Below are 72089 nucleotides of genomic sequence, written 5' to 3'. Positions count from 1 at the left end.
GATCTCCACGACTACTCACATGCCACCCTTGATGAAGGGTATACATATTAAGACAAACATCTCTTTTACAGGCTGGTATTTTGAGCTGTAACATATAAAAAGTAAAAATGTATATCGAAAGAATAATAAATGAGAAAAGAAGAAGGGAAGACCTTCTTCATTTGTATGCCAGTTGTCGTCGAACCAATTGCCTGTTCATTTCAAAAGCCCACCCATTTCATCGAACCATTTAGGGTTATTTTTTCAACTGAACCCTTAAATTTCTCTAAAATTTGCTTTTCATAGAGTACGTGAAACATTTTTATTTGCATTTATCTAAAAGATTAAAATTGCTTTTGAGGTGGATATATTTGATCATTTAACAACCCTCGAAAAACGCTCTAATTATAACCCGTATGCACGTAACCGAACCCGTATAACCTTAGTTTTTATAAAAATCAAATAAAATAAAGTTTTGGTGTGACTCGCGGGCCGCGACAGGGACCCTTGAGTCTGTCGCGGGGCGCGACAAGCTTATCTTACCGGACACACTATTGCGCCACGTGTCCCACGCGTGTTAGAGTTAGGGTTATAACCTGGCAACCCTAGCCGTAGCTAGGGTGCCCTCGCGTGGCGCGACAGGAGTAGAAGGGTGAGTCGCGGGGCGCGAGAGACCCCCGATTTCACCTATAAATGAAGCTTTTCAGCTTCAGTTCAAATTCGTTCAAATCTCTCTCTCTCTCAGCCTCTATTATAGCAAAAGTAGCTCGATATTATACCCCTAAAACACGAATCTCTTCCCCGTTGTAAGATTTTAACCCCCGATCACTAATCCGTTACCCTACCCGATTGATTTAGGACCCAACAACACATGTCGAGGCTCTGCCTAACTAAGCTCGTTGGGGTTCTGTCTCGTGTTGTATGGCTAAAGTGACTTAGGTTATTTTACTAACACGTGTGCATTGTATGTTTTAATAGAAAATAATCAGGAAACTCAACAGAAACCCGTAGAAATGCAATTTCTCTTGTATATCTCTTTCATAGACTGTATACTTAGCTATAACATAAGACTGTATACTGCGCTATAACATATAAAAAGTAAAAATGTGTACAAGTTGAGATTATAACTTGCAAAGTGACATTGCATGCATGCCCATTTCCTCCTTTGTGATTCCTCTTTCATAAATGAAGAAAAGAAGAAGGGAAGACCTTCTTCATTTGTATGCCAGTTGTACTCTATGCATTACAAGTTGTAACCCTTAATTTTCAACCCAATTAACATCTACTAAAAGCAACTCATTTCAACTACAAATTATAAGAGAATGGGTATTCTTGTTGTAACTAATTGTATATTGATAACCGTTAGAACCACATAAAGCACACACTTATACATAGCGCATAATGATTTAATGAAATAGTTGGGCAACCGTCTTCTTTTTCACTCTTAAAACAAAAGGTACAAGTGCATTATGTGGTTCTCACAGTTCTCAATGTATTCTTGGTTCTGAAAAGGACAATCCTCATTTATTTAGAATGAAAAAAATTGTTTGCAAGATCAACTCAACCCATTTTTGCCTTTGCATACCCCCCCCCCCCCCAAAAAAAAAAAAAAAAAAAAAAAAAAAAACATAATAGCAAGAAAAAATAGTAATACCATGTACTTTTAACAACTGAAACCTAAACCATACACACTAAACAAAATGCAACAAAGGAAATCTACCCTAAAAGAAACAAACATCACTAAGGATGGCACAAAAATTATATTATCTCTAGATAGACACAAATAAGTGAATAACTGTAACTGTTTTCATTACACAAATAAAATAAATATAAATAATAATATATAATTTAGGATATGAATCTATGATCAAACATGTTGAGAATCATGTAGTATGCCTTCTTCACCTTCATGGGTGTTTTTCTTAAGAGATATTGTCCACAAAAGATCAGAATCCGATCTAACGGTTACCGTTTCTCCTTTGGCGATATTTGATGTGCTCACTAAACCCCCAAATCTCATTTCTGTATTATCTGTCACAGGAAATTTGCGTTTAAAATGAATCACGTATCAAGAAACATTAAAGCGTTATGCAACGCCTCGTTTCCATGTTTGAAAATTACCAATTTGCCCCTTAGAAGTTAACTATCAGTATGCAATTGGGTTCAAAAGATTCTGGAGGGTATGTTAGTCATTTGTTAATAATTTGAAAATTTGGACGAAAGTGTTTCGACTTGTACTGAAATTACTCTTTTTTACACATTACCTGACCCACTCAACCCATTAATTTTTAAACCTACAATGAATTGATTAGGGGTATTCAAAAAGCTCGCAGCTCGTGGCTCGTTCGAAAGCTCGCTTGGAAATAGCTCGAAAAAAGTTCGGTTGTAAATGAGCCAGCTCGACTCGATTTATAAACGAGCCGAGCTCGAGCTAGGCCTGGCTTGGCTCGTGAGCTCGCAAGCCGGCTTGAATTATTTTATTTTATACATATTAATTTTAATCTTAAATGTATTAAAATAAAATAAAAAAAATGTGGGAGAGGGGGGTTGAAGTGTTAACATTTTAAGTTTAATTAATCAATAACATTTAAAAAATATGAGAAATTAAACAAAAATTATAAATATAATACATTTAATATGCCTTTGATATCTAAAATATTAGAACAATAAAAATAATACTTATAGATAGATATATATGTAATTTTTTATTTTATTTTGTTTTTTATGAAATCAATATTTGTAAAAATATTAATAAAAAACTAACTAAAAAAATAACGAGCCGAGCTCAAGCTTGACTTTTCAGCGCGATTAAATAAACGAGCCAAGCTGGCTCATTTAAGTTCGAGCTTGAGCTCAAGCTCAATCTGGCTCGGCTCGATTACACACCCCTAAAATTGATGTCTAAAACAAGTACCTACCAAGATTCCATTGTAGCCCGGTAGTTGTAGAGCTTCCGCAAGGGGTACCAATAGGAATAAGGCCACAATGTGGGCCCTCAACCGAAGACATGATACTAATCTCATGATGCCGGTTACTAGGAAGAAGTTGAATAAGACAATCATCGGACAAAAGAACGATCCGTGTTGTTGAAAAGTGGCATAACGTGTTAACGTTTCCCATTTCGTGGTCAAATCTACCACCGAGAGCTCCAGCAACAAGTATGCACAGCTGTGGCCCCACAAAATATATATTACAATCTGTAAAATGTAATAAAAGATTATTATGTGGAAAATTCTACTTACGTTTGACTTCCTGTCATCGGAAACGGTATCGAGTATATACGCAATACATTTATGTAAATCTGTCGTGTCTTGGTCATCAGAATTATCTATAATCTTGGTTCCCTGCATTTAGTTAGGACTTAGGAATTAATTATATGGGTTAATCTTTTTTATAACTAAAAGATGGGAAAATAAGTAAATTTACGAAATCCAGACAGTTAGGGGTGTTCAAAAAGCTTGTGGCTCGCTCGAAACTCGCTCAAAAAAGCTCGTTCGAAAAAAGCTCGTTTTGTTTTCGAGCTGCGTCGAGCCAGCTTGTTTTGTAATCAAGCCAAGCTTGAGCCAGGGGTGCTCGGCTCGTGGCTCAATGGCTCGGTTCTGTGGCTTGGCTCGATGGCTCGTATTTATGCGTGTGTATATATACATATACATTTTAAAAATGTGTGTTAATTTTTTGTTTTTTATGTTATCAATATTTGTTATCGAAAAAATTAATAAAAAAAATAACGAGCCGAGCTCGAGCTCAACTTTTCTGCTCAATAAAAAATTCGAGCCGAGCCGAGCTGGCTCGTTTAAGTTTGAGCTCGAGCCCAGCCTGGCTCGGCTCAATTACAACCCTACAGACAATGGACTGAAAAAGTGTTGATGGGTCAGCCCAACCCGGCCCAGTTTGACCCGTGACCTCACCTGCCCTTTTGCCAACTAAAAATTGTTAACCATATCTACATCTAAAACATAGTTGTCAATAGCAGCTATAGCGATCGCTATAGCACGCTATGTAGTGTATCGATGAAGTGTCGCTATTTGGGTTATAGCGACCAATAGCGTATATAGTGACAATTAACTTTTTTTATGTAAATAGCAATTAGATATAGCTATAAAATAGCTAGATTTCATTTATATGCTTTTGTTAAATATACATGTAAAATAGCATATATACCAGTAGAGGTGTACAAATCGGTTTTTTTTTTTTTGAAAACCGGTTACGGTTATTAACCGGACAGGTTTTTTCGTTCAAAACAAAAACTGGTTTTTTTAATAACCGGTTTCGGTTACTAACCGGTTTTTCAAGTCCAAAACAGTAACCGGTGTAACCGGTTGGGACCGTTTTTAACGGTTTTTTTCAAAAAAAACGGTTTTTTACCGGTTTTAGCCGGTTTTCTTAAAACCGGTTTCGGTTATTAACCGGTTTTTGGGATCAATAATAGTAACCGGTCACCAACCGGCGGTTCGGTTATAAAACCGGACCGGTTATAAAAAAACCGGTTAAAAAAAAAAAACCGGTTTCGGTTCTAAAACCGGTTTTTTTGTACACCTCTATATACCAGGGTATTTTGATATAATATACATATAAAAATTTTCAAAATTCTTTTTCTAGTGTATCGCTATTTATAAAATAGCGGTCGCTATTAGCTATGTAGCATATAGGTCCCTTGTCGCTATTCGCTATTAACAACTACGATCTAGAACATAAACAATGCAGGATTGCAAGAATATTCATATAAAAATTATCTATATTATAACCAGCTTACCAAATTTCTGTAGAAATTCAAAACGTCTGGTCTGATTGAATCCATATCTCCCTTAATTACATCTGGCTTGTACCTATAACACACACGCACTCAAATTAGAATCTAACAAAAAAAAGGTTCTTTTTACTTAACAACAAAAGAAAGAATATAGAAATGAATATAAATCGAATACCACAGAGTCAACATCGATATCACCGACAAATGCATTTAGGAATCATGATATACACAATTACACACATATATAAACACAAGAGTCAAGACTACCATTTCTATATGCAACTAAACCCTAAAAATTTATTATTAATAGGGAAATTGGCTTGTAATAATCCCACCTCAGAATATTCCCCCCACCAGTCCCTCCTTTCACCTATTTTTCCTACAATGGTCCCGCGTTAAAAAAACTTAACGGAGTTAAGCTTTTTTCCAAATTACAAACATATTTTTTAGGGCTTTTGATTAGAACGACGATACGAGTCCATTGATGTAAAACTTGCCTCGAAACAGTGCTCCAAATGATGAAAACGGCGCTTCAATTCGGGTGTTTAAATTTCCAATTAACCAAAATCAAGTCACTTGGAGCACCATTTCGAAGTATGTTTTACATCAATGGACTCGTATCATTGTTCTGATCAAAAGTCCTAAAAAATCTGTTTACAATTTGGAAAAAAGATTAACTCCGTTAAGTTTTTTTAACGGGGGATTATTGTAGGAAAAATAGGTGAAAGGTGGGACTAGTGGGGATAATATTCTCAGGTGGGATTATTAATGGCCAATACGGTGTAGGTGAGATTATTACAGGCCAATTCCCCTTATTAATAACTACATTTAGCAATATAAATCCCCAAGGTTAAAACACTAAATGATCAACTTCCAAATCAAGTAATCAACTTCAAAAACACGCGGTGAAAATTGATCAATTATTAGCAATCCACATCTTAGACACATAAGCTCCTTAAACTCCTAAATCACAAGCAACACTTGATGAAATCATATACACAAATTAAAAACCTGTGGTCCAAAAATCTACAGAAACATCACCATTTGTTCATCAACACTTTCTTCAAAAAGCCAAAAATAAACAGTGACTCTTGTAACCACAACCAAACCCATAAAACAAACCCCACACCCTTTCCCCAAAAAAGCAAAAAAACACAAAAAATTTAACCACAACACTCTCACAAGCATTTCATCAAACACCTTAAAGGCACCAAAAAAATAACCCAAACAATACCTTTCACGAACACCAGACACATCTTCCCCACAACAAGACATCTCCGGCATGTCATCAAACAACCGATTAGCTCCACCGTCAGCACACACACGAACTTTTGCTGCTCTACAACAACACCCATCAATTAAACAAAACATACAACATATAGTCGAGTAATATATACCCTTCCTTATTAACCCACAAAGTTTATAAGCAATTAAACTCACCGTGATCCCAAATTAAGGGTGAGAATCGAGGGAGGCGTTGGTTAAGGATAATAAGTGCGTAGGTCGTCGTATCGGTGACTGTTGGCGGTAACAAGAAGGTTGAACGGTGAGTCATTGGGAGGTTTTCCGCCATTGATTGATGAAAAAGTGAATGAATTGAGTGTAAAAATGTAATCTTGATGAGATCTGAGGGTGAATATTGGGGGAGATTTGTCTAAGGAATGAATTTGTGAACGTGTTTGTTTGTATTCCAAGATTTCTTGATGATTTTGGTAGTTAAAAAACTTAAAATATTTAAGATATTTAATTAAGTGGGCCATCATGGAAAATAATAATAACGTGAGACTAAATCATACGTGATGGTGATGTTACACATACAGCTAGAGTGTGTTATACGGGCTGTATATACGATGAGAAAAGGTTATATGGGTTGTATGGTCTTTATCAGTGTGTGTTGTCATGTTGCATTAGACGTTAATGTATCAGTCGTGATTTTGGCAAACACTATTACACTAATACATACGGCTAGGGCTGTAAATAAACTAAATGAACAAGAACATACCTTTGTTTGTGTCCGTTTGTTAAAAAAAAGGTTTTTAGATTTTATCACCCTCAATTATCGGCCTTTAGCCGTTGCCATCCGCAACTAACATTTTGACACCTGGCACCCCCAACTTGACTTTTTGTTTGTGCTGGCACCACTCAATTAAATCTTCACTTACTGGATTTGTTTTTTTATTCAACGTGGCACATAGTTGATGACTTGGAGCTAATTACGTGGCTGAAGTTGTGTCTACCATTCATCTCTAACCCTAACTCGACTAACGTTCTGATTTTTCCCCAAATTTAGCACCAAATTATTCCAATATCTACCATTCATCTTCTCCACAACATTCATATCGTTTAATTTCACTCCAAATATGCTCTAATTTCAAATGCAACTGCTCAAATTCTTCCATCGTCTGGTTTCGGTTGAAGACATTGAATCGATGGCTTCCCGCAACCAAACCAAGCCTCCTGTTCCACGCAATCCTGTAACCCTAATGAAGAACCGATATGGGAGGGATGAAAATGGTGGCTTGTGACGGAAGTGGCGGTGATCGAAAGTTGTCGGAGAGTGTTGGAGAAGGTGGTTTATGATGTCGGAGAAAGATGATGCGGTGGTGAAAAGAACGTTGAGTCTGAAAGTGGTTCAGTGGTGATCAGAACAGGTTCGTGGAGGTGCACAACTAGTTCGATGGAGGATGATGGCTAGTTTAGTTTGTGATTTCAAAAACAAGAATGAGATTGATGGTGGATGTTGCAGGTTGGTCAGGTGGTGATGAAGATGGGAATGTTTCGGTATAACAGCGATAGAGATAATAAACAATACGGATGTCCAATGATGGTCGTGCGGTGTCGAAAACCGGTAGAAGATGATTAACTCAAGGTTGATTCGACATAGGATCTGAAAAGCTTGTTTCGGAAAGATGATGCAGGTTTCGGATGATGGAGTTCGGATGAAGTTTAAATGGTGGTGATGTTGATGTGTAGTTGAATTCGAACAATGATGATGAAGTACGAAAAGGATAGTATTGCGGATGATGTAGTGGTGTCGGTGAACGTCAACGGTGAAATGAGTGACGGAGATGAACAGTGTGTTTCGAACCCTAACACCAGACAACATATAATGACACATCATTCGCCACGTATTCAGCTCCAAGTCATTAACTTTGTGCCACGTCGGATAAAAAACAAACCCAGTTAGTGAAGATTTAACTGAGTGGTGCCAGCACAAACAAAAGGTCAAGTTGGGGGTGCCGGGTGTCAAAGTGTTAGTTACGGGTGGCAACGGTCAAAGGCTCATAGTTGGGGGTGATAAAATCCAATAACCCTAAAAAAATAATGTGGTTCATGAACACTTACTTAACTAGATTTTATATTTGTATTTATTTGTTAAGAAAATGACGTGTTCGTGTTTGTTTGCGTTTATTCATTAATTTTAGGTAATAGACCAAATCGAACACAAACGAACGTTATTCATCGTACATATTATGAGATTTGACATACCAACTTTTAATTTTACTCGTAGTAGGCGGGCTAACGCACAAAACACATCATCACACTTTAAGGCACGCCAAACCTTTTCCCATTTGCAAGTGGAGGGTGAGCCCGTTAACACCCTTGCCACCTTTTCACATACCTATTTAATTTTCTAATCCAATAAAAAAGTTACACTGTCACCTCTTTTTATCTAAGTCTATTTATTTATTTATTTAAGGAAAAATTATAAGTTTTATCCTTTATCTTAATACTATATATCAGGTGGTGTCTTTTTCAACGAATTTTAATAAGTTTTGCACTTTATAGTAAATTTTGTTGCATGTTTTGTCCTTTACAGTTTACACCCAACTCAGTTAATAAAGTCTCTTAAGTCTAGTCATGTTATACGTATACGAGGGTAAAACAGTCTTTCCCCCTTTTCTTTCTACTCTTCTCTTCCTACCACCCCCACCTGCCATAACCATCCACCACTTTCAACACCCCCACCTGCCACAACCCTCCACCACTTTCACCGACGACCATCATCACCCCTTCTCTTCAAATCACCACAACTATCACCATCACCTGTTCCCAATCTTCTTTTTCTTTCTTATATTTTAAGATACATACAACACATACATTACAATATACATAGAGAGAGAGAGAGAGAAAGAGAAAACCACAGACGGAAAGATGGTGATGATGGGGTTAGGGTTCGATGATGGAGATAAGGATTCAGATCGACGGCGGAGGGCTCTGAGGTGGAATCGGAAGGCGGCGGGTTGGGGCACTCTAAATCTTTGTAAAATAGTTTACAAAAAGGAGATTACTCACATTGTTGTCTTAGGTTTTTCTTTAAGGATTTCCTGATGATTATCTATAAATTACACAAATGCACACACGTTAGTATAATAACCCAATATTTACATTAGTAATACCCTTCCCGAGAAGACATTCCAACGACTACGTCGGGCAGAACCACGACAGCCGTTACGGAACCCTGGATCAATCGGGCAGCGTATCTATACTCCGATCAAACACGTGAGGCGGCGACAAAGGTGTTTGTGGTTGTTTTCCGGCAAGAAATCAGGAGTGGTGACTCCTTTTTCGGATTGGCGAATTTTAGAAGATTTTAAAGATATTGGTCGTTGTTTCGGGTTGGAGGCGGTGGTTTAGGGTTTTGGGGTTGGTGGTGGATGGTGGTGGGGGGTAGAGAGTGGTAGAGAAAGAGAATGGGTATATGGGTGATGGGTGATGGTAGCGTTGGTATATGGTGATTGCAGGGAGGAAGGACACTAATGGTTTGGTGGTGGTAGATAGGTGGAGTTGGGTTTTTAGAAAGAGAGAGAGTGTGGGTGTCTCGTTTGTAGAGAGAGAAAGGATAAGATGGGTGGGAAAGGGAGAATATGGTTATGTGTTTAAAAATAAAACTTTATTTGTATATTAGGATGTGAAAATACTAAAATACCCTTATATGGGGTTCACATGACCAAACTTAACAAACTTTTTTAACTGAGCTGAGTGTAAAGGACAAAACATGCAACAAAATTCCTTGTAAAGTGCAAAACTTGTCAACATTCGTTGAAAAGGACACCGCGTGATATATGACATTAAAATAAAGAACAAAACTTGTAATTTTTCCTTTATTTAATTTAAACCTCTTTTTATCTAAGTCTATTTTATTTATTTAATTTAAACATTATTTGTATAATTTGGTTAGTTAAACCACTATAGATAGTTAAACCACTATACATTTTGGAAAATTTAGTCAATTAAAACCTCATTCTCTACGTTTCTGTAATGTGGTATAAACTTTTTACTTAACCACTACAAATAGTTTAATAACATTCGACCAGTTTTGCAGTTTTAAAAGATAATGTCCTTTTTTTTGTGTAAAAAAAAATTAATATAAACAAAGAAGTTTCTTTCTTTGTAAGATGATTGTCGGCCAAAATGGATGAATACAAAAACGTGTAACTTTTATTTATCCGTCAATTATTAAGATAGAGATCTCGATGGATTCTGCTATGCATTTTTTGGGTGAACCAAAATAAATGTTGAACACAATTTTGTGGCTATCTTCTTTGCAAAACTTTATGAGAGATTTGTGCTTTTCTCCCTTTGCTTTCGTTTTGATTAATAAAAATGAGTAGTAGTGTTTTATTCAAATAGTTTTATAAGTTTTGGAAAAGGAGTTATCTCAAAACTTAAAATGAGTAGTGTTTTGTTCAAATGATTTTGTAAGTTTTAAAAAAGGAGTTTTCTCAAACTTAAAATGAGTAGTAGTATTTTATTCAAGTGATTTTGTAAGTTTTGAAAAAGGAGTTTTCTCAAAACTTAAAATGAGTAGTAGTGTTTTATTCAAATGATTTTGTAAGTTTTGAAAAAGGAGTTTTCTTAAAGAGTAGAATGCACGGATAGTCCCTGTGGTTTGGTGAAATTTCACCTTTAGTCCCCAACTTTTTAAAATTACACTCTTAGTCCCTTTGGTTTGACAAGTTGTTACTCGGATAGTCCCCAAAGCGGATGGAGGTTAGTTTTTCTGGCTAAGTGGGTGTGAAATGACAAGGACTATCCGAGTAACAACTTGTCAAACCATAGGGACTATTCGAGTAACAACTTGTCAAACCACAGGGACTATCCAAGTAACCTTCATCCGCTTTAGGGACTATCCGAGTAACAACTTGTCAAACCACAGGGACTAAAAGTGTAATTCTGAAAAGTTGGAGACTAAAGGTGAAATTTCACCAAACCACAGAGACTATCCGTGCATTTTACTCTTTCTTAAAACTTAAAATGAGTAGTAGTGTTTTATTCATATGATTTTGTAAGTTTTGAAAAAAGGAGTTTTGTTTGGACTTGTTTCGCTTTTAAAAGGCTTTTTAAGGCAATACCACAATTTAGGATGAACGTATAGTTAGTTGGTGAAATAATGAATTTAAATAATACTAAAGTATAACTATTATTGTCTAGAGAGATAATATCCATACGTTGTTACATGAGATTAAAAACTAAGAAACTAGGTTATAGACATTTGTATTACACAGGTTGGATAATAAAAATGATATGATTCAAAAGCTATAAATGCTTCTTATAAAAATGATATTAAACGAGTTTAATAATGAAGGAATTGTTCAATTCATAAAACTGTTTTATGAACAAACTAAACTGTTTTTAAGTAATAAACGTTTTATAAAAAGAGTTGTAGAAATTCTTATTATTAATATAAGAGAGAGGCGGGAAACAAAACTTTATAAAGAGAAACAAAGAAGTTGTATAACTAATAAAATAGAGATGGAGAAAATAAACATATTCTTAAAAAGTTTCTTTTATTATAAAGGGTTGTTGGATTTTATCACCCCTAACTATTGATTATTTGCCGCTGTCACCCCCAACTATCACTTTGACGCCCGTCACCCCCAACTTAAAACTTAGTGTTCTGTCACCACATCGTTAACTGATCACTAATTTTTTATCTTGGTACTATACTTTTGGGGGTGTCATAGGGATCTTAGGAAGGTTTTAGGGATCTTAGGACACCCCAAAAGTATAGTAACAAGATCAAAAGTTAGTGATTAGTTAACGACGTGGTAACAGAACACACTAAGTGTTAAGTTGGAGGTGACGGGCGTCATAGTGACCGTTGAGGGTGGCAGCGGCCAATAGCCAATAGTTAAGGGTGATATGTAAACACAAACACACACACGTACACACAATGTTGGAGAGATGAAATAAAAACTTCGAAAACTCAAATCAACCAATCACATAATTTATATGCGTAAGAAGAAGAACCAAAAATCAGAATTTCTTTATGATTTGTACTGATATGTAACTTATTTTTATAGTAGTTTTTAGTGTTTAATAAAAGTCTAAAGCCAATGTGGTGTTAGCCCATAGACATATCTCTCTTAGAAGAGAGATATCAGGTTTAAACTTGGGCAAGAGCGATTAGTTTAGAATTATGGGTATAATAAAGTAAGAGCAAGTGTTGCCATTCAAAATAAATAAATAAATAAATAATAAAAGTCTTAAATATACAAGTTTTTTTTATAAATTCCTTTATCCTTTTCAGTTTTTATTTTATTTTATAGATTGAGTTCACCTTTATCCTTTTCAGTTTTTATTTTATTTTATAGATTGAGTTCATTAAGAACATGATTTCTCCACATTACAATCCCACGATGAATTGGAAATCGAATGACAAGAAGAACCAAAAATCAAAATCGAAGTATATGAATTCTCATCAAGAATCAGAAATCGAAGAACATCAACTCCAAACCCTTCAAGATATGTTTGAAGAACTTTAAAATCAAGAGTAAATTACAAGTTTTGTCCTTTATGTTTGTCCCAAATTTCAGGCGCTGTCCTTTACCTTTAAAATTGATGAGTTTTGTACTTAATGTTTCAAAATGTTGCATGTTATGTCCTTTAGGGCAAACCCAGTTATAATTTTCAGTTAACTTATGCTGCACATAAGGGTAGAACAGTCATTTCACCTCCCCACATGTCATCTTCAACCTTCATACTCATCTGCAAATTTCGAAACTTTCCTGCAACTTATACTTTCTTATACTAACTCTAAATCGAAAAACTACAGTCGCAATCAAACAGATCTTCGTTTCCCTGTTATCAAACTGAAACAAGCAATCTAATATTCAGCTTCAAGTCAATGAAAATTCTGCTTCTTCTAACACTTAATCAATCAAACATCATCTTCTTTTCAATGAACAACAACAAACACCATTACTCCATTCAGATTTTTGAATCAAACGCAACCTGCAAATGATATTCTACGTTTTCTTTCTATTATCTTTTCTTTACAAACAAGAAACGAACAACAAAACAACATCAAGAGCTCTTCATCTCAGATTCAGATCTGAAAACTTAAGGAACAAATACAGAAAGTATGAACTGTTTGAACAGATTCAGATCTGTTAAAATGTTTTCATCAGCCTGTACTGTTTGCAACCTCCACCACACCCGATTATCCACTTGCAACCCACTCCACCACCACCACCTAACTTAACCACCATTACCGTCCAGATCTGCGATAAACCCCCAACCCTAACCACCACCATCGTTCCGATCTACGAAGCTAGAGTTTTTTTATGGCGGCGATATTATGGAGGCTGACGGTGCTATACGAGTGGTGCAAGAGCGTTGGTGTTGCGGTGTTCTGATGATGGTGCAAGAGTGTCGGAGAAGAAGAAGATTGTGGTGGTGTGCTCAGATGACGGTGGTGCAGGAGTGTTGGCGGTGGTGATGACCTGAATGGTTGTTGTCCAGAGAGAGAATGGGCTTGAATAGGGTGTGGTGGTTATGGGTGAGGGTGGGTGGTTACAGGTGAGGGTGGACGGCTGTGAGGGCGGTGGGGGTGGTGGTCGCTGTGAGGGAGGTGGTGGCTATGGGTTCTTTGGCTGAAATCCAGACAAAGAGAGAGATGAGTGAGAAAGGGGTAGATGGAGAAAGCAGGTGATAATATAATATTGGCTTTTTAAATTTATTTTTCTTTTTTTTTTAATAAATAATTTTGATTATTTAGGCAAAAAGACCAACTTGCCCTTGGGTAACCAGATTTAACAAAAAAAAATTAACTGGGTTTACCCTAAAGGACATAACGTGCAGGATTTTGAAACATTAAGTACAAAACTCATCAATTTTAAAGGTAAAGGACAGCGCCTGAAATTTGAGACAAACATAAAGGACAAAACTTGTAATTTACTCTAAAATCAATTTCTCAACAAGTCCCAAAACGTTTAAGGTTTTCTTCTACAACGATATTTTCAGTCGCTTACATCTATGACAATTGCAGATGAAATCTCGAACAATCCTTGTGTCGAATAAGTTAAAACACATATATATAATTCTATTATTACATATATGCATGTAACACCCACGATGCTTGACCTATTTATCAAGTGGTGTGGAGTGCATGCTAAATGATCACCAATCAGATCTTTGGTTATCGTTGTCAACACGGTTACACTAATGTGAGGTCTGCTACCCCTCAACAATGACATGTAACAATGCATATACAAGTTACATCAGGGAATTCAGGCAATACACTTGCTCGCAACTATCTCATACTCACTTGATTATACTTATGTTATTCCAGTACTTATTCTCACGTTGGATAGTGGTCGAAGAAGGATTTCTCTTCTTGTGGCGAGGCTAACCATGATCTCTTTTACCAGGTTGGTTGGTTGATTCAAGCCATAATTGTTCAAAGTTCGATGCGAGAGAAGTATCTACTTAGATCCCATTTGAGACGGGTATATGTTTCTAGCACCATGTGCCATCTGAGGGACTAATTGTGAACATAAACATCTGTAGAAGGTATTGAAATCAAATTGGATGCCATATGTCTTGTGAATGAGATATCATTGTACGTATTATGTTCCTTTTGATATAGACTTGACATAACCCAACTTTAAATGTGATCCTTTTCTTTTGTGTAAGTTGGAGAAAAAAACAAAGAAAATACAAAAAATGTGTTTTCACATTGTATAATACTGTGTCCTACCATATAAGTGGTAGAATCATAATGTTTTATTCTTTGTAAGATGATTGTCGGCTAAAATGGATAAATACAAAAACATCGAACTAGGTGCCTTTTTATTTCTTCATCAATTATTGAGATCTTAATGATTCTGCTATGCATTTTTGGGTGAACCAAATGTTGAACAACATTTTGTTGGCAGGGTTGGGGGATTAGAAAATTGTCTGTTGACCAACATGGTTTTCAACTTTGTCAATCTCATACGTCCTTGGAAGGACCTCCGAGCATGGGATGAGTCGGCGTATCATGTTGAAGGGTCCATGTCCATCTGAAGCGTCAGTGGACTCTTCCGAAGCGTCGGTGACTCTTCCGAAGCGTCGGTGGACTCTTCCGAAGCGTCCCGAAGCGTCGGTGGACTCTTCCGAAGCGTCGGTGGACTCTTCCGAAGCGTCGGTGGACTCTTCCGAAGGAGCGTGATACATGGACCCTTCAACATGATACGCCGACTCATCTCATGCTCAGAGGTCCTTCCAAGAACGCATAAGAGTGACAAAATTGAAAATCATGTTGGTCAACAGACAATTTCGTAATTTTCCCCCTTTTGTTGCTCTTATTTGCAAAACTTCACGAGAGATTTTTGTGGTTTTCTCCATTTGCTTTCATTATAATATAATATAATATAATATAATATAATATAATATAATATAATATAATATAATATAATATAATATAATATAATATAATATAATATAATATAATATAATAATAATAATAATAATAATAATGGGGTTCGGCTACAGAGACTATTTTCCTACAAAGTGTACAAAGTCTTAAAACACCACAATTTCAGCCATAAATCACACTCAAAACTCACAAATAATAGAGTGAAGATCACTAAAACACAATATCCAAACCCTAACAGTCCATAAAAACTTCAAACACACAATCGTAGAACTATGAATATAAAACACAACATGATAATCAACATAAAACACACTAATATTAGTCATTTGATAATCAAAGCCTTACCATCCAAAACATAGCACGAAACCCACAAATATGGCGTTTTGGTAATCTTCACTTTGTTATTTATGGCTTTTGAGTGCGTTTTATGGTTAACATTATGGTGTTTTATGACTTTTTACACTTTGTATGAAAAATAAACTTTGTAGCCAACTCTCACCCATCACAATAACAATAACAATAATGGGTAGTGTTTAAAAATAAATGCGAATCATTTAATCATATGATTTTGTAAGATTTGAAGAAAGAGTTTTCTCAAAACGTGTTTTGGTTCACTTAAAATTTACAATATATACAAGTGTTGTTGTCAAAATGGTATCAAGATCTGAAGTTACAAAACTTTATTATAAATCGCTGAATATGAACCAACTGATACAATAACGAACTTGACTGAATCGCTCACAAAGTTCCTCTCACAAGCAGATTATCAACGAGATAATCTACGTAGACAATTAACAAGCACAAAAATGGAGAATCACAAAAGCTCACTTGAAACCCTAATCGCCTAAAGAAGAGAGAACAATAATGCACTGCACTGAGGAAAAGCGACTTGTTTTCTGCGCATAACCCAGGGAGCCTTATTTATATGACCCGAACCAACAATATCCACCGGATAACCCGGATCCTTATCCAGCCTTCATATACTGAGACTTCATCCAGCAGCCCATCAAGCTTCTTTAATCAGCAGCCCAAATGCTCCAGGTACAGGCCCACATGAAACATAAGAAATAAAGATATTAATAAACGAATTAAGAGAATTGACAACAAATGAATATGAATGTTATTATTTCAAGAGTTGTATTTGTTAGGTCAAGAACGTGATTCACACAAACAATAGAACAATAATCAGCAAGCTACACACACTCACACACACTCTAAAATCACAAGAACACAAGATTTATAGTGGTTCAATCAAGCTTGATCTACATCCACTCTCCACAACTAGTATTCTTTGTATTAGGTGCTCAAGAAGTTTACAGTACATGAAGAGAAGTATTTATATGGGTTACAATTAGGGTTGTTGACTTTATTACATAAATAGAGAAACACTCCTGCTAGATGCAGAAGGAGTGTAACACATAACACCCCTGCTAGCTTGCTAGGTGCAGTAGGAGTGTAACAACACCCCTGCTAGTCAAATCCTCCACAACCCAACAATCTCCCACTTGGAGGCTTTGACGACTTCAAACTGCTCTCCTTAAAACTTCATCTTCATAAGTACCTCTGTAACCTCTTCATCTTTACTAGTTGTGGGCGGCCTTCTCATCAGTTAACCTGAAGGCCAGTTGAAGCTATGCAAAGCTTCAACTTCTCTAAGGTGACAACCTTAGTCAACATATCAGCTGGATTCTCAGTTCCTTTGATCTTCTTTAACTTCAGAGTGCCATAACTGACTTGATCTCTGATAAAGTGATATCTCAACTGTATATGTTTCGTCTTCGAATGGAAGATAGGGTTCTTTGCAAGGTGTATTGCACTTTGATTGTCACAGAACAGTGCATAATCAACTTGTTCCTTACCAAGCTCTTTGAGAAAATTCTTCAACCAAATAAGCTCTTTGCTTGCTTCAGCAACTGCCATGTACTCCGCTTCTGTGGTTGATAGGGCAACACTTTTCTGAAATTTGGACATCCAACTTACAGCAGTGCCTCCCACTGTAAAGACATACCCTGTGGTGCTTTTGAATGACTCTTTACACCCACCAAGGTCAGCATCTGCAAAACCCTTCAGAATAACCTCTTTCCCCTTAAAATGCAATGCCACTTTGGAAGTTCCTTTCAAATATCTTAGCAGCCATTTAACTGCTTCCCAATGTTCTCTTCCCGGATTGGACATAAACCGACTAATAACTCCCACTGCATGAGCAATGTCTGGTCTCGTGCATACCATTGCATACATGAGGCTACCAACTGCAGATGCATACGGAACTTTAGCCATTTCTTCTTTGTCTTCATCTGATTTGGGAGACTGAACTTTAGAAAGCTTAAAGTGACTTCCCAAAGGTGTGCTTCTGATCTTGGCATCTTTAAGGCTGAATCTCTCTAACACTTTCTCAATGTACTTCTCTTGAGAGAGTGTCAAAGAACCATCTTCTTTGTTTCTGAAAATACTCATCCCGAGTATTTGGTTTGCAGCTCCCAAGTCTTTCATCTCAAATTCTTCAGACATTTGTTTCTTCAACTTCTTGATCTCTGTCATGTCTGAACCGGCAATTAACATATCATCTGCATAGAGTAGTAGAATGATATAAGAACCCTTGAACTTCTTGATGTAACAACAATGGTCATTGTCACATCTCTTGTAACCAACTCTTCCCATGAAGTTATCAAACTTCAAGTACCATTGTCTGGGCGCTTGTTTCAGACCATACAAACTCTTCTTCAATTTGCACACCAAGTTTTCTTTGCCTTTAACCTGAAAACCTTCTGGTTGTTCATGTAGATGTCTTCTTCTAGGTCACCATGTAGAAAAGCTGTCTTGACATCTAGTTGCTCTAGATGCAAGCTGTCACACCCCCAAAATCCCACCTGCGGAGTACTATCGCTTGGAGGCGTGACTGACCAGGATCCAGCCACCAATCATACTGAACAAGCATATAAGCAGTTATAAAAGTTTAACCATTAGGATTGGTGTTTCAAAACAAACAAGTTAAGTTGCAAGCGGAAGCATAAGTTTAAAGTTATAACATAAGTTCAAAAGTTTCAAGTTTAACATAGCACGTAGCAACCCGTGTCCCATAACGACCCTCCTCCATGCAAGCTCCAGCTCAGTACCTATGGTCCTGCAAAGCATGTAGTAACGAGTCAACAACTAGTTGAGTGAGTTCACGGTTGGGTGTTCGTTTTAGTTGTTTCAAAAACAGTTTCCTTTAACTGGCGTCCTGCCGTGGGGGTTACCCCAAAGTTTAAAAACGTGACATGTTCATTCCCAGTTACTCCGGCATTCCAGCCGTGGGGGCTACCCCATGTTAGTTATCAGGCATTTCGGCCGTGGGGGCTACCCCATGCGTACACTAGACTCGTTACCGTATCGACTGCTGACTGTAGTCATGTTTATGTGCCCTGAAAACATCAATGTCTATCATCATTGACGTGCCCCAGATCCATTAGTTCACGCCCATCCTCTGCGGCACGGTGTGAGGCTTGTCAGACCTAAATAGCGCTATCTAACTAATGACCCGCTCGCCATTGGCCCGGCGATTAGTCGATACAAAAAGGAGGGACTTCGTGATAGAGTTTTAGTCTAGTACGTTTTATCCGTCCATCCGGACGAGGAATCACATTCCTGAACCACTGACGTCCTACCCAAGGAGGACGAGGAACCCACGTTCCTTAACCCCGTTCCCCAACCCAGGGAATCCCATGCTTTGTAAAGGGTGTGAACTCACCTTGGTTTGCTCGGCAGTTAATCACAGAAAGTCAATCAAGTCGCAAGTAGTCAATAACGTCCTAACACGGATATCACTTATAATCAGATTCGAACCAAGCAGTGCACGTACAAGTAGCAGTTACGGCATACAGTTTCTATCATGGCAGTTTAACAACAGTGCACAGTATCACATTTGACAGTTATATACAAACCCAAGGTCCAAGTGTGAGGCCCAAACAGTTGGGCTCGTGATAACAGGCCCAAACAACACGTATAGAAGCACAGAAGTTCCTAAGTCCGGCCCACTAACCTAGGCCCAAAAGTGTGGTCTCGAGTCGCAACCGGACTCGCAAGCATGGTCTCGAGTCATGCTGTGTGTGCTGATCTCAGGTGGTTGCGAGTCGCAACCGGTGTCGCAACCATGGTTTCGGCTTGTCATGCTGAGATCTCGAGTCGCAACGGGACTCGTAACCTGTGGTCTCGGCTTGTCCTGATATGGTTGCGAGTCGCAACCGCGTGGTCTCGAGTGGTCACGCTGTGGTTGCGAGTCGCAACTGGGTGATTGCGAGTCGGTATGCTGTCATTTTCACGTTCAGTGTTGATGCAGATGTAGTCAGCTTAATGGTACAATGTAATCAGGCCCAAATCAGGAAACAACCAATAGAATTTCACTAACAAGTTTTCCTAATCAGGTTATTAGTCAAAATGGATCAAAATCACAAGGGTTTTCACATCTTCAACCAATATTCAAATTGTTCTTCAAACATTCAAGCATATTCATCACATATTCAACCTTTGTTCAAGCAAAATTATGAACTATCATTCACTACCATGCATCCTATCATGACAAACATATTCATTAGCCGATTTGTTTAGTATAAACACCCAACTTTTCGGATCCAAATCCAAGTGCAACCGATATCATCATTCACCTTTTTAACATACAATGAACCTATTCTCAACATCAAGCATTTATGCATAGTTCAACACATAACAAGAACATTCATGAACCGATTTCTTTTCAAAACATCATGCATAACTCAATCAACTACCATATTATCACATAATCTCATCATACAAACACAACATGAACATATTAACACTAAGCATTCAACCATAATCATCAAGAAACACTAACCGGTTGATGGGTTTCGAGGGTGTGTGTAAAGCTTCCAACCGGGTGTGTGTGTGAGCCGATCCAAGTCCAAATCCGAGAATGAGGAGTGTGTTTGTGTTCTAGAGTTTAAGTGGGAGAGAGGATAGAAGAGTGTGTGTGTTGTGATGTTTCAACAAATGGTCAAAATAACTAAGGGTGGTTTATATATACTAGTTCCAAGTGTTGCACCCTTAATGGGTTTCGGCTAAGGGTTTTCGGCCCAATGGCCCAACCGGCCAAAGGTTCTCGGCCCAAGGCCCATTCGGTCACTATTCACTCGAGACCTCACGGTCTCGAGTCGGGTTCTTTGTTTTCGGGTTGGGTTCTCGGTTCACGTATAAATATATATGCACACAAACAAAACACATATCACATAAAAGGTTCACGTTATCATTAAGTTTAATCGGTTAACTAGTCACATAACGTACAAGTAGGCTACATCAAGACACAACGAAAGGTTCTAGATTTCGAGTTGTCACATCATCCCCAAGTTGAAAGAAATTTCGTCCCGAAATTTGATGGCACTCACTGAGGAAGCTAGTCAAGTTGCATGGTTTTCCTGGTTTTCCTGGGGTGTCACATCCACCCCCCGTTGATCTGGAATTTCGTCCCGAAATTCCGTAGCTTCAACCTCAGTAGCGTTTGTACTGTTCTCAAACAGTTGGGGATACTTTTGTTTCATCCGATCTTCGCGCTCCCAGGTGAACTCTGGGCCGCGACGTGAGTTCCAACGAACTCGAACAAGAGGTATTCTAGTGCTCTTGAGGACCTTAACATCCCGGTCCGTGATTTCGACTGGTTCTTCGACGAATTTCAACTGTTCGTCGATCGTGAGTTTTTTCAGAGGAACTACGTGCGTCTCATCTGACAGACACTTCTTCAGATTTGACACATGGAAAACGTTGTGAACTGCACCGAGTTCTGCTGGTAATTTCAGTCTGTAGGCCACTTTGCCTATTTTCTCGATGATTTCAAAAGGTCCAACGTATCGTGGGTTGAGTTTTCCTCGTTTACCAAAACGAACCACACCCTTCCAGGGTGAAACTTTGAGTAGAACCCGCTCCCCAACCTGGAGCTCAAGTGGTTTTCTGCCCTTATCGGCGTAAGCCTTCTGACGGTCACGAGCGGCCGCCATGCGTTGTCGTATTTGAGCAATCCGCTCAGTAGTGTCTACCACATGTTCTGGACCAGTGATTTGACTATCTCCCACCTCTGCCCAACAGAGGGGTGACCGGCATTTACGTCCATACAATGCCTCAAACGGAGCAGCTTTAATGCTGGTGTGGTAGCTGTTATTATACGAGAATTCTACGAGTGGCAGATGCCTTTCCCAGCTGTTGCCAAAGTCGATTACACAAGCGCGAAGCATGTCTTCTAAGGTCTGAATAGTTCGCTCGGACTGCCCGTCCGTCTGTGGGTGATACGCTGTGCTCATATCAAGACGTGAGCCAAAAGACTTGTGCATTGCCTGCCACAGTTCCGAAGTAAAACGTGCATCTCGATCAGAGATGATAGAAGTGGGCACCCCGTGCCTTGAAACAACTTCCTTGAGGTATATCTCCGCCAGAGTGGAGAATTTATCTGTTTCTTTAATTGCCAAGAAGTGTGCGGATTTCGTGAGTCGATCCACGATCACCGAGATAGTATCGTTTCCGCGCTGTGATCTAGGTAGGCCAGTAACGAAATCCATGGAAATTTGCTCCCATTTCCATTGTGGTATCTCTGGTTGTTGAAGTAGGCCTGAGGGTTTCTGATATTCCGTCTTGACTCGCGCACAAGTCAAACACTTGCTGACATAAGTTGCTATGTGGGCCTTCATGCTAGGCCACCAATACGTAGTTTTAATATCGTGGTACATCTTATCCGAACCAGGGTGTACCGAGTAGCGAGATTTGTGCGCTTCATCCATCACAAGTTCTCGTAAGTCGCCATAGAGTGGGACCCAAATGCGTCCTGTTACATAATAAGCACCGTCTTCCTTCTGTTCTAAACGTTGTTTTGACCCGCGTAGAGCTTCGGCTCTAACGTTCTCTGGTTTCAGTGCTTCTATCTGAGCAGCTCGTATTTGCGAAGGTAGACTAGAATGGATCGTGAGTTGTAGAGCTCTTACGCGCTTGGGCGCAGTGTCCTTTCGACTCAGGGCGTCGGCCACAACATTGGCCTTTCCCGGGTGATACCTGATAGAGTACTCGTAGTCATTCAGCAGCTCGACCCATCGTCACTGCCGCATATTCAGTTCCTTCTGCTTGAATATGTGCTCTAAACTCCTGTGGTCAGTGTAGATGGCGCACTTGGTTCCGTAAAGGTAATGCCGCCATAACTTAAGTGCGAAAACAACAGCTCCCAGCTCTAAATCATGCGTAGTGTAGTTCTTCTCGTGAACTTTGAGTTGTCGTGAGGCGTAGGCTATGACTTTATCTCGTTGCATCAATACACAACCAAGACCCTGAATTGATGCATCACAGTAAACCACAAAATCGTCTGTGCCCTCTGGCAGTGAAAGGATAGGTGCACTACACAGTCTATCCTTTAGATGCTGAAAAGCTAACTCTTGTGCATTTCCCCAATGATAAACAACGCCCTTCTGCGTTAGTAGGGTGAGAGGCTGCGCGATCTTAGAAAAATCCTTAATGAACCTCCTGTAGTAACCTGCCAATCCCAAGAATTGGCGAATTTCCTTTGGTGTGCGAGGCGCAGGCCAGTTCTTAATAGAGTCCACTTTGGAAGGATCAACGTGAATCCCATCCTTGTTCACCACATGCCCTAGGAAATGGACCTCTCGAAGCCAGAAGTCGCATTTCGAGAATTTCGCGTAAAGCTGTTCCTTCAGAAGGAGTTCCAGAATAAGTCGTAGATGTTGTTCGTGCTCCTCTTTGCTCTTAGAATAGATCAGGATGTCGTCGATGAAGACTATAACAAACTTGTCCAGGTACGGCTTGCAAACTCGGTTCATCAAATCCATAAAAACTGCCGGTGCGTTCGTCAGCCCAAACGGCATGACCAGAAACTCATAGTGCCCATATCGAGTCCTAAAGGCCGTCTTAGAGACATCCTCTTCTCGAACTCTCAACTGGTGATATCCCGATCTCAGATCGATCTTTGAATAGTAGCTCGACCCCTGCAACTGGTCGAACAAGTCGTCAATACGCGGTAGAGGATAACGATTCTTCACAGTCACCTTGTTGAGTTCACGATAGTCGATACACATTCTGAAGGTACCATCCTTCTTCTTCACAAAAAGTACTGGGGCTCCCCAAGGCGATGAGCTAGGACGAATGAAACCCTTATCCAAGAGTTCTTGTAGTTGCGTGGAGAGTTCTTCCAATTCTGATGGCGCTAATCGATAAGGTGCACGGGCTACAGGCGCAGCTCCAGGAGCTAGTTCAATCTGAAACTCGACTTGGCGATGGGGCGGAAGACCAGGTAATTCCTCAGGGAATACCTCAGGATAGTCGCGTACAACGGGAAAATCTTCTAACTTCTTCTCTTTTTCTGTGGTATCAGTAACTAGAGCCAAAATCGCAGTGTGGCCCTTTCGTAAGCATTTCTGGGCCTTAAGAAGAGAGATGATGTTCTCAACAGCACTTCTCTTGTCGCCACGAATCATGAAAGGTTCACTACCTAAACCAGGAATACAAACGATCTTCTCGTTGCAAAGAATCTCTGCTCGGTGTTGGGATAACCAATCCATCCCAATGACAACGTCGAAACTACCCAAGACAATAGGAATAAGATCAACAGAGAAGGTCTGGTTAGCGAGAATAAGCTGGCAACCCTTGACTACGTGTGAGGCTTCCAAACTCTTACCATTAGCTAGCTCTACACTGTGCTTGTCGCTCAGGGGTGTAGGAATACGCTTAAGCATCTTACTAACTTCTAGTGACACATAGCTAGTATCGGCACCCGAATCAAATAAGACGGTAACATAAAAGTCGTCGAGAAGGAACTTACCCGTCACCACGTTGGGATCATTCCTTGCTTCACCTTGACCAATCACGAACACTCGTCCCCTAGCACCATTGTTGTTGTTGTTCCCATTGTTACCATTCCCCTGATTGTTGTTGTTGTTCTGATTCAGTTGGGGACAATCTTTCTTGAAGTGGCCTTCAGCTCCACACTGAAAGCACCCTTTGTTGTTACCCTGCTGCTGTCGCTGGTTCTGCTGAGGTTGCTGACGATTCTGATTGGCGGGGTATGCGCTCCTGCAATCCTTTGCAACATGACCAGGCTTGTTGCACCGATGACAGTTGCCCCTGGTGCATGGCCCACTGTGGTGTAGGTTGCAACGATTGCATTTGGGGTGATTTCCTTTGTACCCACCATGACTTTGACCACCAGATGACTGCTGACTGGGGCTCTTGTGATCATCCATCTTTCTCTGCTGAGACTGAGTTTGCACCGAAGTTGAACCCCTGCTTGAAGTTCCATCCCATTTCCGTTTATCCCCACTAGAAGCACCAAAAGTAGTTGCAGCACCTATACGCTTCGGTAACTTGTTCTGCTCCACCGCCTGATCAGTGAGACGGTGAGCCAACTGTACAACCTGCTGGATAGTGGTCAAGTTTGCTGAAGTCACATGACTTTGGATCTCTGGCACCAAGCCCTTGAGATAGAGTTCAATTCGCTTATACGGAGGATCCACCATAGTAGGACACAACAAGGCTAGCTCATGCGATCTCTTAGTGTATGCCTCAATCTCTGACCCCGACATCTTGAGATTGTAGAACTCATCTTCCAGCTTGTGAATGTCGTCACGACTGCAGTATTCCTCCCTGATCATTTCCTTGAAGGTTTCCCATGGGGTGGCGTTGGCAGCAACCAACCCCAACATCTGCACTTGAGCATTCCACCACGTGAGGGCCAAACCCTCGAGAGTACCAGTAGCATACTTCACCCTGCGCGCTTCAGGGCATTCACACATTTCGAACACAGATTCCAGTTTCTCAAACCAGTGTAGGAGACCTACTGCTCCTTCAGTTCCGCTAAAAGTTGTGGGTCGACAGTCCATAAAGGTCTTAAAAGTACACACCGGTGCCTGAGCATATTGACCTAAGGTAGGTGAAAGAAAGACAGAGTTTAACACAAAGGTTGGTTCACGAGAGTAGGATCCAAATGATCCTAGAACAATTTCGGACTGCAGGATATACCTCCTGCGTTTGCAGCTGCAAGCGCTGCGGCAACTCGTTCGTTGATCAAAGCCGTCAACTGGGCTTGTGTCATGTTAACGCGTCCAGACATGGTTCTTCATAATAAGAGTAATACGTGTGAGGGAGGTTCGCGAAAGTACGATAGTAGGACAGAGTAAGCACACACGTGTTCAAACAACAGTAGTCATACTAATCAAGCATACCATGAGCAATGTACTACGTAACTAACAAGTAGGCAATATTCGCACATCGTATTACCTAGAACGTCGAGCCTTGCATGAAGAGCGAAGTGTCGTTGTGGACCGTTGAGCACTAAACCGGTTATAGTCTGGTTTTAACAAAAACGTTTCTCCTTTATTAAAACCAAGTTCACTATAACCAATGGCTCTGATACCAATCTGTCACACCCCCAAAATCCCACCTGCGGAGTACTATCGCTTGGAGGCGTGACTGACCAGGATCCAGCCACCAATCATACTGAACAAGCATATAAGCAGTTATAAAAGTTTAACCATTAGGATTGGTGTTTCAAAACAAACAAGTTAAGTTGCAAGCGGAAGCATAAGTTTAAAGTTATAACATAAGTTCAAAAGTTTCAAGTTTAACATAGCACGTAGCAACCCGTGTCCCATAACGACCCTCCTCCATGCAAGCTCCAGCTCAGTACCTATGGTCCTGTAAAGCATGTAGTAACGAGTCAACAACTAGTTGAGTGAGTTCACGGTTGGGTGTTCGTTTTAGTTGTTTCAAAAACAATTTCCTTTAACTGGCGTCCTGCCGTGGGGGTTACCCCAAAGTTTAAAAACGTGACATGTTCATTCCCAGTTACTCCGGCATTCCAGCCGTGGGGGCTACCCCATGTTAGTTATCAGGCATTTCGGCCGTGGGGGCTACCCCATGCGTACACTAGACTCGTTACCGTATCGACTGCTGACTGTAGTCATGTTTATGTGCCCTGAAAACATCAATGTCTATCATCATTGACGTGCCCCAGATCCATTAGTTCACGCCCGTCCTCTGCGGCACGGTGTGAGGCTTGTCAGACCTAAATAGCGCTATCTAACTAATGACCCGCTCGCCATTGGCCCGACGATTAGTCGATACAAAAAGGAGGGACTTTGTGATAGAGTTTTAGTCTAGTACGTTTTATCCGTCCATCCGGACGAGGAATCACATTCCTGAACCACTGACGTCCTACCCAAGGAGGACGAGGAACCCACGTTCCTTAACCCCGTTCCCCAACCCAGGGAATCCCATGCTTTGTAAAGGGTGTGAACTCACCTTGGTTTGCTCGGCAGTTAATCACAGAAAGTCAATCAAGTCGCAAGTAGTCAATAACGTCCTAACACGGATATCACTTATAATCAGATTCGAACCAAGCAGTGCACGTACAAGTAGCAGTTACGGCATACAGTTTCTATCATGGCAGTTTAACAACAGTGCACAGTATCACATTTGACAGTTATATACAAACCCAAGGTCCAAGTGTGAGGCCCAAACAGTTGGGCTCGTGATAACAGGCCCAAACAACACGTATAGAAGCACAGAAGTTCCTAAGTCCGGCCCACTAACCTAGGCCCAAAAGTGTGGTCTCGAGTCGCAACCGGACTCGCAAGCATGGTCTCGAGTCATGCTGTGTGTGCTGATCTCAGGTGGTTGCGAGTCGCAACCGGTGTCGCAACCATGGTTTCGGCTTGTCATGCTGAGATCTCGAGTCGCAACGGGACTCGTAACCTGTGGTCTCGGCTTGTCCTGATATGGTTGCGAGTCGCAACCGCGTGGTCTCGAGTGGTCACGCTGTGGTTGCGAGTCGCAACTGGGTGATTGCGAGTCGGTATGCTGTCATTTTCACGTTCAGTGTTGATGCAGATGTAGTCAGCTTAATGGTACAATGTAATCAGGCCCAAATCAGGAAACAACCAATAGAATTTCACTAACAAGTTTTCCTAATCAGGTTATTAGTCAAAATGGATCAAAATCACAAGGGTTTTCACATCTTCAACCAATATTCAAATTGTTCTTCAAACATTCAAGCATATTCATCACATATTCAACCTTTGTTCAAGCAAAATTATGAACTATCATTCACTACCATGCATCCTATCATGACAAACATATTCATTAGCCGATTTGTTTAGTATAAACACCCAACTTTTCGGATCCAAATCCAAGTGCAACCGATATCATCATTCACCTTTTTAACATACAATGAACCTATTCTCAACATCAAGCATTTATGCATAGTTCAACACATAACAAGAACATTCATGAACCGATTTCTTTTCAAAACATCATGCATAACTCAATCAACTACCATATTATCACATAATCTCATCATACAAACACAACATGAACATATTAACACTAAGCATTCAACCATAATCATCAAGAAACACTAACCGGTTGATGGGTTTCGAGGGTGTGTGTAAAGCTTCCAACCGGGTGTGTGTGTGAGCCGATCCAAGTCCAAATCCGAGAATGAGGAGTGTGTTTGTGTTCTAGAGTTTAAGTGGGAGAGAGGATAGAAGAGTGTGTGTGTTGTGATGTTTCAACAAATGGTCAAAATAACTAAGGGTGGTTTATATATACTAGTTCCAAGTGTTGCACCCTTAATGGGTTTCGGCTAAGGGTTTTCGGCCCAATGGCCCAACCGGCCAAAGGTTCTCGGCCCAAGGCCCATTCGGTCACTATTCACTCGAGACCTCACGGTCTCGAGTCGGGTTCTTTGTTTTCGGGTTGGGTTCTCGGTTCACGTATAAATATATATGCACACAAACAAAACACATATCACATAAAAGGTTCACGTTATCATTAAGTTTAATCGGTTAACTAGTCACATAACGTACAAGTAGGCTACGTCAAGACACAACGAAAGGTTCTAGATTTCGAGTTGTCACACAAGCCTTCTGCTGCTACAATACTGAGAACAAGTCTGATGGTAGTCATCTTCACCACTGGAGAGAATATTTCATTGAAATCAATTCCCTCTTTCTGTTGAAATCCCTTGACTACTAATCTTGCTTTGTACCGTTTGGTACCATCATGTTCATCCTTGACCCTGAAAACCCATTTGTTCTGAAGAGCCTTCTTCCCAGATGGAAGCTTTGTCAAGTGCCAGGTCTTGTTTTTCTCAAGCGATTTCATTTCATCTTTCATTGCAAGCTCCCACTTCAATGAATCTTTCAACCCCATAGCTTCAGAGTAACACTGGGGTTCACCATTTTCTGTCAAAAGTATGTAGTTGACTGATGGTGAGTACCTGTTTGGCGGTCTAGTGGCTCTAGACGACCTTCTTGGTTGAACTTGAGGTGTTTCTGAGGAGTTTGGAGTTGAAGGAGTAGCTTCTTCTTCCTCCGAATCATTACTAGAATCATCCCCTAAGCTCCCACTGTCGCTTGACTCATCCCCATTTTCTGGAATGTCGACTGAAGCTTCTTTTCTTGTCTCACCACTTTCGAATTCAACATATTCTTTTTGAACTTCTGGTCCTTTGGTGTTTCTATCTTTGTACAATTCATTTTCATTGAAGATGACATTTTTGCTTCTGATTACTTTTCTGCCTTCATTATCCCAAAGCCTGTAACCCATTTTTTCTGACCCATAACCAATGAATGTGCACTTCTTGGACTTTGAGTCTAACTTATCCCTGTCACCATCTTCTAACAAATCGTAAGCACTACAACCAAAGACTTTTAAGTGTTCGAGACTTACTTCATTTCCTTGCCACATTTCTTCTGGCAATTTGAAACCCAAGGGAACGGATGGAGATTGGTTGATCAAGTAGGCTGCAGTATTAACTGCATCTGCCCAAAATGTTTTAGGCATCCCGGCATTCAGCCTCATGCTTCTTGCCCTCTCATTCAATGTTCTGTTCATTCTCTCAGCTACACCATTCTGCTGAGGAGTTCCAGGAACCGTCTTGATCATCTTTATCCCTTTCTTGGCACAATAGTCAATAAACTGCTTGCTTATGTATTCACCACCATTGTCCGACTTTAAGCACTTTACTTTCAAATTAGTTTCATTTTCAACAGCAGATTTCCATATCTTAAAAGCGTCAAATACATCAGATTTATGTTTAAGAAAATAGACCCATACCTTGCGTGTTGAATCATCGATGAAAGTAACATAGTATCTCGAGCCTCCTAGAGATGAAACTGATGTTGGTCCATATACATCCGAGTGAACGAGCTCCAGCTTCTGAGCTTTCGGTGTCCTCCCTGTTTTCACAAAAAGTGACCCTCTTTTGTTTACCAAGGACACAAGATTCACAGAATTCAGTTTCCACTTTCTTCAAATCTAGAAACTTCCCTTTCCGAGCCAACATTTTCAATCCCTTCTAGCTCATGTGTCCGAGTCGATTGTGCCATAAAGTAGATGGACTCGAACTGGTGGTCATGGCATGAACACCTTCGGCATGAATCTCTGCCATGTATAGAGTGCCTTGCTTCTTTCCTTTGGCAATCACTAAGTTGCCTTTGATCACTTTCCATTGTCCACCCCCAAAGTGAACATTAAACCCTTCATCGTCCAATTTTCCAACCGAAATCAACTTTCTCCTCAAATTAGGAATAACCCTGACATCTTTCAACGTCCATATAGTTCCCAATGAGGTCTTCAAGTCTACATCTCCGATACCCGTAATATCAAGCATTTGATCATCGGCTAAACGAACTTTACCAAAGTTACCTGTTCGTAGATTCTTGACCATATCTGGGCATGAGATAGCATGGAAAGAAGCACCAGAATCCATAATCCAGGATTCCACTGAATTCTCAACACAACATATGAGAGCATCTCCTGATTCTTCAGAGACTACACTGTTTACTTCTTTCTTTGCAGCTGGTTTTGTACATTGGCTTCTAAAGTGACCCTTTTCTTTGCAGTTCCAACATTCAATGTCTTTTCTGTTCTTTGACTGCCCTCTTTTTCTGGACTTTGACCTACCTCGATTAGTTCCTCTATTGTTTCTTCTTCCTCTACTTTCTGTGTGCAATAAAGAACTTGAACTGGAAGTTTCATTATTGCTTCTCCGTCTGATATCTTCATTTATAATCAAGTCACGAATACCCTCAAAGGTGAGTTTGGTAGTGCCAGATGCACTACTAACAGTTGTGACTGTGCCTGACCAACTTTCGGGTAATGATGATAAAAGGAGGAGCGCTTGTACTTCATCATCAAACTTTATTTCAACTGAGGCTAAATGAGAGATAATCGAGTTGAACTCGTTTATGTGAGAGGTAACCGACATGCCTTCCTTCATCTTGGTGTTAACCAATTGTCGGATGAGGAATACTTTGTTTGAAGCAGATGGTTTTTCATACATATTGGACAAAGCTTTCAATACACCGTAAGTAGTTGTTTCATTGACAATGTTATACGCAACACTCTTTGCCAAAGAAAGCCTAACCACACCCAAAGCTTGTCTATCTAACAACTTCCATTCTTCATCATACATGTCATCCGGTTGGTGTCCCAACATAGGCAAATGCAAACCCTTTTGATACAACAAATCTTCTATTTGCATTCTCCAAAATCCATAATCACTACCATCAAACTTGTCAATCTTGATTTTACTATCTTCTGCCATTTTTAACAAATAATTATCAACTGCTACAAACTAAACGAATTTGTACTGCTAATGATAATTATACTAGCGGAAGCAATAAACGGAAACAAACACTTATCTGTTTCAAGCTTTGAAATGGCACTGAGCAAAATAAGGATGGCTGATAAGAACTTTGTCAAAGTTGGGGGTTCTTCTAGCAAATAAGGAAAACTTGATTCCCTTAAGAAAAGACACAAAAAAAAGAACGCATGTTCTTTTCTTCTTCCCTGCGACGTTACTCTGCTCCCAGAACAACAACAACAACAACAACAGAGAAATTTCTTCTTCCTTCTGAAATCCAGCGAATCCCAAGCAAAATCGAAACCCTAGACCTTCGATTTTGAAACCCTAGATGCGATTTCCAGCAAGGATGGTCTCTAATTTGGAACCCTAGCCGGCGGCGGAGGTGCTAGCGACGAGAAGATGAAGAGCAGCGGCGGCGGCTACTGGGTTTCTGAAACCCTGGTCGCGATTTGCAGGTATCTTCTTCTTCACCTCTGTTTGTTACTTGTTTTGTGCGAATCAATCGAGAGCCTGAGCTCTAATACCAGTTGTTAGGTCAAGAACGTGATTCACACCAACAATAGAACAATAATCAGCAAGCTACACACACTCACACACACTCTAAAATCACAAGAACACAAGATTTATAGTGGTTCGATCAAGCTTGATTTACATCCACTCTCCACAATTAGTATTCTTTGTATTAGGTGCTCAAGAAGTTTACAGTACATGAAGAGAAGTATTTATATGGGTTACAATTAGGGTTGTTGACATTATTACATAAACAGAGAAACACTCCTGCTAGATGCAGAAGGAGTGTAACACATAACATCCCTGCTAGCTTGCTAGGTGCAGTAGAGTGTAACAACACCCCTGCTAGTCAAATCCTCCACAACCCAACAGTATTAATCTTTCAAATGAAAATATAGATTACTTGCAAATCATAATGAAGTTTGAGAAAGAATTCTTGAAGTCACTAGACTATCTTTAAATATAGATTACTTGCAAATCACAATGAAGTTTGAGAGAGAATTCTTGAAGTCAATAGGCTATCTTGACAAGTTGATTCTTCTAATGGTTGGTGTTAGAGATGAGCTTTCTTTCCTAAATACTTGTACTCGTATTTGTATCGTATCCGTACTGATTTTAGGTATTCGATATATGTATTGGTACCTAGTTTTATTGATTTTGGTACCGAATTCTATATAGAACTTTAAAAGTTTTTTTTATATTATGTTTTATTCGTATTACACTATTTATGGCACTCATATCGATTTTACCTATTTGGTACTCGTATCATATTGGTATTTGTATCGATTTTACCAATTTGATACTCATATTGTATGGTACTTGTGTCGATTTTACCTATTTGGTACTCGTAAAGTGCTCAAAAAAAAAAAAAATTGTACTAAAGCGGGCACCGTACCGAAATACCCGTACCATACCATTATAATCAGTACGGTATTTGGTACCCAATTTTGTTCAAATTCAGTACCAGGATACGAGTACGGTACCAACCCTATCCCTAGTTGGTGTGGATATGGTAAAGCACTTGATTCTTTATCGTACGGTACCAACCCTATCCCTAGTTGGTGTGGATATGGTAAAGCACTTGATTCTTTGTCATGTATTCCATCAACTCGTCTAGAGCACGCTAAAAAAGCTGGTTGTCTTTAACAACATTTATGTGAAGAGTAGACATCAAGTGTGGGGAAATAACTTCTTTGCTTGCTTCCATGGGAAAAGGTAAGAAAGAAATAAATTAATGCCATTCGAAAAAAAAAGTAAAAGTAAATTAATCATTTGTTGTTAAAAGTAAAAGTAAAAGTATCTTATACCTGCTTGGAAATTGTACCTTGTGGGGATCACCTCAACTTTGTAAATATATATATATATATATATATATAGGGTAGGGATCGTAAGAGAAGAGCACCCTATTTGAGAAACTCGAGAAGAAATCTGGACCACACATTTTTCTAAGCTTTTCGTAATATACACATATGTATAGATTACGATTGACTATATACATATGTGTATAATTCAATATACATATATGTATATAGTCAATTTTACACTATACATATGTGTATATTACGAAAAGCTTAGGAAAAATGTGTGGTCCAGATTTCTTCTCAAGTTTCTCAAATAGCCTACTTCTTCTCACATGATCCTAACCCTATATATATATATAGGGTAGGGATCCTAAGAGAAGTCCACCCTATATGAGAAACTTGAGAAGCATTCTGGACCACACATTTTTCTAAGCCTTTCGTAATATACACATATGTATAGTTTAAAATTGACTATATACATATATGTATATTGAGTTATACACATATGTATATAGTCAATTTTAAACTATACATATGTGTATATTACGAAAGGCTTAGAAAAAATGTGTGGTCCAGAATGCTTCTCAAGTTTCTCAACTAGCCTATCACTTCTCACATGATCCTTATCCTATATATATATATATATTTGTGATGGTTCTTCTAATTGACACCTTGGTTTCCTCTCACAAAAATCACTATGCTTGATTATCAACTCTTTTATCCATACAATTCAAATTGATGAAGCTTGATTGTTGTTATACCACACTCCCTATATAGACTATTATGAGAGTCTCTCTCTCTTTATTTATTAACCATCCATGAGATTTTGGGTGTGAATGAATATTATTTTGGTTATCTATTTTGAACACATCTATTATTTTTTCTTTCTAAGTGAAATTATATGGTTGATCTATTATAACATAAGTTTAAAATTGCAAGTTATATGCTATATTATAAAAAAAAAGATGGCAACAAAGTACATTAAAATTGCCTTTCAAAATAGGTAATCAATCACATAAATAAGTTTAAAAATACTCAAATTTGAGCATCCATATAAATCTAGGTATTAGTATATTAGTTGTCATTATATTATTAGTTTTTGTTAAAACGTCCAACTTATTAATTAAATTTATATAAATACCTACCATATGATTTAAGAAGGCAAGATACACAATATATGACCCACGACTTACGGTACCAACATCGGTAATCACTTTTATTTATTTCGATTGTTATACTGAATGCCAATATCATAATAGAATGAATCGATTCAGATCAAATTTCCGCCGCAACACGCATGGTAATTCCACTAGTTCTATTTATAGACCAAGGTTTACAGATTATGGTTTTAAATCACACTTTGATTATAAAAGTTTATCATCTCTAGACAACTAATATTAATTATTTGATTCAAGATGACCCGTATATATTATATATATACACACATGTGTGTTTACAATTATAGATGTTTGTGTATTTATTACACATACAAAGGAGCATATATATACATACGTACATATAATATGTACTTGCAAGTGTTATTATATTAGACAACACACCCACCCATCCAAAATGTTAAGTTTTAAGTGTAAACTAGAAACCAATAATGGATTTGCTTGTTGCTTAGGCTATAGGGTGTGGTCATGACCCATATGACCACCATGACCTTCCAAATCATCACCATGTCATCTATCTCTAATCAATCATTTAAAACCACTACCCTAGGGGTGTGGTCATGACCCAAACACTATCCCCTTATTTATTTTAGTTAATTTTTGTCTAAAGAAAAAGGAAAGGAAATCATGAAAAATGGAAACTAGGACCATGATTGCCATGGTTTAATCCATGGGAACCATGGTGGATCAAGCAAGGGGGTGATGTAGTATTCTATTCATGTTCCTACATGGCAAATCATGTCTCAACCATGACCCCCATACCCTTTAGCCTTACACAAATATATCTTGTTTATACAATGATAAAGATAGGAATTAGATCTTGGAAGACAGAAAGATAAAGCATTGAAAAAGAGAAAGTGGAAAGTATCCAATACCTCATTAAGACCATGTGTAGTGGTAGTGGGTTATAATGCCCCCATCATGGGGCATTATCCGACACGTGGCGTCCTAGTCAGCGATGGGGCATTATAGCAAAAGTGGTGTAGTGGGTATAATGCCCCATAATGCCCCTACCAATCATTAAACAAAAAAAAAAAAAAAAGAGTTGATACTGATTGGCTAGTCAAAAAGCCAACAGTACCATTGACCACAAGTCCAAATCTCATTGGCCACCACCTTCTCTCTTCAGCGTTTTAATTTAAACGCCCACATGCAAATTTTCAAAAAATAACGCCCCATAACGCCTAGCGTAATGGGGTGGGGGGCGTTATGGGGCGTTTTTTTTCAATTTTTTATAAAAATCATGCCCCACCACGTATGGTCTTAAAGAAGCATAAGTTCGGAGGTCATTCGATGAGGTTTGAGAAGAAAAGCAACAAGAGGGTGAACTATCTGACTTTTATTTCTTTTTTTTTAGGGATTATAGGCTACATTTTTGGGACCACATATACTTGGCAGACTATAATTAAAAATATTAAAAATAATAATAAAAAAACAGTTCACTTGCATTATATAAGAGTAACTTTATAGAAAAAACAATGGAACAATCTTTTCCTCTTCATTTTATCATCCTAGTTTTTTTTACATCGTGCGTTGCGGTAAAATTGATCAAATGATAATATAAAACAAATGTGATTTGAAAATAAAGCATGTTGTTTAGAAAGTCAGACTATTAGAACGGTTTAGTTTATCATCGAATCATTTTATGATACCAAATAAATATTTTATTTTGAGTACAACTTCGTTTTTAACAAAAACTTATAACGGAATGTCGAGAGAAAAAATCAAGCACAACCACATATTTAAGTTTTTAGAAAAAAGTTATATACAAATATTATTAAAGAAGTATCAAATTAATTGATAAATTAATATATGTTCTAAAAAAGAAAAAAGAATGATTAAAAAATGGTAAAAGAAATATATGGTTTTAAAAAAAGGAAAAAATAAAAAATATGTTAGACTATTAGATGGTTTAGTTTATCATCGAACCGTTTTATGATAACAAATAAATATTTTATTTTGAGTACAACTTCGTTTTTACCAAAACTTATAACGGAATGTCAAGAGAAAAAATCAAGCACAACTATGTATTTAAGTTTTTAGAAAAAAGTTATATACAAATATTATTCAAGAAGTATCAAATTAATTGATAAATTAACATATGTTTAAAAAAAGAAAAAAGAATTATTAAAAAATGGTAAAGTAAATATATGGTTTTAAAAAGGAAAAAAATAAAAAAATATGTTACTAAAAGTAAATATAATAATAAACTATTATAATATATTAAATAAAAAAACTATACATTATTATAAAAGCAAAGTCATTATTCGTTAACAATATATATATATATATATATATATATATATATATATATATATATATATAACTAGGTTATAACTCCGTGTATTACACGGGTTGAGTAAATAAATTTATATACTAAATAATAAAACATTATATCTTTAAAAACTTTCTTTATTGCACTGGTTGAATAAATATAATTTTATATATTAAACAATAAAAAGTTATATATATAAGAACCATATTGTACGGGTTGAATTAATATAATTTTATATACTAAATAGAAAAATTTTATCCGTAAAACCACATGTATTACACGGGTTGAATAAATGTAATATTGTTTAACAAATAATAAAATAATACATCTTTAAAAAACCTCCTTTATTACACGAGTTAAATAAATGTAATTTTATATACCAAATAACAAAAAAGTTAGTAAATGTAATTCTGTATAGTGAAAATAAAAATATTTAATACATTAATACAAAGTTTGGTTTTCGTGAAAAATAATTTGTTTTATTTAAAATGTTTTAAATTAACAATTTACAATTTCGGATAATATTTTATTAGAAAAATAGAAGAATGGTATTCGAAATTTAAAGTAGGATAAAATTTAATATTAGCTCATTATTCATTTATTTATTTAATTAATATAAGATAAGTTTGGAAGTGACGCGAGAAAATTATAAAATAAGTACCTACAATGAACGACATGTGTCACACATTAATATTTTATTATATAGTATAGTATAGATAAAAATTTAGATTGACATAAATAGATTATTTTGTTGTAGCAAAATCTGTTAACGAAGTCTTAATAAATTTAACCCATTATTTAAAACTCCGTAAATGTATAAATGATAAATAATATTAGTTAGAGTAAATTACAATTTTGGCCCCTATGGTTATATCACTTTTACCCTTTTAGCCTAAAAAATATTTTTTTAACATCTGAGCCCCCGTCTTTTTTTCTAACACTTTTGGCCCCTAACACTAACCCCATCCATTAAATGTTAGGGGCCAAAAGGGTTAGAAAAAAACGTTAGGGGCCAAAAAGATTAGAAAAAACGTTGGGGGCTCAGATATTAAAAATTCTTTTTGGACTAAAAGAGTAAAAGTGATATAACCACAAGAGCTAAAATCATAATTTACTCTGTTAGTTAAATAAACAATATTATAAATGAGAAGGAGATTAAACTTAATAATTATTATCCATAAGAAATTAAACTAAATAATATTTAGTATGAGGATTATCTATAATGAATTAGAAAAGATTAAACTAAAATAATACTTATCTATAAAACATGGCCTAATATGATAAAAAGTGTCCTCTAATTGGTTTCTTTTATTATTATAGATAGATTTTGTTTTCCAATAATGTGACAAGCCATGTACTAGGAAACGTGTAGATTTTTCCTTCTCACATCTACTTTTGAAGTTTTTTTTATTATTATTACTAGGTTAGAACCCTGTGTATTACACGGGTTGAATAAATGTAATTTTATATACTAAACTAGGTTATTACCCGTGTGTCACACGGATTGAACGGTAAAAAAAGAAAACACATATAACTTTATATTCAAAACAGTTTAAATAAAATAAATGCAAAAGTTTCCTTAACAAATGATAAATGAACAAAAAAGACTACAAATTTCCAAAAATTTCTTTGTATACAACATTTGTGGTCTTATTTGTAGCATGGCCATCTTTATCTGTTATCAGCATCTTTAAACCGGCTCTACTTTTAACCCTTGATAGTGCCACATAAAGTTGACCATGTGAGAAAACAGGATCTTTGAGATACAATCCAACCTTGGATAATGATTGTCCCTGACTTTTGTTAATAGTCATTGCAAAACAAACAGCAACCGGAAACTGTCTTCTTTTGAACTTGAAAGGAATTTTCTTATCAGATGGTGACAGACTAAGGCGAGGGATGAAAGTTCTTGTACCAATATTAGCACAAGATATAATCTCAGCTTCAATCACCCTATTACCAAGATAAAGTACTCGTAGTCTTGTACCATTACACAAACCATTCTTCTGGTCAATATTTCGAAGTAGCATTATTGGAACACCCACCTTCAAAACTAATTGATGATTAGGTACACCTGAAAGTTTAAGTCCATTCAAAACATCCGGTGAGTAGAGCTTTTCATCAAAAGTTTCGTTTACATGATCTGACTGACAAATTGAATCTGAACTTAAGTACTCCTTTTCATCGCAAAGAAACAAAGACATCAAGCGATCATTGATAGATTGAGCAACCTCATTTGTAGGTGCTAAAATGGCTCTATCGTCAAAATAGTTAGGCTCATGGAATCTATCAAGAATGGAAGGATAGACAAAGTTAATTAAATCAATAATAGGATCAGAAGAATCACCAATTAAAAGATCTTCAGGTATATCAATAGTTGATTCACTATCATTTGCTTCACCAACTTTTCCTTCTTCGATGTCTAATAGCCAGTTTGAAAAAGCAGTAGTTTCCTTGATGTTTATAGAGTCGATCCCTAAAGATAACCTCATGTTCTTTGTCAACCTTAAGACTTTGACGTTTGACCAAATATAAGAAGAACATAATGACGCATTAACAATGTCATGCCTACTTCCATTTTGTACCACAGGAAGAATCTGCCTAAAGTCTCCACCAAAAACAACGACCTTACCTCCAAACATGATGTTTGAGCTGCTATGACTGCCAGAGATCAAAATGTCATTCATTGTTCTATTTAGGGCTTCAAAGGCATGTTTGTGAGTCATTGGAGCTTCGTCCCAAATAATCAAGGAGGCTTTTTTTAGTAGCTCTGCAGCATCACTATTTGGCTTAATAAAACACATAGAGTCTTCGGTTAGATTTAAAGGAATAGAGAAACGGGAATGTGCGGTCCTGCCTCCGGTTAGTAACAAAGATGCAATTCCACTCGAAGCTACATTTAAAACAATTTCTCCTTTAGATCTGAGTACTGTTGATAATGTCTTCCACAAATAAGTTTTTCCAGTACCACCGTAACCATATACAAAAAACACACCTCCTTTATTTCGTGTAACAGATGTCATAATATTATCATAGACATGTCTTTGCTCATCTGTTAACGCACTAATGAGAGTAACAACATCGGTCTTCAGATTATCGATATCATAAGATAGCTCTTCGGTAATCAATCGATTGTTGCAATTTGAAACAAAATCAGAATCAGGAAATGGCATTGCTGGAAACTTTTTCAAAGTTGAGTTATTACTAAGTAATATTCTCTCAATTTCAAATAGTGTAAGGTTCTTGATTTGATTGTCGGTAAGTGATAACTCTACAACAGACAAATGTGGATTATAATAAAGTCAGCTCGGAAATTGCATAATAAGAATTTAAAACATAAAGAAAAATCTATATGCTCATTAGCAGGTTTCATCAAATCCTTAACAAATGTAAATGGAAATCTTATTAACTTAAGACAATTTAAGAAATATTTAATAAATCCTTAACAAATGTAAACGAAAATCAATATTAGCAACAATAAGAAAAACTTAAACTGAAAACAAATTTGCCTAAGTGCACAGTCAATTTTCAAACACGCAACAATGTAAGGAAAGACCTACAAAGTGTTTACCTACAATTTAATGTTATATTTCTCATCCATAGAAAAAGAAAAACATATGGATAAATGTTGAGATTATGGATATCCTATGGGTCAAATTAGTGAAAACATAGATTAATCATTATACGCAAGACATAGATTGAATGCCAATTTAGTATATATATCAGGGACATTTGATTTGGGTCAACTAAGTAAAAAAGATATATTGGTCATTAAAAGGTTATTACATACTCATGAACATATGCGATTTGTAATTGCATTTATAGCAACTCATGTTGGATATAAACATATACATTAGTAAATGATACATGTTGGATATAAATATGCTTATAATGTAATTAGAGGGTTCAAAATAGTAATTAACCACATACATTGAAGGCAATGGTGCAGCCGATGAGCAATCCTTTTTTGACATTGCAGAAACAGATGAGGTCTCCGGTTTAGACATTTGTTAAAGAAGAGAGATTGAAGAATAGAGTCAAGTGTGATTGTCCAAATGGTTTCATGGATTATATAGAGGTGTTACCTCAATATTTTTTTGGAATTATCCAGAGTGGAGGCTATAAGACAACTATTCTATTTTTGGGCAGCCTGTTTTTGAGCATATGAGTTTGAATTCCTGTGTTAAAAAGTACTATACTTTTTGGTGCAAAGGGTTTTCAGTTTTTGAGAAGCCTTTTTTTGAGCATATGAGTATGGATTATGTGTTTGGAGAGTACTAAACTTTTTGGTGCAAGGGTTTTCATAAGACATTAATGCTTATTGTCCCTTATAGTTGACATTTGCCTGCTGTTAGTGCTGAACACTGCTTCCTGGTGTGTCACTGTTCATTTCAGCTTTTTGACCTTTGTCTTTTGTTGTCATATGTGTTGACAACATTCCCCTATAACAAAAATAGGTTGTTGCATTAGGGTAAGTCTGTTGAGGACTACTAAATGAATGCCAAAAATCATGTTAGTATAAAATATGGGCATTTTAATTTATTAATCAGCCTTTAGCATCAAACGACAAGTAGTAACAACTATATTATATAAACATATAATTATTTATTAATCGAATCTACTGTTGACTTACCTTTCTAAGAGTGTAGAAGCACTCAAGAGAACTGCAAAGTGTAGCTGCATCGTTAAGATTGCGTAGAGGTCTGAGAAGGTCACGAAATAAGACAATATCTGATAACGCGACTATCATTCCTCCTCCAGTTAACGGGTGTCACATATTAAACGCGTCCCCCGTTAGAAGTGCACCTGGAGTAGGCTGAGGAACAGCAGGCATGCCTCGGTTTGGCATCGTTCATATCTTTATCTACCGCCGCTACAAAGGTGTCGTATAACTCATGTGGTCTCTGCAAGTATTAGCATACATTGGTTAATCAGATCACATAGTAGCAAAATGTATAACTAAGTAATTACTAATTAGTGAACACTTAATAGTTAATACCTGTGGAGCAACAATAGATAGTTGGCCATTTCACCATTGGCAATAGAGGGAACCTTTTGTCTAGGAACAGTAGTTATCGTGTTTAATATATGAAAGATAATCTGTTCACCATTAGAAATAATTTCAATTCCACCAGTATTTGAAATTTTATATTTTACCAAGGTTTATCTAGACTCATCTGAATCTGTTTTGCCATGTATTCATAGATCAGAAAGCCTTATTCTGGGCAGGCTCCTAGGAGTAGTACCTTTTTTGGATACCTATTGGATGGTTTATTTAACTGAAACCCGAAAATCGACCCAAATAAAATTAATCTGAACCCGATTAACCCAAACATCATAACCAGAATCATTTCACTCTTTATAAATAGCATGTTTGGATACCTAGTGGACAAAAATAGCATTTTACTCTTTATAAAATCAAAAGGATGTAAGCAGATCAACCCGGGCCATTTCTGCCATATTTAGTGTAAAGTGTCTAGAGCAAATCAATTAACGATTATATGTCGAGAGAGAGAGAGAGAGAGAGAGAGAGAGAGAGAGAAAGAGAGAAAGAACTGACCATCCTAGAAAGCATGGATTTCACGGTTCTCGGGCCATAGACACGTTGAGATGATGGCTTCTGGATTTTGGAATAAAATGATTCGATTTCCGGTAACGATAAGCAACCCCTGCTTGCTTTGATGAGGTTATCATCAGGCTCTGCGTAAGCTTGGTTATGCCAAAATATGAGCTGCCCTAAACAGTAGTTCTTGTCATATGTCTTGCGGTGTTCATGCAATCCGGGTCCATTTTCTCTGCAGACTTGGGGCCCATGTCTAGCATGTCTAGCGGACTGATGTAAACAGGTGGGGATACTACAACCTCATACTCGTACAACATGATTTACAAACAAAATGAGAACATGAAGTCAACAAAAATAAGTCAAACTACAAAAAAGAATCAGACTTACCAGCACTCTAAAAAAGAACTTTGTGTGAGCATAAATGTGTATCAAGTCTGCAGCATCATGTCGACATTTTGGTGAGCAAGGAAGGTTCCGCACCTCATCCCGCAACCTGTAAGACAGAAATAACTTGGTAAAAATGTTGATGGGGAAACCGTCAACCCAACCCGTTTTGGGAGGAACAACATTTTACCATATTAAGGATTTTCGAAGAGCCCCTAGGACGTCATCGGAAGAAGATGGGTCGTGAGCCCGAATGCTGGACCGTACTTCACTTAGGTGTCAATCTTCCAAGTGAGGTGCAATGCATTGAATAAGTTCCTCGACAAACGATCCCTCACCTTTCCAGATATGAGAAACTTCTTTCGGACTAAGCCACTCTAACAACGGTGGTGCGGGTTTTGGATTCCAAACACGTTTGTCATCACATATCTCACCTATAAACAAAACGAAAAGTATAGTTTACAAAAGGGAGAAAAAATTAAAAAGATTAAAAACACGAGTTATATACCTTGTCGAGGTTAAGAGCCAAAGTCTCAATCCTTTGATTAAAAACATCCTAAGCATGAATCTCGGCTTCGTTGCAACTGAAAAAAAAAAAAAAGAATAAGAGTCATATATTTGCCACATGTCCACATGGGTTAGTTATTTATTAGAGGAGATAGAAATAGATATACATATATTTGATATAATTATTAAAAAGGAAAAAACAAAAGTCGCTACTTAAAGATAGACATCAACATGACAAATACCATCTGACATCTAGATGCAACGAAAAACATTTACATCAAGAACTTAATAATCAAGAACTTAAAAAGGAAATAAACTTCCTAAACCAGAAGCTAGATCTTATGATCATTAACAATCCCTACAAAAATTTCCATATTTTAAATGAATTTGAATCAAAACGAATTTATCCGAATTCGAATTTTCAATCGAATACGAATTGATGTTTTTATTCGAGTACGTATTCGAATCGAATTGACCAGTTTTTAATCGAATTCAAATTCTAATTCAAACAAAATAAAATATATTTGAAAAAATCGTTATTTGATTCGATGAACACCCGTATTAGAAAGAACAAAAAAAAATGAAAAAAAGGAGAGTAACCTTCATTTTTATAAGCTTGTCTAGCACAGGAAGATATTGCAAGTATATGATCAAAAAGCAAGGGTACGGGTCCATCGGGATCATCAGCTGCAAGATATGGAAGCGGCAAGAAGACTTTCCCCATAGGATTTGCCCATGGGACCCGCTTAGAGTCACCACCTGCATGCAGCAGTAATATATGTTGTTTTTTAGAAAGTCCATCATCGATGCAGAAACTTCAGTCTCGGAGCTTTCACTGGGCATATAAGATCCATCGTTTCCGCCTTTTGCTACCTGCCGAGCATAAATGTTATCCCGTTAAAGCCAGCTGCAATGCAGTAGCAAGAATCACAGTTCAGGAATTTGATTTAACGGACTGTAGATGAATAAAGGTGTAAGCATTAAGCACCTTGCATAAAGGCACTTAAAAGCATGCCCGAAAACAAATAGAAATTAGCAAATGCAGATCTCATTTAGTCAGATCAAGTCATCGTTGTCAATAGTGAATAGCAAACCATAGCGACAGGCTACCTATATGCTACATAGCGATAGCGACGACATAGCACCCGCTATTTCATGTTTAGCGAAAAAGGTGTAGAAAAATAAAAATTATATTTAGCACACCAATTATGTATAAAAGGGCTTAAATACGCTATTGCTAATCATCTAATAAATAAAAAAATCCGCTATTTGTTTCGCCTATACACTACGCTATTCGCTATAACGGTCGCTACCAGCATTATTGACAGCTATGAGATCAACCACACAAAGTTCATTAAAATTCAATCTAGATTCTTTTGTAATAGATGGTCTTAAAATCGTAAAAGGTGAATTCGGTACTCTTATGCAGCGCATCTTTTTTCTTCATACGTTAGCAAAAAAAGCAATAAACATGGGCAAATAAGTGAATGAACATTACTTCAAAGACGTGGACGCGCATTGTATCTATCTAAAAAAGGTGCCCAAGATTCTTACCAAACTTTTGCTTGCCAAAGTTGTCAGTGGACGCGTTGCCATTACTTCATAAGTTGCACCATCAGGATATTGTTGTAATGAAGGTACAAAATCTACGATGGAGCCACTAACGGATAACAGCCAATCCACTAACGCGGTACAGACACCTTTGCCTCCTCCAGACATGTCTTCTCCGAGCAGAAGCTTAGCAAACTTCTCCTTCATCATACCAATTTCTACAATTAAATTTTGAAGGGATTGTTACAGTAGATCAAAACATCACTGATAAAGTCATGCAACTCGGAGTAGCAAATTAGGTACACATTTTTATGTCGTAAACTCATACCATGACACCTATGACACCTAGATAACTGCTAATAGTTAACCTATCAAATTCATGAAAAACAGTGATTAACCTGCTTATACCATGCCCTATTTATAATTTTCTTAAAAAAAAACTATTTTCGGTTCCAGATCATTTAATTTAAAAATAATGAAAATATCTTTAACCACTTTAAACATGCCAAAAAGTGAACTCACAAAAATTAGGGTTTAATGATCTAATACTTGATATCAATTTCTTGGTAACAGCTGCAGACTCGATGCCTTCAGTTGTGGCTAAGCTGTTTTTGGACTTGTTCTCACTGGCTTCTTTTAGTTGTGCCTCCATTGATTTTAATTTTGCCTGAAATATAAGATTGCAAAAAACGATGATCAAATACCATTAGGGTATAATCACAGTTGCAATTGAAAAACAAAAAACAGAATCAACATCAAACAAACAAACATCCATACGAGCAATGAAGTGAGTTGAAATTGTTGTTGAAAAAACCCTAATTTCTTTTAACCACAACCATACAATTAGGAAAAAATCGAAAACCTAGAAATTGGCAATGAAAACATACTGTATTAGTATTACGGATCAAATCGCTTGTATCTTCCGGCGACGGTGAGGGTTAGGGTTAGAGACCGCTGAATCACATCTGCGAGGAGATAGGTTTGTGAGAGCGATGGTTGGTAGAGAGAGACAGTGGTATTGATTTTTGGGCAGTGGATCAGGGTCAGATACCAAGACCCGGGCATTAACCCGATTAAAAGAAAGGTGAAGTGGGCTGTAACATTGACACATAGGATTGTGTTGATGTGGATAGTCTAAATCTTTGCCAAGTGTCCATATGGCTTAGTTATTTATTAGAGGAGGTAGATAATAAAAAAATATATCTTTAAAAATCTCGTTTATTACACGGGTTGAATAAATGCAATTTTATATACCAAATAATAAAACAATATATAAAAAAAAATCTCGTTTATTACATTAGTTGAATAAATGTAATTTTATATATTAAATAATAAAAAAATTATATCTTTAAAAACCTCGTATATTGTACGGGTTGAGTAATTTAATTTTATATATTAAATAATGAAAAAAGTTACATTTTTAATAACATCATGTGTTATAAGGGTTGAGCACATGTATTTTATATACAAAACAATAAAAAGTTATATCTTTATAAATCTTATGTATTATATGGATTGAGTAAATCTAATTTTATATACTACATAATAAAAAAAGTTATATTTTTAAAACCCCGTGTATTACACGAGTTGAATAAATGTAATTTTGTATAGTAAAAAATAAAAATGTTACATCTTTAAAAAAACCTCATTTATTACATGGGCTGAATGAATCTAATAAAAATTTATATCTTTAAAAAAACTAACGGATATACTCGATATAAGATGGATGGGGTGATTGCGGTGACGGTTTTTATAAATGTCACGTAAACATAGTGATTATCGTATTTGAGTTGATAATTGAACATGAAAATAAAAGTATAGAACCAATATATATTGATTAATATTTTTGTTTATCCCTTTTAAACATTTTTGAAATAGTTTCTACCCTTAACTACTTTAATTTAATAAAATAAAGAGTAAATTACAATTTTGGCCCCTATGGTTATATCACTTTTACTATTTTAGCCTAGAAAAGATTTTTTATCATCTGAGCTCCCAACGTCTTTTTTTCTAACTCTTTTGGCCCCTAACACTAACCTCATCTATTAAATGTTAGGGGCCAAAAGGGTTAGAAAAAAAAGACGTTGGGGGCTTAGATGTTAAAAAATTCTTTTTTTGGGCTAGAAGGGTAAAAATGATATACCCACAGGGGCCAAAATCGTAATTTACTCTAAAATAAATAAATCATTTACATTAATTTCAGGATAAATAATTTTGAAATCTGGTAAATATTTTAAAATATTATATTATCTCCTGTATGAATTGTTTAAATTTATATTAAATTTAATTGTATAATTATTTTTAATTCTATGGTTATATCACTTTTACTATTTTAGCCTAGAAAAGAATTTTTTATCATCTGAGCTCCCAACGTCTTTTTTTTTAACCCTTTTAGCCTCTAACACTAACCTCATCCATTAAATGTCAGGGGCCAAAAGGGTTAGAAAAAAAGACGTCGGGGGCTCAGATGTTAAAAAAATTCTTTTTTGGGTTAAAAATGTAAAAATGATATAACCACAGGGGCCAAAATCGTAATTTACTCTAAAATAAATAAATCATTTACATTAATTTCAGGATAAATAATTTTGAAATCTGTTAAATATTTTAAAATATTATATTATCTCCTATATGAATTGTTTAAATTTAATTGTATAATTATTTTTTAATTGATATTAATTATCTATAAAAATTGATGTCTTTAATGAATGACATGTGTCCCTTTAATGGTTTTTTATTATATAGTGTAGATTATTTTAATTCTTAGTATGCTAGTAAATCTTACACACTCTTAATTAGGGTGTAAGGGGGTGCTCACCTAAGAGGTGAGTCCCCTCTCTTACGCCAAACCAATCCTCGTGTGCCACGTCAAGTCCCCTCTTAAACTCCCCTAACACCCTAAATTGATGGCGGCACTCCTCTCTTAGGTGAATTGGTTTTTTTTTTTTTTAAAAAAAGGAAACTTTTGATTGGTCCCCTCATCCCTCTCTCCTCCCTCTCTCCTCCCCCTCTCTTCGGTGAAGCCTCACCGGTTTCACTCCCTCTCTCTACCTTACCGCTATGTTGGCGGTGCTCACCTAGCTCGGCAAGAGGGGTCACCGATGGGAAATCGGTGGGTACCCCGATTACCCTTACTTGATGGGATAACTCATGATTAAAATAAGAGAAGTCTTACCCATGTATATTCTTACATATCCTTCCATAAAAACAATTGAGAAAATAATGTAACAATATACAAGCAGAGCCAAGATGAAAACCGGCTCAAGCAGCAACCGGAAACTGATGGGAAAAAACGTGAAACCCGGTCACAAACGGTAAACACAAACGCGGAAGCAAACTTCGTTTGACCAAGAATTTTCCCAAACTTGAATGAACCTTTGAGGATGCAAACAAATAGGGTATACCAACTACAATCTAAACAACCCGAAAACAATAATAACAAGAACACCAAATTTTAGCGTGGAAAACCTCTCAAGAAAGGAGAGTAAAAACCACGGGACTACTAGAGCCGCTTCAAATCCACTAGCACCAATTTAGAGCAATACAAAGTCTTCCCTAGGTCTACTAGAGGCATACAATAATCATCATACACTTGGAATCAACAACATTAAGCATATGGAATCAAATACAAAGACAAAAGAAGGAAATCACCAAAATTCTGCAGAAATTCTGCAGCTACGAACAGAGGCCGTGCAGACGAACTTCCAGACCTGATTTCGACAAACCCACCGTTGGATAAGGTCGCCCTGGTGTGCAGATGACTGTGCCCGAAAATCAGAGCGATCCAACGGTTCAAACTCCGGGAAACGGACGACCTCTGCAGCTAGGTTTTGGAGTGACGGAAATGAGCGAAAATTTTCTTCTTCTTTTTGTGTTGTTTTGTGAGGGTGTTAACCAAATGAACCCTGCTTCTTCTCTTTTATCCATCTTCAAAAAATAAGATTGGGCCATAGAAAGTATTGTTGGGCTTCCTCATTGGCCCAAAAACCCAACAATTCTCCCCCTTTTTGGCCTATGAGGAAGAGTTCGCCATCCCGGCGATTGAGCAACATATCTTCAACTTTTCCCTTGCCAAAGATTTTGTCAACATATCGGAACCATTATCATCGGTATGAACTTTATCAAGTTCGAACAACTTGTCTTCAAGCGCATCTCTAATCCAATGATACTTCACATCAATATGTTTTGTTCTCTTATGAAACATAGAATTCTTTGCAAGGTGAATAGCACTTTGATTATCACAAAGAACCACGTAGCGCCGTTGCATAAAGCCAAGCTCCTACGTAAACCTTTTCAACCACAACAGTTCTTTGCATGCTTCTGTTGCTGCCACATACTCAGCCTCAGTTGTAGACAAAGCAGCATACTTTTGTAGTCTTGACTGCCATGAGACAGCTCCCCCTGCAAAAGTCATCAAATATCCAGAAGTGGATTTCATGTTGTCTTTGTTTCCCGCCAAATCAGAATCCGTATAACCAACAAGCATTGGCTCTTCATTCCCAAATGTTATACCCAATTTGGAAGAACCACGTAGATATCTAAAGATCCACTTAACTGCTTCCCAATGCTTCTTACCTGGATTTGATAGAAACCGACTAACAACACCTACTGCATGGGCAATATCAGGTCTTGTACACACCATTGCATACATCAAGCTTCCAACCGCTGACGCGTATGGAACTTTATCCATGTCTTCAATCTCCTCCTTCGAAGAAGGGCAATCTTTATCGGTTAGTTTAAAATTGGGAGTAAGAGGCGAACTAACCGCTTTAGCTTTAGCCATGTTGAATCTGCTAAGCACCTTCTCAATGTATTGCTCTTGTGACATGTGCAACTTCTTTGAAGCTCTATCTCTAGTAATCCGAATACCAAGAATTTGTTTTGCTGAGCCCAAGTCTTTCATAGAAAACGACTTGCTTAATTCTTTCTTCAGCTGAACAATTCTCTCTGCATTCTTGCCTACAATCAACATGTCATCAACATAGAGTAATAAAATGATAAAATCATCATCACCAAACCTCTGAAAGAAAACACAGTGATCTGAAATAGTCTTTCGGTAGCCTTGCTTCCCCATAACAGACTCAAATTTCTTGTACCACTGTCTTGGTGCTTGCTTCAACCCATAAAGACTTTTCTGAAGCTTACAGACATAGTCTTCTTTACCTTTAACCTGAAAGCCTTCAGGTTGCTCCATATAGATTTCTTTATCCAAGTCACCATGAAGGAAAGCTGTCTTGACATCCATTTGCTCAACCTCAAGATCAAGACTAGCTGCCAAACCAAGAATCACTCGAATGGAACACATCTTCACGACTGGAGAGAAAATCTCATCAAAATCAATACCCTTTCTTTGACTGAACCCTTTAACCACCAATCTGGCTTTGTACCTAGGCCTCGAGGTATGTTCTTCAGTCTTCACTTTGTAGACCCACTTGTTCTTCAAAGCTCTTTTGCCCTTGGGCAACTTTACTAACTCAAAGGTATTGTTCTCATACAAGGAATTCATCTCATCTTGCATGGCTTCAACCCACTCCCTTTTGTGTTCATCTTCCATCGCCTCTTCATAACACTCGGGCTCTCCCCCATCAGTGAGCAAGACATACTCATCAGTAGAATAACGGGTGGAAGGATGACGGTTTCTTGTAGACCGTCTGAGTGGGATAAATGTTGGCATACCTGGCACTGGTAACTCTGGATGAGGACCCTCATCTAACTCTTGCTGCTCTGGAATATCATGATTATCAGTACCGTGTTGTTCATCATGTTGAATATCATCTTCATTATGTGGCTCAGAGTGTTGTGGAGGAACTGGATCCAAATCAGTAAGATCATCAGTATGTTGAGGAACTATCTTTGTCTTCTCAATATCTTTCAAACTTTGATCTTCAATAAAATCAGCATCGAAACTTCTTATGAGTTTCTTCGAGATTGGATCATAAAACCTGTGTCCAAACTCATCTCCCCCATAACCAACGAATATACATGGCTTGGTCTTTACATCAAGCTTTGTTCTTTCATCTTTGGGAATATGCACAAAAGCCTTGCATCCAAAGACCCGCAAATCATCGTATGAAACATCTTTGCCGCTCCAAACCCTGTCAGGAACATCAAAAGACAAAGGAACACAAGGAGTACGATTAATAACATTTACTACGGTGTTCAAAGCTTCACCCCAAAAGGAATTAGGCAACCCTGCATGTGACAACAGACATCTAACCATTTCAGCCAATGTTCTATTCATCCGCTCTGCTAGACCATTCAATTGTGGTGTCTTTGGAGGAGTCTTTTGGTGCCGAATACCTTTCTCTCTACAGTAAGCATCAAAAGGACCAATGTACTCGCCTCCATTATCTGTTCGAATACACTTGAGCTTCTTCCCAGTTTGTCTCTCAACTAAGGCATGAAACTGCTTGAACACATCTAATACTTGATCTTTAGACTTCAAAGTATAGGCCCAAACTTTTCTCGAATGATCATCGATAAAAGTGACAAAGTATAAGCAGCCCCCAAGTGTTCTAGTCTTCATAGGACCACAAACATCTGAATGCACCAAATCCAGTATATTGTTTCTTCTATGAGGAGGGTGACTTTTGAAAGAAACCCTTCTTTGCTTACCTGCTAGACAATGAGAACACTTCTTCAAATGAACATTATGCAAATCGGGCAAGGCATTTTTCTTCAACAAGATAGACATCCCTTTTTCACTCATGTGAGCAAGTCTTCTATGCCACAAGTCGGTCATATCGGCATTCACTAACAAATTGACCGAGTCTTTGGAGATCTTCGGATGCGTTCTGTATAACTTTGAACTTCTTTTACCTCTTGCCACAATCAAAGAACCACGAGTGAGTTTCCAAATACCATCACCAAAGGTACTATGGTAACCATCATTATCAAGTAAACCAGCGGAGATCAAATTGAGTCTAATATCTGGAACATGTTTTACATTGTGTAAAACCAACTCCATCCCAGTGTCAAACTTCAAGCAAACATCCCCAACGCCTACAACCTTTGATAGCCCGTTATTACCCATCTTAACAACCCCAAAGTCACCAGGTGTGTAAGATGAATAAAACTCCCTTTGTGATGTCACATGACACGTAGCACCACTGTCAACAACCCAACTCGGATCATCACGTGCAATGTTCACCATATCATAATCACAACAAACGAAGAACTCTTCGGTAGCAGTATTAACTTCAGCTGTGTCATTGCCACCATCATCTTTCTTATGATTGTTCTTTTGATTGTTGTAATTAGCCTTCTTTTTCTCCCTTTTTAATTGTCTGCAGAATTTAATTGTGTGCCCTTTCTTACCACAATGATGACACTCATAATCAGCAAACTTACCTCTAGACTTACTACGATGCTTCTCTTTGTTACTCGGACCTCTACTTTGACCTCTCCCCCTGCTCTCTGTGGCCAAAACATCTGATTGTGAAGAGGAACCCTGTGATTTTCTTCTCATCTCTTCATTTAAAATACTACTTTTAGCCATTTCCATAGTAATAATACCATTTGCTGCAGAGTTGGACAATGATGTCCTAAAAGTCTCCCAAGAATCCGGTAAAGTACCAAGAAGCCATAAGCCTTGTACCTCGTCTTCAAACTTGATACCCATTCCTGCAAGCTGATCAATAAGACCCTGAAAAACATTCAAGTGATCAGTAACAGGAGTTCCATCATTGTACTTCAAATTTATCAACTGTTTAATCAAGAACAGTTTATTGTTTCCGGTCTTTCGAGCATACAACTCCTCAAGCTTGTTCCACAAAGTACGAGCATGAGTCTCCCCACTAATATGGTTCAAAACATTATCATCAACCCATTGGCGAATATAACCACAAACCTTTCTGTGCAATATATTCCACTCTTCATCTGTTTTATCACCCGGTTTGTCAGTATTAAAAACAGGCATATAATAATCCTTAACATAAAGGAGATCTTCCATCTTTCCTTTCCAAACATGATAATTAGAACCATTCAAATTTACAATCCTACCTGTATTAGCTTCCATTGTTCAATCAAGTTTCAACCCAATAACAAGAGCCAATGGCTCTGATACCACTATGATGGGAAAAAACACGAAACCCGGTCACAAACGGTAAACACAAACGCGAAAGCAAACTTCGTTTGACCAAGAATTTTCCCAAACTTGAATGAACCTTTGAGGATGCAAACAAATAGGGTATACCAACTACAATCTAAACAACCCGAAAACAATAATAACAAGAACACCAAATTTTAGCGTGGAAAACCTCTCAAGAAAGGAGAGTAAAAACCACGGGACTACTAGAGCCGCTTCAAATCCACTATCACCAATTTAGAGCAATACAAAGTCTTCCCTAGGTCTACTAGAGGCATACAATAATCATCATACACTTGGAATCAACAACATCAAGCATATGGAATCAAATACAAAGACAAAAGATGGAAATCACCAAAATTCTGCAGAAATTCTGCAGCTACGAACAGAGGCCGTGCAGACGAACTTCCAGACCTGATTTCGACAAACCCACCGTTGGATAAGGTCGCCCTGGTGTGCAGATGACTGTGCCCAAAAATCAGAGCGATCCAACGGTTCAAACTCCGGGAAACGGACGACCTCTGCAGCTAGGTTTTGGAGTGACGGAAATGAGCGAAAATTTTCTTCTTCTTTTTGTGTTGTTTTGTGAGGGTGTTAACCAAATGAACCCTGCTTCTTCTCTTTTATCCATCTTCAAAAAATAAGATTGGGCCATAGAAAGTATTGTTGGGCTTCCTCATTGGCCCAAAAACCCAACAGAAACAGCCGGTGAAAAGAAAGAAACCGTATTATAAATTTGCAGGTCATCACTCTAAACCCACATACATGCTCCATCTCAGACCATATCTCTCGGCTCCATCTCTTTCCTTCCTTTCTTCTCTTGCTTGCTTGCTTGCTTTAGGTGAGTGAGTTCTCTTCTTTTAAAAAAATCCATGATTTAAAGAGTTTACGAGTTAGTTTTTGTATAAAAACATTCACCCAAGTTGTTAAAATATAAAAATTAGCATCTTAAACAACTTAATTGTTTCCATAAAATACATGATGATGATGATGATGATGATGATGATGATGATGATGATATCTTAGAGGTTTTACAAGAAATGTCAGTCAAGATCTAGTGTTAGTGTCTAACTGTCTATGTATTTTTGCGTGCCGTACGTCTTGTTTAATATCTGATTAAACATTAGATCAAAGTAAATATGTGTGTATTTGGACTTTATAGACTTACTGTCTTTTTTTGGCGTAGTTAATTTGGGGTTTATTTTAAATCTTTTTCAAACAAACTATAAACTCGCCAACTTTATGTTGATTTTTTTCGCATGTTCTTTCTCTGATTTTGCAGGGTGTGACGAAGATAACTTAAAAGGTTATTAGTTTGATTGAAAATGGAAACAAATATGAAGTTTTTCCTCTTCTTTTACATATTATTAATGAATTACAATAACAAGGTTATTGCTAGGTCCCCGGTAGATGTTTGCATGTCGCAAGGTAATATTCTGGAAAATCTTATTATTCTCATTTTCGGCAAACATCCACTTGTGTTTTTTGTTATCTTATTTAATGTATAATAATCTTTGTTTTCCAGGTATTAACATAAGAGCTGTGCATATTATGGATTATGCGCCCAACCTTTGTAACAAGGAGGAGTGCAACTCTGAATGCATCAATATGGTTCCATGGAGCTTACGTTTAGTATCATATAGTTGGGGGGGGGGGGGGGGGTAGTTGCACGGACCTCTCATCCGCCGGAGTATTGCAACTCCGCAAGCTAGCTTAGCCCCATAGCTGCCTGGCGGTGATTACCCACGGTGAAGAGCCCCAACACCCCATTAGGGCATTGCCAGGAATCGAACCGGTGACCTCAAGAAGAGGCTGGGTGAGGCTGGCCAACTGGGCTACCCCAGAAGGTTATTTAGTATCATATAGTTGTCAATTGACCCTTTGTATTTGTTGTGGGACGGACTAACCTGCTTAATTTTTGCAAAATATTGGGTATAGTAGTATATCAAGCATTGTGAATTTCCTTTAACCTTGTTATATAAATTTACTTTTTAAGGTATTATATTTATGTTCTTTACATCAAACATATCTAAAAAAAATATATATGATAACATTGTCATTGGCATACTAAGCAACATCACCAAATAGGTTCTTAAAAGGGTTTTTAACACGATACCACAATCAAAATCAAGTGTATAATTGGCTGGAGAAATAATAAATAGGAATATACTTGATTATTATACAGAAAAATGATAATACTACCATCAGAAAGATATTAGGAATATTAACTACTAAATAAAGGCGGATTATGTTTAGTAACGTTTATTTATATGTTTAACATTAACAATTGAGATAAAAATTTATTTCACATCTAACTTGAGGACACTTGTCACCGTTTTAGTAACGCTTATTTATCTGTTAATATATATAACTAGACGTTCAGGGCCATCTTCAAAAATAACAAATAAAAATAAAAAAATAAAAAATTGGCCCTGTACGACATTAAAAGTTTAGGCCCTATTTATTAGTAATCAATTATGTTTATTTATTGATTTATTGATTTGGGCCAAGTCATTAATCCATTACACACTAAAACACTTTCGAAACAGTTGGGCTTTAACGTTTTTGGTTCATAAATCCCGGCCAGTTTTTTCTCTTTAAAAACATAATTTTTCGAGCCCAACTTCGATTTGGGCCAGAACGGTCGCCCACCCGGCAGTTGCTCTGGGCCGGCCCTGTAGACGTTTACTGAATTATGATGCACCATTTAACGTTTGGTTTTTCAAAAGGTTTAGCAAAGACATACAGATTGTACAATGAGATGCCAAAGTTGGATTGTTTAGTAAATATTAATGTCATCTGGAAAGCGATGTGCGACTTGAAGGACACGATCCGGTGTAACACCACTTGTTAAACAAGTCAACAAACGCTAAACAAAATTTTAGCGACTCAAACTTGTATCATAAATTTACGAACTAAAGTTTGTCCAATCTAACCATTCAGATGCAAGTATAGCTAAAGGCAAGAACCGATTATAGAACACAGGTAAAACGACCCATCTAAATTAAACACAACCATGTCCACCCAAAACCAGCCGAAAAACCTTGTATAACCAAACCGAAGGCACTGACGATTCCCAGTTTATCAGCTGGTCTGGTTTGGTGCAGCTTTCAAAACATTGTAACATATAGAATGCATACATTAGACGATGTTTAAATAAATTAATTAGTCTATACAAGCATTAGAAAACATAAACAGCTAAATAATTAGATTTGTAAAACAAGCATAATCGACGGTACACGTGACTCCTCCGTCCAAAAGAAATAAAGAAAGAAAAAAACTCTTCGATAACGACCTGCAGCTGCAACAGAGTTTCCATTGATGCAGGTTTTTTTGTATACCAGGACGACGGGATTTTTATGATAAAAAAGGGACTAATCAGCATCGACGACATCCGAAATTAATTATAAATTAAGGAAACAAAGGAACGGCTATACACTTAATACATTGGTTTTACATGAAGTAACTGAGGAGTTTCTTCTTCCGGGACCCACCTTCCCCGTATAGTTCATTCCATTGAAGAAGCTCGTTCATATTTGCAGACTCTGATGACACACTTGCACATACCTGCATTCAAAATCGATTATGAATGTGTCGTATATCATATTGCAAATGGATCAAATTCATATACACGTATGACGTATCTAATGTATGCACCGAGACATCAAAATAGTGTAACTTTTATAATTAATTTCCAATATAATTTTAACAAAAAAAAAATAGTGTAACTTCTATAGCCAAGACATTAAATTGGTGGTAACTTTTAAGTGCATTATATAATTCATAAAACTAGTAAAAGTTAAAAGCAATAACATAAAGAGTATATTATCCAATATAATTTTAACAAGTAGGTAAAAAGGCACCAAAATAAAATAAGTAACATACTGACTATGGTATGAATTTTATTAACCCATTTATAATTATTAATAATAAGTTAATTAATAAATTAGTCTAATAATTAAGTATTTATATTATTAAATAAAATAATTTCTTTTAAAGTTTATAAAAAATTAATGTAGGTAATTAGCTATACTGAGTTTGGTGTAAAAATTGGTAAAAGAAGATTACCTATTTAAAAAAAAACGCAAAAAATTGATGTGGTAATTAGTCTAATAAGTATTTATATTGTTAAATAAAATGATTTCTTTTAAAGCTTATTAAAAAAATAATGTAGCTAATTAGCATTAGCTACAATAAGTTTGGTGTAAAAATTTTGTAAAAAAAAGATTAATTATTTAAAAAAACATAAAAAATTGATGAACACATCAGTCAAAATAAATGAGGTTTAAAAATATTCAAAAAATAAGATTTTTTGGTGCATACATAGCCAATTCCAAAGATAAGTTTTATGTTAGAAGTAGACTGTGATTGAAATGAAATAATTAAGTCTTCTAATCATAAATAGTGCTTTGATTATTTTAAAATATACACAAAAAAGTGTTCGGTTGATGTACCTGCTCATGTGCATATTTGAAATCATCCAAATTTAAGGGACGGACATCGGCACTGCTATGTAAAGCGGGTGCTGGTTTATTTTCTGTCAATGCCAGAGCTTTCTCCTGAAGCCACAAAACACACATCCATTTAGCTAACAAACAAATTTTAATCGCATAATTCTTATTGGCAAAAAAAGCGGGTTGGATCACAGTCAAGATGGATTCAGATTGAAATGGGTATTTTTATTAATTATTTAATTATTATGTGCGAGTCGAATCAGTTAGGCTAACTCAAAACACCTTTCTGTCATTTTTTTGTAGATAATCATAGCATGAAATACGAAACTATCATTCAATTTAAAAAACACGATTTGCTGATTTTAACTTGAAGAATGCCGATTTTACCCTTAATGTGTTTAACATGCCAATTGAATTGGACAACTTGTGAGATTTCATGATTGAGGTCATAAAGGGTATGGACGGAGAGAGTATTATTTAACTAATATGACCATTTATTATAATTAAATGACGGAGGAAAATGTAAACGATTAAATAGCTTTGACCCGTTTAACCTGTTGAACCCATTTCATTAGCATTAACTGATTGACATAATGGATAGGAATAAACAAAAGCAAACCTTTTTTTCCTTCTCCAAAATTTCTCTTATTGGACAGTGAGCAGCCGTCACACAAAGATTCTGTAATTTTGAACAGATAAACAGATTCTCAAAATCAACTACTAATAATACAGAAATAATAAATTAATAATAATAATAATGATAATAATGAGAAAACAAGACCTTCAAATCACTTCCGGAGTAACCATCAGTCATATTAGCCACTGCTTCAAGATCAATATCGGGTGCCAGTTCCTCTTTTGCCAATATCACTCTTAGTATTTTCTCCCTGTTTGGAGCATCTGGTAAATTTACCATCAACCTGCAATTCCGACAACAATGATAAAAAATTAAAAACTTAGTAATTTCACTTCTAGTTAGTACATAACTCATTAAAAAGCCATGAAATTTTATATTTTCAAGAATGAAATAAAACATAAATATATATTCATAAAATCTCCAATTAAGCTGCATTATTTACATAGGTTACCAAAGTAATTAAAACTTTTCACTTGGGTCAATATATCTCTGTATATATAGACACACAGACACACCCACTTATTTTGTTCATTAATCAAAATTTACATAATATATTTTAATTTTCTTCAAGTTTTTACCTGCGAGGTAATCTCCTAATTACAGCTTCGTCAAGATCAAAAGGCCTATTGGTTGCACCAAGTACAAGAACACGTTCTTTATCTTTTGTACGTAAACCATCCCAATTTACCATAAATTCATTTTTCATTTTACGCATTGCTTCATGCTCACTGGGATTTTCACGTCTTCCCAACATGCTGTCCACCTGTCAATAATAAATATACAAAATCAAATTCAAAAACCAATATTTATCAAAAAGAGAAATATTACCGGTTCCCACAAAAAGTAAAAAGAAATGCATAAAAAGACAACCAATAAAAAGTAAAAACCCTCATTTTTTATAAATTTCAAGTTAAGGTAACTGCCAACCATGAAAACAGGCAAACCAGTTGCTCAGCCCCACATCAAAAAAAAAAAAGTCAACATGGTCAAAGATATATCAGTGCCATTAAAAAATGTACGAACCTCATCAACAAAAATGACACTCGGTGAGATTTTACTAGCAAGGCTGAAAACTGCTTTAACGTACTTCTCTCCTTCGCCAAACCACTACAAAAACAAATCATATGCATAAATTATTATGTTCTACTAATGAATCAATATTTTTTAAAAAATAATAATAAATTAGTACTGAGTGAGATAATAATCTGCACCTTTGAGGTAATGCTTGACATTGATATGTTAATAAAATTTGCACCAGCTTCAGTTGCAACAGCTTTTGCAAGCATGGTTTTACCAGTACCAGGGGGTCCAAAAAGCAAAATTCCTTTACAAGGCTGAATTAAAAAAAAAATTGTCAGATAACTTACTTTGCATATATGATGGAATAAAATAATATAAGAAACTACAGGTGAAAAGAAATTAGCGCAATGAGGATGAATCTAGGGGTGTAAACGAACCATTCATTAAGAAATGAGCATGTTCATGAACGGTTCACGAACGCTTACCGAACGAGATTTCTTGTTCGTGTTCGTTCATTAAGAAATTCAAGAATTGTTCATGAACACTTACCGAATGCAAACGAACACAAACAAATGTTCATGAACATAAATGAACACAAACAATCGTTATATAAACATTTTAAAATAAAATATGTTATTTTCATGATATAGATTATGAAAATCCAACAAAAATAAATAATATCATAAACATAATTAACACAAAAATTAAGAAGATTGTCAAGCCTTTACACAAACTGAAATTGAAATGGTCAAATGAGGGATGTTGGCGGAAAAGTATAGTATAACTATGGTTTCAAATCTATAAAAACTAAAAACAATAAAATAAAAATATAACATAAAAACCTTTAACTAAACAAACACAAATGAACACATTACTGAACGTTCACGAACTTAAACAACGGACACAGCCCATGTTCAGGTTCGTTTGTTTAACTTATCGCACGAACATAAACGGACTTCCCATGGAACGGTTCACGAACTGTCCGCTAAACGTTCGGTTCGTTTACCACCTCTAACAAAAATAAACTTGTGGTTTTACCTTTGTTAACTGTCCTTTACAAAACAATTCAGGCCTTTGAAGGGGTAGCATCACCAATTCTTTTAAAGTATCTTTCACAGATTCTAGGGCTCCAATATCCTCAAAAGTAACACCAAGCTCAGTAGGCGGAATAACTTCAGCAAGAAGTCTCTTCTCGAATTCATTTTCAGTAACCACATCCTATTTATTTCACGAGATATTAACGCTTAAACTTGCATAAAATTGTAATATTAATTAAATGATCAAAAGATGCATGCAAAGCATAATCTTTCACCTTCAGTGTCTTCTTAGAACTTTTACTCTCGTTTTGAGTACCTTGCAGTATGTTAATCCCATACTCAAGACTACAATTCACAACATAAAAGAGAAAATAAGAAAAGGTAAACCACATTACCTACATAAACCTATTAACTTAATTTGCAAAATATTTAGTCCCCTCTCATTGTCTCACAAAATCTCTATTTTTTCACAAGAAGAACCTTTTTTATTTGCCATTTTACGTTTTAATTTCATGTGGAACAAAACTTATTATTAAAGAGTAAATAAAGTTACCTAATTGCTCGCATTAAGTTGCAAAAAGTGTAGTCCCGTTTCAAAAGGTATCTCTTTTATCAAAAGAATTTCCTTTTTGTAATTTTATGTAACTAGTGGGTTACCACCCGCGCCCCGCAGCGGGTTCGAAACGTAGATAAAAATAAGCAAATCGCGAGAGTTAAAGTTGTTTGATGTTTTACTTAAGGGGCTAAACATGTCATTATTAAAGTCGAAGGGCTAAAGTTGTTTGATGTAGTTAAGGGGCAAAACATGTCATTATTGAAGTTGAGGGGCTAAACATGTCATTATTAATATTAAGGGGCTAAAGCTGTTTATTGTTAGAGTTCGGGGGCTAAATTTGTTTTAGTTAAGGGGCTAAACATGTCATTATTAAAGTTGAGGGGCTAAAGTTGTTTATTATTAATGTTGAGGGGCTAAAGTTGTTTTATGTTGACAAATTAGCATATTAATATATAATTACTTCTAAACAGCCAATTATCTGATGGTGGTTATTCCAACTTCAAACGGCAAAAGCACATCCAGTTACCATTTACAACATCCCAAATTATTACAGTCGATTATCTGATTATCTGATTCTGATTATTCGAAATCACATAACCTGTTTTAAAATGCACATCCTAACAACACCTAATTTTCTTAATAAGTAGTCACTAGGGATGAGCGTGGTACTAGTACCGGTATCGAAAATACCGATACCGAAATTCGTCAAAACTGGGTGCCGGTACCGGTATCGGTACCGGTATTTGAAGGTAAAATTCGGTATTTCACCGGTACTGATACCAAAAGTACCGATACCAAAAATGCCAAAAAGTGGGTACCGGTACCGAAAAATTCGGTATGATAAATTCGGTACGGGTCCTTATACAGGACAGGTACCCAGTACCAAATGCTCATCCCTATTAGTCACCTAAAACAAACAAGAGCAAGTAACATTACCTTTCATTAGAGAGCACAGGTTTAGCATCTTTTACAAAAGGTTCAGAACTCTGCATAAAGTGATGACTTAAAGCCCATCCAATAACTTTCTCCACATCTATTAATATTAAAAAGTCAAAATTGATCAAAAATTATAGAAGTCAAAGAAAACCTTGGTGAAAAACAGAAACAGTAAAAAGGTGTACTCACTTTCATTTGTCAAAGTTTGATCCTTAATTAGAAGTGCATCGAGGTTGGCGCACTCAAGACCGACGCGGTTCAGAACCTGAAATCAAGAAGTCGAAATTGATAATTCATTAAAGGTGACCAATTTGACCCATTTATGTATGTATGAGGATTTGAGTTATGTTACTTTTATTGAACTCCGTTTTAATATTATAGGCGGAGAGAACGTAATATTTTGAGGCCTCATTCATATTAAAAATATATAAATTGGTGCATTACATGTTTTTCAATACTCAACCTGTGTAACACACGATTATTATGATAATTAACATGGGCCGGTTTTTGTGATAATTTCAAGTTAGTTGTGTGAACTCTCATACGATAATAAAAATTCGTTTATATAAAGTTTCATTACTAATTAACATCGGTCGTTAGTTGTATAAAGTTTTTTAAAGATTATATAATTAAATCGTTATATTGTACAACTCGTGTAATACACGGGTCTATAACCTAGTTTCATATATACCCTTACAAACTTGAAATTTTCATATATACCCAACCAAAACTAAAAATATCATATAAGCCCTTACAAAGTAATTAAAATATCAAATTTACCCAATTTATTAAAAACAATTTAATAAATGATCAATTTACCCAATTTATTAAAAACAATTTAATAAATGGTCATTTTACCTTTATTTTTTAACTTCAAGTTTTCATGTGTTATCTTTTAACTTCATAGTTTTATATAACACCTTTTTAGCTTAAATTTATTTTTACCCATTTTTTCCCATAAACAATAGCATTCTCCGTATATAATATTTAAGCTAAATAAATTAAGCTAGAAATGAGTAAATATGATATTTGAAGTTAAAGGTCATATATGAGATTTCAAAGTTTTAGAAAAATAAGTGTAAAATTGTCATTTAGTAAATTGTTTTGAATGAATTGAGTATATATGATATTTCGACTACTTTGTAAGGGTATATATGATATTTGTAATTTTGCATGGGTATATATGATATTTTGCAAGTTTGTAGGGGTATATATGAAACTGCCCCCTTTTTGTACATTAAAAAGTTGATCATTATTGTAATGATATAGGTGTTGTATATAATCATGTCTAATACAATACTTATTTGTAAATGAGTTTCCAAAGATGCTTACTGAACGAATGCTGACAATATTTGATTGTGATTTCAATGTCTCAATATCACGATCCAGCTGTTGCTTCCAGTCTGAAAGTAGCAACTCATCCTACCATGATTTTAAGAAAAGATTATTAACGGCCATAAACATATATGAAACACCAAATTATTGGAAAAAGAAAGTAGCTTTCACTTACCTGTGGCAACTGTATAGTCACTTTGTTCGGGAAAAGACGAGTGAGTTGCTTCATTGTTTTTGGGGTTTCTTTGCTTCTATCATGCAGTCTACCAAAATCGTTCTGAATAACATTTAAACGTTATTACGTTAATAACCTTGTATGCTATTTTAATGCAACCTGTCATGTTCTATTATATGATTACTCAACAATATAACTTAGGCTAAACAAATTATCCATTGCATACCGGGAAAGCAAGGTCAAGCAACGTTGTATGATTGCTACCAAACTTCGTGAACAATAATCCTCCGGAAGGAGACTGCAACGATAGTGTAAGTTGGATGATTAGATGTCAATGTCATGAATGTGTGTAAACATGGATGCATGTATGTATATGTATATCTGTTCATATGTATGTGTTCATATGTCTGTGTAGACTAGACCATTAGATATCATGATCATGTGTACAAATATGCATGTACGCATTTCTATTTTTGTCTGTATAAGTGTATAAATGTCATCAATGTATATATAGAAATGTATGGAAGTACGTATATAACGTGTATACAATATGTATGCAAGTATACCTATTTATGTATACATATGTATGTATATGTGTGTAAGTTTGACAATAAAACTTCATGAATGTGTGTAAAGATACATATGTATGTATGTATGTGTGTATATCAGTATATGTTTTGTGAGCGGCTATGTAAGTGATGTATGTATGCATATGTGTGTAATCATGAAAATGTGTGTATACTGTGTAAACGTAAAAAGGTATGTGTACGTACTTTCTCCTTTCGACTGTCCATCTGAGTGTGTGAAGCAACGACAACCACATTCCCAGGTAAATTTTCAAGCTTACTCTTGAAGGAGCTATAGGCCTCCGGATTTCCAAGCATTGATTTTTCTATATCTTTTACAAACAAAAGCAATGAATTGTTTTTACTTTCTTTAACAGCAACCTGCATACACAAATAGGCTTTTTCAAATTGCTAGCTATTCCCTCATTCAAATGTCTAAAAGATTATAAACTTAATTACAGAAAAGTCGCCAAATTTCAGTGTGTCTATAGTGAAAAGTTGTAATAGATGACAGTAAAATTCATCAAGCTGGACATCGCAAATCTTCTGCTATTCTTTATTGTTAGTTCTTCGCCTACAAATCTGAGATATTGGTTGCAACTAAATTAACTGTTAATACAACTCACTGCAACTTGCACTATTTTTAATAAATTATCAAATTTCGAATACTTGATTATTACCTATATGGCTATGCTACAACAGTTGATCATCGTTCTATTACTTTTTTTTTGTTTTAAATTTTATTATTAAATACTTATGTATGAAGCTTGCTAACTGTTGATTCCCCTTGCTTCCATTTTTATTATTTTTTTAATTGGTTATTAATATATATATACCTTAACATCCTTAATATTACATCTAGGGCTGCAAACGAACCAAACGTTCGGCGAACAGTTCGGGAACCGTTCGGAGGGAAGTTCGTTTGTGTTCGTTTGTTTACTAAACAAACGAACACGAACAAGAAATTTCGTTTGTTTAGTTAAATGAACAAACATGAACAGAGGTCGTGTCCGTTCGTTTATGTTCGTGAACGTTCGGTAACGTGTTCGTTTGTGTTCAATACTTCATTAGTGTTTTTAGTTTTTATATATATTTAAATACTTCAAAATTCCGACAAATTAAATATCTAATAAGTGTCGGTGTATTATATATTCGGTTCATGAAGGATTGTTTGTGTTCGTTTGTTTCCATTTGTGTTCATGAACATTAGTTTGTGCTCGTCAACAGTCGTTGCCTAAAATTAACAAACAAACACAAACGAACACGAACAAGTTCATTTTGTTAACAAACGAACACGCACATAAAATTTCGGTTCGATAAGTGTTCGTGAACGGTTCGCGAACACATATATTTCTTAACAAACGAACACGAACCGTTTGCAGCCCTTACATCAGTTCACACTTAATATTATTATTTTTGAGAACACAACATTTTATAAAACTCAAGTGTAAGACAACATGTCTATTTGTGTATAAATTATACATCTAATTTTTAAAAAAATGAACTGCTGATTACCCATTTAACTGATCAAAATCACAACATGGCATGCAAACATCAATTTCATGCTAGGTAGACAAAAAGAATAATGTATATGGAAACCAATATATTCAACTTTTTTCATCAAGACCATCTAAATACTAAAACTACTTATATGTCACCCAGGTATTTATCTTGTTACATTTATACGGTTATACCAACCTAAACCAAAGACATGCTAAATGACGTAAATGCCCTTTTTGTAGATAAACCAGTTTTAACCTGAAACATGTTGACACCTGAACAAATATATTGATATGCTTCTCACCTCAAAAAGTTCATTAATGGCAAGCTTCTCGATGTCATCAGCACTCGAAGAGTCCAGACGAAGTGAATCAGCTGCAAAATAATCCAGAAAATAAAAAGTAAAACACCAATTTACATTTTACTAATAACAAACAATAACAACTAACAACATCCCATGCTACAATATTCACTAACTGCATATTATATGATTTACCAGAACAGAAAAAACCATGGTCTTCCTCACAGAGTCCTCCAAGATCATTGCCTTCTTGAACTGATTTATCAAATCTAACTCCAATCTTGGAAGACCCGTTTTCCTCAAATGGGAGTAGAACTTTCCCCTTATAACCATATGTAGGCCCTCTAGAAATAAACAAAATAAAATTTTAACATTTGGTAAAATTAAAACTCTCAAAAAATCATATAATACCTTAAAGGAGTCTGCAGAGGAGAAAAACTAGATGACAGAGTACCCACGTATTTAACCCTATCACCTGCATCAAAATGTGAAATTAAATGGTGAAATACACTGTTTTTAGTACGGGTCAAAACAAGGCCAGGCGGGGTTGACTAAGAAACACTTATTAATGTATGAACTGTATTTATAATTTACAAAAAAAGGTAAGCATTAGAAATACACTTCTCATAACTGCTTCCCAAACATGGTTATCGATAGCGAATAGCGACAATGTACCTATATGCTACGTAGCGATAGCGATGAAATAGCGCCCACTATTTCGTGTTTAGCGATAAGGTAGTTAAAATTTTAAGAAATAAAAAATAGCTATCTACATAACTTTTTTTATATAAAACGTTACTTTTATACCTTTTATGTATAAATTTATAAGTTTAAGGACCAAATGTAAGCTAGTGAAAACAGGGGGGTTAAATGTTAAAATACACAAACTAATTTTACACTTTTTATGTAAATTTTACAAGTTTTAATGACTAAATGTAACCTAATGAAAGATCAGAGGGGTTAAATGTTAAAATACACAAACTAATTTTACACTTTTTATGTAAATTTTACAAGTTTTAATGACTAAATGTAACCTAATGAAAGATAGAGGGGTTAAATGTTAAAATCCATAAACTATTTAACCATAGAAAGGCTCAAATGCAACAAAAACGCAGCCGCTCTTCTTCTTCATAGTTTCCAGCAAGTTTCAGGCAGAAATTGCAGGTTTCCGGCCGGAAGTCGTCGTCGGAATCCGCTATTTTCACGCTATTCAGCGCTATACACCATATAGCGACTATGTCTCGCCTCGCCACGCTATTCGCAATAGCGGTCGCTATGGCCGCTATCGATAACTATGTTCCCAAATCATAATACTTATCAGTAGTAGTATCATCTCTTAGCAATTAAGTAATTAACAAAAAATAAATCTTGGGGAGAAGCATGTTAACTTGAACAAAGAGTTATTTACTTCTCCTACGAGTACTAGGTTATCCATAGTATACATACTAGAAAGGTGCCCGTTCGATGCGGCGGGGACCATAAGCACTTCCAGAGGTGTGCACGGTTCGGTTCGGTTCGGTTAGGTTCGGTTATGAGCCTCAATCGAAACCGAAGTAATTGGTTAATTTATTTGGTTAGATTGTCGGTTTTCGGTTCAGTATATTTCGGTTAGTAACCTAAACCAAACTTGAGCTAAAATTATTGCTTAGAAATGAAACAGAGGCATAAAACATGAAATAAATAAAATGAATGTATAAAACTAGAAATATATGTAAAAATGAATGGTTCAGTTCAGTTGATTTTGATTAATCGAGGGTACAAAAAAAGCAGAAAATTGATTTTCGGTTAATTCAATTTCTGATTAATCAGTTTTTTTGGTTAATTCTGGTTTCGGTTTCGTTTGTTTTTGGTTCGGTTTCGGTTAACGGTTCGGTTATTGCTCACCTCTAGACACTGTTAATCATCACCTCTAGACACTGTTAATCACAGAACATATCAACTTTTGTTAAATTAAAACCATAAAAATACTATACTCAAGTTAAAGAGATTAAGAGAATAAAATGCTAGTTTTTATGTTGTGATTTTTTCTAAAAAGTATTAACGTATGAAAAAGTTATAGCCGTTTAAAAAAATCATGGGGAAGTTGGTGTAATTAAGGGGGGAAAGTGTAATTATTGTTTAGATAACCAAAAGTTTAGTAAATTATGGGAGCAAATGTGTAAGTATTGTTTAAAAGAGAGATTTGCCCCTAAAATATTTTTACCTCATGCATCAAGTGTTGTAACTTGAGCAATGATATTTGTATTACTTAAAATTTAAGAAGTCCTTGTGAGATGTATTATAATATGGTATAGATACAGTTATGATGATAAATTATTTCATGGATGAAATGAGTCTAAAAACCTAGATCACCTATTTGGCTATTTCTTGAATTGTAGGCGCTATCCATTGTAGTTTCTTCTATGTTTGTTGATTCTCAGCATAAATCTAGCCCCATTTTTATCAAATGTCACCTCATTTGACCCATTTCCCTTAAAGCTGAATTTGTTGGTTTCACCCGTTTTGATATTTAAAAGAGTAAACTGCCATTTTGGTCCCTGTGGTTTGGTCACTTTTGCCACTTTAGTCCAAAACTAACCTTTTGCATCTGGGTCCTGTGGTTTCAGTTTTATTGCCATTTTGGTCCAAAAATGAAATCAGGTCATATTTGTCTTATAAAATCCTGCAATTTTGTCCTTTTCCTCAGCGGCAAATCAGGTCATATTTGTCTTATAAAATCTGGTATTTATTTATAAAAAAAGAAATGACCATTTTGCCCCTGAGAAAAAGGGACAAAATAGCATGATTTTATAAGACAAATATGACCTGATTTCATTTTTGGACCAAAATGGCAATAAAACTGAAACCACAGGGACCCAGATGCAAAAGGTTTGAGTTTTGGACTAAAGTGGCAAAAGTGACCAAACCACAGGGACCAAAATGGCAGTTTACTCTATTTAAAAAAAAAAAACTAAAATGACCCATTCATAAGTTAACAGGTCAAAATTGATTCCTCTAGTAAACAGTATCAGATGCCTTGCATCTTATAAAAATCAAGATAAATTAACGTCATATAAAATTAAGTAGAATATACCTTTTTTGAAAACGTAGGATTTTGATGATGCGGTAGACGCCTCCTGTTTGGGCTGAGCATGAGAGCAAGTGGTAGATCCACCAACTATATCAGCTTCAACGCTTGATGTTGGTTTCTTAGAGTGCATAACCCCCGCCTGTGGGGCACGTTTAGCAAACACACTTGTTCTTTCCAGCCTACCACTCTCCTTCACTGAAGTCTCAGCTTCCTTAGAAGCTGATCCCTGGTATAGGAAATAAAAATTAATCACAAAACCGGGAGGGGGGGGGGGGTATGGGTACGAAAAACTGGGAAACTGATGACTTACACCAGGTAATAGAAGAGAATCAACTACAAGCAGTCTAGCCCCAAAATGTTTTGCAAGGGCCTTTGTCAATGTTTCCTGATAAATTTCTGAACCTGTGTTGTTGCAAGACTCAAAGGTTAAAAAGACTGTTTTACCCTTTATACTAGATGTCTAGACGGACTCAGTCCCATACCTGCTGGACCAGACAAGAGTATCCTAGGGCACAAAATAGGCAGATCAGAAGCATACTTCACGAACTCATTGCGTTTCAGATGTATATACGTGGAAGCAATCAGCACGCTTTTTGTGGTTTCACTGTAATTTTAAAAAGTAGCAAAGTAACTCAAAATGCGTACTAAATGAGTAAATGCAATGATACAGAAAAGAAAATAAGACTACGATTATTTCTTATTAATAAATAATAATCCCCCTGCATTAAATACTCTTATAATATCAACCATCTACATCTGATTCTCATCATCTACAATACTTGCAGGCCTAAAAAAAATTGCTGCTTCTGGATTAATGGATGCAGTCAGCATTCAATCACAAGGGATGCCCAATAATCTAATACCAGACAGATTAGAACCATAATTTTGAAAATCTTGAAACCTAGAATCACACTGTATACTACCCATTTCGTGTTGTTACAACAAGTTACAACCGGTACGGTCCCAAACTGGATCATGAACCAAACTCAAAACTTATGGGTTTATAACTCAATCCTAATTCATTCACATCGTTTCATTCGAACAATTTGAAATATATCCAGTTTCAGACTGCACATGAATAGACAGTGAGATTTCGGTACAGTTTGCTGGTTCCAACAGTTTGGACCGAGTTTCATCCTAAGGTGTGTGTGTTGTAACCTAAGAGCTAACAATCACTAGGTAAAAGAAACCAGGTATCAAAAAAGGAAACAATAAGGGCAACAATCAGCACAAGAGATACTAAAAAGTGAGTAAGTGGTTGCACCTTAAAAAATATGGAAAATTATCGAATGTAACTTCAATTGTATCGGGATCGAGAATTCCTTGTTGCAATCCATCTTTATATGCTTGACGCCTTGCAGCCAATGAGACTGGTGGATCAATATCTTTAAGCAAATCTCTAATTTCTCTCCGTTCATCAAGAATTTTCAAAATATCAACCTCAGAAGAAGATGATCCGGCAAGCATACGCAGTAGCGGTCTTAATTCATGAGTTGCCACATCAGCAGCAGCAACATTATCATTAACACCTTTATCGCTCGATGGGGTGGTATCAGCAGCAACATTATCATTCGCATCAGAAACATCTTTCATGTCAGTGTCAATTACACGATTATCTTCACAAGCGGAGGGTAGATTCGAAAGTCCGTTTTGAAAACCTTTGGGTGGTGGAAAAAGAGATAATTCTTTTTGTATATTAGATAAAGATGCTAATATTGATGCTCCTGCAACTGCAGATGGATCTCTAGATCTTGACTCTAACTGTAATCCTTTTAATGAACCGCTGTTTGCTTCTAATATGCTCACAGGAGGTGCCACATCAGTAGCAACGTTATCATTCGATAGCTGTTGAAATATCTAACAGTCCATTAAGAAAATTGGTTCACACATATACACAAGTCCACAGAGGAAATACAACTGATCAATGAACAAACTTTAATAGCGGTGGCTGGATAAACAGGTCAAAACACTTTTTGTCGTCTTCTAGCTTTTTTAAAAATTGTTTGTGTTAGCAAAATTGACAAAATCTTTGAATAAAACAATTAAGAGGAAGGTATACCTTAAACAAACTTTTTGAATAGGCCATTTGGGATCTAAAAACAGTCTGTAACAAAATTATTTAAAACTTGCAACTCTATATTTTAAAGAAACTATAAAAACACCATCTTGAAGGATACGTAAGCATGTCTTCCTGCAGAGCTGAAAACGACTTCATCTCCAGCTCTAAGGGGCAAAGTTGACCTTTTAGCGCAAATCTTGCCATTGACTTTGACCGCACCCTTGCCACCAGTAATTTCAAGTAAAGTAATTGATGCACCTCCTTGCTACACAAAACAAAAAATCCATATTAATAATAGTTAACTAATTCTGATAAAGAATGAGTGACGATAAGAATACCTGTGACTTTATGTGCCTCAAGCTACACAAAGATTTACTGACGGATTTATCGCTGATCCACAAGTCACATTGGTGACCTTGACCAACAGTGAAAATTTCATGTTCCATAACAATATGAGGATTCTGCAACAAATATCAAAATCAGATTTTCTGACACTAGTTATTCAATGTCAAATAATAACACAGCTATAATCATTACATGTGTATATCGTTTTGGGCAAGAATAGCTAACATTACAAGAGCGTATCATATTGTTATTACTCATACCACATGATCACTTTCGAAACACACCTAAAATCATTACAAGTGCGTATCTTTTGGCCACGAATACTTATTATGACAAGCGCGTATCATATTGTTATTACTTGACGCAACATGATCACTTTCAAAACACGCTTCCAAACACTCCCTAAACCTAAAAACATAAAAATACAATCCCTTCTATCTTGTGATTGAACTGAAAGAACTACCTGAGGGCACTGAGAAAGGAGCTTTCCCCAAGCAACCCCAACGTTAGCCTTCGACTGTCGTTTCTTCCCACGATTCAACCCAGTCGAACCACCGTTAGCCTTCGTTTTCTTCTCAACATCAATCAACGAATTCCCTACAAACCAAACAAAACATCAACAACTTCACAAACAAATCAAACTATCCTCAATTCAACAGTCAACACACACCTAACGACATCGGCGACACCAACGGCTGACCTTCCGCCTCCACAACCGGAGACTTCTCCGGCACATCAACACCTGTCACCTCCTCACACGCATCCGGCTCCTTCTTACACGGATCAGACGATCTAACCTCCTGTTCCTGCGACTCACATCCACCTGATTCCTTCACCACCGCCTCAATCGGCTCCACCGGCGTTCCAGTGGTCGACGACGACGCCGCCTCCGCCGCCTGCACCATCCGATCACCAAAACACCAAACATCAACACGAAACAACAAAAACCTAATCTCAATTTCACAAATTTCACAAATTCGAAACCCTAATTTTACGAATTTTACGAAATTAACGAATTAAACAATACCTTCGATCGCTTTCCTGTAGGAATTGGAGACGAGCATGGTGACGACAGCGTGCGTTTGGATGACGATGAACTCCGTCGTGTTTCCACCATGATCGATTTCAGTTTTGGAATTCGATTGTTGCGAAGAAGAAGAAGAAATTGGGGGAAATCTGGTAATTTATATGTGAATGTGAAGATGAAGAAATGATGATTATAATAATAATTAATTAATTAATATTAATAATGAGAATAATTTGGTAAAAAGAATATAAAATTGGTTGAGATTGGGGATAAATAGCTGTGAAACCAAAGGCAAAAGGTTGTTAAGCGGCAGGAAGCAACAAGAGGGACATATTTGGGGTTGAATGTGTAGTGGGTGGGGATTATATGCATGAGAATATTATATTATATTCTTGTCAATTTTTAGGTTTTCTTTTTTTTTTTTCTTTTCTTGTGAAAGTTATTTAAAAGTTTAAAAATATTTAAAGTCAAGTCTACTTGGTGTAAATAGAGTTGTCCAAAAAGTTTCGTGCTTAACTCGGAAAAATCTTGCTTGCTATGGCTCGGTTAAAAAGTGAGTCTAACTTGACTCAGTTTGTAACGAGCCGGATTGACTCGGTTTGGCTCGTTTTGTAACTCGGATCGACTCAGCTCGAATTATTTTACTTATAATATATGGCACACTGAATAATATTTTTTACTATTAAATTTTGAGAGCTACGTATG

At 36.5% G+C, this 72089-nt stretch overlaps 4 protein-coding genes across 10 annotated transcripts; all 4 read right to left on the bottom strand.

Moving 5' to 3' along the window:
• Window positions 1-1622: 1622 nt before the first annotated feature.
• LOC110910129 (thiamine pyrophosphokinase 1) lies at window positions 1623-6431 on the bottom strand. 2 transcript variants are annotated; one of them, XM_022154849.2, is made up of 6 exons: window positions 6170-6431; window positions 5964-6063; window positions 4733-4805; window positions 3222-3323; window positions 2898-3147; window positions 1623-2010 (listed from the first exon to the last, which is right to left on the bottom strand). In XM_022154849.2, the coding sequence occupies exons 1-6, from the start codon at window positions 6300-6302 to the stop codon at window positions 1847-1849; spliced, it is 822 nt and encodes a 273-aa protein (XP_022010541.1). In that variant the 5' UTR covers window positions 6303-6431; the 3' UTR covers window positions 1623-1846. The 2 variants fall into 2 exon arrangements, with proteins under 2 accessions (XP_022010541.1, XP_022010542.1); XM_022154850.2 differs by having other exon boundaries at window positions 1706-2010; window positions 5964-6068; window positions 6170-6311.
• Window positions 6432-37759: 31328 nt separating this feature from the next.
• Window positions 37760-38639, bottom strand: LOC118479329 (ATP-dependent DNA helicase pif1-like). Its single transcript, XM_035984088.1, has one exon. It carries the CDS (start codon window positions 38480-38482, stop codon window positions 37886-37888), a length of 597 nt encoding a protein of 198 aa, XP_035839981.1. The 5' UTR covers window positions 38483-38639; the 3' UTR covers window positions 37760-37885.
• A 287-nt stretch (window positions 38640-38926) lies between these two features.
• On the bottom strand, window positions 38927-45384 carry LOC110910124. 6 transcript variants are annotated; one of them, XR_004881421.1, is made up of 10 exons: window positions 45171-45374; window positions 44806-44950; window positions 44287-44501; window positions 43333-43639; window positions 42734-42809; window positions 42416-42659; window positions 41839-42334; window positions 40912-41182; window positions 40209-40720; window positions 38927-39549 (listed from the first exon to the last, which is right to left on the bottom strand). XR_004881421.1 is itself a non-coding variant. In XM_035984087.1 (8 exons), the coding sequence occupies exons 2-5, from the start codon at window positions 44933-44935 to the stop codon at window positions 42771-42773; spliced, it is 630 nt and encodes a 209-aa protein (XP_035839980.1). In that variant the 5' UTR covers window positions 44936-44950; window positions 45171-45384; the 3' UTR covers window positions 41649-41660; window positions 41839-42334; window positions 42416-42659; window positions 42734-42770. The 6 variants fall into 6 exon arrangements, 1 of the variants encoding a protein (XP_035839980.1); XR_004881423.1 differs by lacking the exon at window positions 38927-39549 and adding an exon at window positions 41278-41330 and having other exon boundaries at window positions 40522-40720; window positions 42229-42334; window positions 45171-45382; XR_004881420.1 differs by lacking the exon at window positions 38927-39549 and adding an exon at window positions 41278-41378 and having other exon boundaries at window positions 40522-40720; window positions 45171-45378.
• A 10103-nt stretch (window positions 45385-55487) lies between these two features.
• Window positions 55488-71741, bottom strand: LOC110910121. Its single transcript, XM_022154837.2, has 27 exons — window positions 71385-71741; window positions 71028-71253; window positions 70821-70954; window positions 70351-70473; window positions 70131-70277; window positions 69218-69810; window positions 68436-68557; window positions 68264-68355; window positions 67957-68179; window positions 65295-65358; window positions 65079-65227; window positions 64887-64957; window positions 63290-63463; window positions 62743-62814; window positions 62517-62618; window positions 62339-62428; window positions 61196-61271; window positions 61007-61103; window positions 59790-59859; window positions 59516-59695; window positions 58669-58791; window positions 58481-58564; window positions 58036-58220; window positions 57602-57740; window positions 57440-57499; window positions 56821-56925; window positions 55488-55933 (listed from the first exon to the last, which is right to left on the bottom strand). Exons 1-27 carry the CDS (start codon window positions 71472-71474, stop codon window positions 55820-55822), a joined length of 3705 nt encoding a protein of 1234 aa, XP_022010529.1. The 5' UTR covers window positions 71475-71741; the 3' UTR covers window positions 55488-55819.
• Between the last annotated feature and the right edge of the window lie 348 nt (window positions 71742-72089).

The sequence above is a fragment of the Helianthus annuus genome, chromosome 15 (genome assembly GCF_002127325.2).
Source record: "Helianthus annuus cultivar XRQ/B chromosome 15, HanXRQr2.0-SUNRISE, whole genome shotgun sequence".
NCBI classification, from domain to species: Eukaryota; Viridiplantae; Streptophyta; class Magnoliopsida; order Asterales; family Asteraceae; genus Helianthus; species Helianthus annuus.
The sequence above is the reverse complement of the archived record's forward strand: the minus strand, read 5'-3'. Positions and strand labels throughout refer to the sequence as shown.

Excerpts from the sequence above, each read along its gene's own strand:
- LOC110910121 (XM_022154837.2), bottom strand. The coding sequence starts at position 71,474 with ATGGTGGAAACACGACGGAGTTCATCGTCATCCAAACGCACGCTGTCG. Across the intron at positions 70,474-70,820 it reads TCCTTTCTCAGTGCCCTCAG|AATCCTCATATTGTTATGGA; the intron begins GTAGTTCTTTCA and ends TATTTGTTGCAG. Across the intron at positions 58,221-58,480 it reads GTGTCATTTTTGTTGATGAG|GTGGACAGCATGTTGGGAAG; the intron begins GTTCGTACATTT and ends TATTATTGACAG.
- LOC110910124 (XM_035984087.1), bottom strand. The coding sequence starts at position 44,935 with ATGGAGGCACAACTAAAAGAAGCCAGTGAGAACAAGTCCAAAAACAGC. Across the intron at positions 44,502-44,832 it reads TACCAAGAAATTGATATCAA|AAATTGGTATGATGAAGGAG; the intron begins GTATTAGATCAT and ends ATTTAATTGTAG. Across the intron at positions 42,810-43,332 it reads ACAAGCTTATAAAAATGAAG|TTGCAACGAAGCCGAGATTC; the intron begins GTTACTCTCCTT and ends TTTTTTTTTCAG.
- LOC110910129 (XM_022154849.2), bottom strand. The coding sequence starts at position 6,302 with ATGGCGGAAAACCTCCCAATGACTCACCGTTCAACCTTCTTGTTACCG. Across the intron at positions 3,148-3,221 it reads CCGATGACAGGAAGTCAAAC|CTGTGCATACTTGTTGCTGG; the intron begins GTAAGTAGAATT and ends GTGGGGCCACAG. Across the intron at positions 2,011-2,897 it reads CGGGCTACAATGGAATCTTG|ATAATACAGAAATGAGATTT; the intron begins GTAGGTACTTGT and ends TTCCTGTGACAG.
- LOC118479329 (XM_035984088.1), bottom strand. The coding sequence starts at position 38,482 with ATGTCTTTGTTTCTTTGCGATGAAAAGGAGTACTTAAGTTCAGATTCA.